Source organism: Symphodus melops (assembly GCF_947650265.1).
Source record: "Symphodus melops genome assembly, chromosome: 13".
NCBI classification, from domain to species: Eukaryota; Metazoa; Chordata; class Actinopteri; order Labriformes; family Labridae; genus Symphodus; species Symphodus melops.
Genome location: NC_136703.1, coordinates 1,660,927 through 1,721,677, shown reverse-complemented (window position 1 = coordinate 1,721,677; position 60,751 = coordinate 1,660,927). Strand labels below are relative to the sequence as shown.

Here is a 60,751-nt window from a genome sequence, read left to right as displayed (position 1 = left end):
GACGTGGTTCATCCGGAGGAAATCCTCCAGGTTTTTGAGCTGGGCGGCTGCTCGGACTTCTCTGAGTCGCTGGAACTCGGCGAGGTGGCTGCTGCGCTGCTGACGCTCCTCCTGCTCCAGAGCTTGTTCGGACAGGAAGCAGCTCAGGCCGCTGTTCATGCTCTCACTCATCGACGACAGGGACATGATCTTTCCTCCGGAGCCGCTGCTGATGCTGCTGCTTCGACATATCCCTCCGCTGTCCCGACTCCCGGGTGGAGCCCCCCCGCTGCCCCCGGGTTTGGGCATCTGGAAATGAATCCAAACAAACAGGGGTGTGATACCTCCATGGCTCTACGGTCCACATTCCTCGGCTGGTTTGTTGGTCAAACATGAATCCTCCCATCAACATGTGCATTGTGCTTTTTTAAGATAATGACAGCAGTGTTTCTCAGTCTCTGCTCTGTCTCTGCATTATTGAAGTACAAACCCTGAATTATAAATGGGTGAGTGAAGTATTGATGTGCTTTATTTTTTATATTTTTTTTGGGGGGGTGGACTGTGCAGGTTAAAAGATGAACACACACACACACACTCATGCACATGATGAAGCTGTCTCACACGGTGCAGGGTGTCTACTCACAGACGCGGGGCCTGGGCACACATCAGGGGGTTTGTGGCATGCATAAGGAAAATTCACGCTGGGCGACAAAGCAGTGTTGGCTGAGGGGAGAACTGAAAGACAAAGACGACTTCATAAGAAGTGACAGTCTCACAATCTACTCAAGGTTCTCCGGTTACTGAGCCAGAAATAAAACACATAGAAAGACAGTTCCTGTGAGGTTAGTGACACTAAGCTAACAGAAGACACACTCATTGTCTTCCTGTAGAGAAGGAGACGTGCTTCTGTTGCATGGTCTGATCTGCTTCCTGTAAATATTCACACTGATTTACATGCATACATATAATCTTTGTAGAGATTTGTTCCTCAGTCTGCTCTGGATGATGTCACTTTGTGCTTGTTTAAATCTCATTTAGTGGAGAGATGATCTCCCCGTGCATCTATATTTTATTTCATTCTCCTCTTCGCTGAGTTTTAATGTTTAAATATTCAAAAAAAATGGCATCAATATTCAGCCTTTTTTTTTTTAGCATGGTGGGGAACCAGGATGTGTTTTTGGCTTCATGATGCAAATAAAAAATCCTTGATCTGCAAAAAAAAGTTTTGAAGGGTAAAAAAACTCTTCTCCATTTAATTGTGTAAGATTTTCTGCACAGTTTAAATGCATGTTGATGTTTTTTAAAGCACAGAGGAGCATTAATGATGTGATTAACTAAGGAAACATCCACCGTTCATCTGAACTCTGCAGGACTCCTGGACCTACGCTTGCCCCACTGGCATCTCAAGTTCTTCCAGCGTGGGCTGAATCTATCGTACAAGACCAAACTACTGACCGCCATCTTGTGTACCGCACAGCACACGATCAAACACAAGTTTACGTCAGTGTGTGAATTAAAACAGCTGCTGGGAAATAAACTGGAGCGAAATGTTCAAGCTCATCAGAGCTCAAAGAGCAAGCGATGGATATTCGCATACAGAACGGTTGAAATGAACTATTCAGGTTACTGGTGTCACAGTTTAAAAGATCATCTGGTCCCAGTGTTGCAGACAGCCAGGTGCATCATTCACAGCAGGGACAAAAACAAGGATGAAGATTGTGGATGTGCTCAGACTTCAGGTGTGTTATTGAGTGTGACACACACTGACATCTATTCTCCCGCTGCTGCTGCTGCTGCTGCTGCTGCTGCTGCTGCTGCTGCTGCTGCTGCTGCCGCCTTTGACGTCTACACACCGAATAATGAAAGACTTTCTGCTTTGCACAAGTGAGCAGTGTGGCGTCAGGACATGTGGCGTCCTGACGTTAAACGTGGACAACGTCTAAGTGACCGTATCACACTCATGCTCGGGACGTTTCCTCTTTGAGTAACGACTCAACCAGATGAAACAACATCTTTATCCGGCTTTAAAAAAATCTGTTCTTGCTTCTCTTACTGACACTTTTTTTTGTCTCAGTTGAATCACTAAGACCCTCCTTAACCTCTACAGGGTCCTGGTCCAGCTCAGTCCAGTCCTCATCACATCCTGCAGACTTCCACCATCAGCGTCTAGACTCCATCAGGGGGGGGCTTCCTATCCTGCTGTCGCTCTCACTACATGAAGACTTCATGATGGAGGCTCATCACCAAAGACATGGTACCTTTATTCTTCCTAAATGATAAATAAATAGTTGTTCACTCTTCATGAAGTCTCTCCTGATTGAACGTGTGCTGGCTTCACCTCGTTTGTTCACTGAATATTACAGGAGCTGGACTGGAGCTCATAAATACAGAAGTTAGAAAGAAAGTTGCATAACAACATCAAAATACAACCTCTTTGGTGTCGCCTCACATGCAAGTACACTCTCTCTCTCTCTCTCTCCTTTCCTCCAACCGGCTCGAACACATGGATCAGAAGAACCCTTAACTGCTCAATAATTAAACACCCTCTTCCCACCATCCTGATGACAAAGCCTGATTATATCATCTGAAGAAAGAAAAAGAGCCACTCTCTTGTGCCGTCATGATCTTCTCCTTTTCATGGTTCTCTTCTGCAGACACGAGCAGCTCAGTCTGTTTTTAAAAAGTCATCCATTCAGGCTACTCACGCGAGTGTTTGCCGTCCGGCCGATGACGACGCTGCTCATGGTGGAGCCAGATGAAGCAGTGAGTGTCTCACCCTGATGCCATGCAGAGCTGCTTCTGGGTGACTGTAAAGGTAGAAGGTGGAGGAGGTAAAAAGGGGAACTCCCCACTCCCTCCTCCCAGTTGGTCACATGGCACACACGGCGTCCAATCAGAAAGAGCGTCTGCACTGCAGAGGCCAGAAAATAATCTCAGGAGTAAATAATTAATCTTGGCACTAAAACTAGCATCAGCTCTAAAAGCTTGTGATTGTGTGAAACAGCAGAAAGCATGCTAAAAGCATTTTGCTTCATTTCATGTTGCTTGTCTCAACAGTTATGTAACTCTTAGCAAACAAGCTGAGAGTATCTGAAGGAGCTTCGACTGCTGCTTCTGCAAAGGGGGGAACGTTGGGTGTTGTTGGGTGTGGGGAACCCCCTGTAAACATCAAAGTGAAGCAGAAATATCCCAAGAAAAGAAATGCAGAACAATCTGGTTTGTCCCTTTGTCCGTCGATCTCACCACCAACGAGTCAGCTGCAGATCGGGCTCCACTTCCTGTTTTATCATCTGACCTTAAAGCAGCATGAACTTTTAGAGCAGAAAACTGCATTTAAAGCTCAGAGACCGAGGTCGAACTTTAATGCAGGGAAGCTGCATGAAACCCTAAACAGCTCCTCGTCATGGGCAGAGACAGGAGGCGAGGGAAGTGTGTTCATAAAGCAGCCTGACATCACGAGATAAACAGAAACAACCGGCTGAACTGCTCACAGCTCTTCTTTCTGGAGGAGGACAGTTTCATGGTTTAGGTCCTGCCATCTTAAACACACAGTCTCCTTTGGTGTGGTGCCGAGGAGAACCAGCAGACCCTGATGAGAGGACTTTGGGGTCTTGCTGGTTTTGTACGGCTCGGTGCATACAGCTCTAAACACAATAAAAGGGGTTTAAACCAGATTCTGGATTGGAAGCTCGGGATGTTCACTAGTCCTACATGAGGGACGCTGGAAATTCATTCTGAGATAATGATGGTGTTGTTTAAAATCATGATGCGTGTGCGTGACAGATAACCTCAAACTGATGGGTTAAAAACCAAACAGGACAAATGGTCTAAAAATACAACCTCTTCATGCCATGCAGAATGTGAAATCATCCGTGCAAACAGGACCCTGACTCTGTGTGAGTCCTGCTCTTGTGTGTTTAAGTGTTCACTTTAAGTGTTCACATGCGAGACGTCCAGAAGTATTTACACGTTTCTGATTGGTCGCTCGACGACGAGCAGCACTGAGGTGTGTTCAGACAGAAATAAAATGAATGTTTCAAGCTGGAGCCGATCCCAGCTGTCATTGGGCAAGAAGTGTGTGTGTGTGTGTGTGTGTGTGTGTGTGTGCAGCAGTTTATTTCAGCGCTTGTGATTCATACATTCACCACTAGAGAGCAGCACAGTTTCAACATTGTTCTCGGCTTTCTCTTCCTCTACGGCGTTGGCACAGACAAAGATGAGGAGTCCTCACCGTCTGAGGTTATTTATCTGAAGGTGTTTGGACATAAACCTGCAGGACCACTTCATGGTCCGCTGAGCCGCACAGAAATCCAGAGAACACGTGCCAGAGACAACATGAGGACAGAAAGGGTTAGCAAATACTCAGAGGAGCTTTACATGTGTTCAAGTCTCCAGTGTGCCTGCCTTTAGTAACTGCATGCATGTATAATATTCTCTTTGCATTATTATTTTTATTATTAGCATTTGTCTTTTCTGCTTATCTTAGCATGAGCCCGCTAAATTGTCATCCTAGAACAAAAGTTTTACACAAGATTCAAAAAGGTGAAAACTAAAAAAAAAAAAATTCTTTTGGTTTCTTTGATGCAAGACAAACAAACGATGGTTGAATGATGTTTAGCGGTTATTCACATTATATTGAAATGGAGAAAAGCTCATGCTAACCATCAATGCTAAAGTGACTATGAGCTAAAATGGAGATAATGTTGGTGATTTAAACATTATGTCAGATAAACCCAGAAACATGCGTGATCACAGCCACGCTGACAGCAGGAATCACGTCCTCTAATCGAAGACACGGGCGAGCTCTCTGCAAAGATGTCCTCCTTAACTTCTGCTCTGGATGTTGATGGTGGAGTTTTTACTCAGGTTGACAACATCACATGAGTAGGCATCAGTCAGAGGACCGCCTCCTTGATGTTAAACAATAAGATTTTCAGATTGTAATCTTCATGGTAAACTTTTGCAGGCCTCTGGTGCAGCCAGTTAGAGTTCAAGGACTTCCTTCATTGTTTAAATTCAGACTTGCTGATTTGAAGAAGAAACCTTTCGTCGGGGATGTTGAGTTGCACGCTGCAGATATCTGTTCAAAGATGTGAAGACAGGTGAGATAACCACCAGTCTATTCCCTGACTGCGTTATGATCGTATTGCATTCTGCAGCTTGCTCTGCACTTACACTGTCCTCAGTCTCCAGAGGAAACCAGAACATTTACCAAATCAAAGTTTGGTCCCAAGCAGACGGATTCTGCATGACAGATGGTGGGTTAAGGTAGATCGAGGCAGACGAGGACATCAGGGGCTCGATCGTTTAAATGGTCTCTCCTGCGGATCTCTGGACTGCGTACCAGCAGCTCAGCTCAGATCAGGCGGCTCTTCAACGACCAAAACCTCCAGGAGGAAGGTGGCTTGCATCTTGGCAAGACAACTGCTAATGATGATCCAACTTTTGTCGAATCCAGAAACATGAAGGTGTATTTTGCAGGGCAGGAGCCGTGTGGCTGATGCTGCTCAGTGTTGCAAAGAAGAGTTGATGTATCCATGAGTGTGGGAATGATTTGGCTCCAGTTTCCTGTTGTTGTTGTTGTTGTTGTTGTTGTTGTTGTTGTATTGCACAGAGGTGAAAGACTTTTGATGACTTAATCTTCAGTTTGCTTTCAAACACTCAGATATCGTTCTTCTTTTGCCAGAGGCTTAAAGGTTCATCTCTTTCTCCTTCTGGGTTTCATAAAAAAACCCTGTTTACTCTCCACATCCTGAGCATTAAAATCTATGTTTTTGCTTTGACAGTGAACACAGATGTCTTTAAAATGATGCTCTTCTGATCATTCTCTTTCATTACATTCTCCTCAGCGAGGTTTCATCGCCTGTGTCAGAGCAGCCGACACCACGTCTGAATCTCTTCATTGTATTTTCTTAATTTTTGCACGCGTTGCTCTTTTCTTAAATGTTCGGATCATTGTCTTTGAGATCACAAAATCTAATCTGCATCGAAACGTAGCGTCAGTCCTCTTAAAGAGATCTTGCAGAGATTAGAGGTCCCTCTGTGTTTTAAAGGTGCCCAAAGCAATCCCACAAGTTTCCTATAAAAACTGCTTTCATTCAAATCTGATGTAAGCACAGAAGCCTCGATGTGTATCTATTCCAAGACCTTCTGTCTCTGTTTTAATTTGCCCTCGCAGATTATCCCTGATGGCGTCTTGTTGTTTTTCCGGCTCTTAAAACATTTGCATGATCAGCTGATCTTAGATGACGGCTGCATGCATGTCAGTCCTCACACTCTGATCCCTGTTCGGCTCCTTCTATTACAATGATTGAGCTCAACGCTCTTCTGCTGTGACATTTCTCACAGATCACACTTACAGGTTTAAACAGCTTTGTGTAAGAATCTGTATTCTATGGCCCCATGGATAACATAATTATCCCCCCGCAGATACACAATTAACATGACCTTTAGTTTAAGTGTCTTGCACTTGTTGTTTCTTAAAGAGGACATAATCCCCACGTCTTCAAACAGCGCCCCCTGCTGTCTAAATGAATCATCTGTGTTTCTGAGCTTTGGTCCAAATCTAACATGAATGAAGCAGCAGTTTGTGACCCTGTAGAAACCAGCTCTCTCTGAACGCTCCGCTTTGGTGTGTGTGTCTCTTTAAATGCAGTGACCCCTCCCTCCTCTGCTACGCCACCTGTGTGTGTGTGTGTGTGTGTGTGTGTGTGTGTGTGTGTGTGTGTGTGTGTGTGTGTGTTGCACATTAACTTCAAGATGGCCGCAGAAAGGAACTTAATCGTTGCAAAAATAATGGGAAAAAAAAGACAACTTTATCCCATAATATCACTCACTGACACGTCACATGACCCTTTTTTTAAAGGTATAACATGTGACCTGTGACATTAGCAGCCTCTCAGGTCCAAACAAAGCTGTCCCTCAGCCCGGACTCGTTTGGGTTCATATTTCTTTGGAGTATTTCAGAACAAATAAAAGGTTTTATTCGGGTGTTAAAGTGTGTTGGTTCCCTCGCAGTGACATTGTGCCATTGGGCCTTTATTTACAGCGTCCTGGGTGGGCGGGTCTGTCTCCCCTCCTCCTCCATGCGGTGGCAGAGCGAACGCTAGAGAGGGAGGAAGTCCTGTGAGTGTGAACACAGAGCCAAGAACAACAAACCCAGTTTGACCTGTTATATTAAAGTTAAGACACGACGCACCTTTAACGTGTCGAGCTGAATGTCTGAAGGTCGAGCCAGCACGCTTCGGATTGGTCAGCCAGAACGTGCAGATGGACATTTGGCTTTTTTGTGTTCACACCTGAAATATTTATATATATGTGGCATTCTTAAGGCTGCATGTTTGACTTGATGGTAAAAAATAACATTAGAACTGTAACACTACACAACAGAGAGAGAGAGAGAGAGAGAGAGAGAGAGAGAGAGCAGCTGCTGTCCCACTCTCATCATCCCGCCACTGATGGGAAGAAAAACATCATCGTCTCCCCGCTCTCTGCCTCTTTCTCATTACACAACTCTCCCTTGTTGGCACAACATCACACACACACACACACACACACACACACACACACATACAGTACATGCATGCATACATCTGTGTGTGGGAGCAGTGGATGTGGGCGGGTGTTGGGGGTGGGGGTGTCTCAGCTGTTGGGCTTGTCAAAAGCCTGGGAAAGTGGCGTGCCCCCCCCCCCCCTCCAGTCCAGCCCGCTCGCTGCGCCCCTTCATCCCTGACTCATGTCTGAGTGAAACCTGAAGCTCTGATTCTGATCATTGTTCGGAGATGACTGCGTGCTGGGACAGCCGAGCAGCACCGGGGGGCTTAAAGTGCCATTTGGACCCAAACATGAGAGCTTTTATTTGCCAGTTATTCATGGGAAGTTGTGCGTGTGTGATGTTGGTACAAATTCAAAGCCTGAACTCCTCCTGAAATCACACAGTTCTGCAGCTGATCGACTGTCAGGGAAGCTGCTCATTAAAAAGATTTATGCTCCACACAAAGTTATTTTGTGTTAGTTCCAGCGTGCAGGTTGTTTTTCATCAAAATCACATTAAATATGTCAGCGTGCATGTGAAAGTTCAGCTCAGTTCAACCCCTGACATTTCTGTTTGTTCCACACAAACATATCACAGCATGCACACTGTGAGGGCGGCCATCTTTAGAAAGATCAGGTGAGGAGAGAAGTATCTTTCTCACCTCAGACTCTTCCCTCTCAGACATTCACTCCAACGTATTTTTGCATTGTTGTTTATTGCAGCCGCAGCGTGCAGTGCAGATGTAATAATGTCAGGTATGACGTTCGTGTGCCGTGAGGTGAATCATCGTGCTGAGAGGCTCACAGAGCTGAAGTCAGCAGTGAGTCAGGTATAGACTGATGTAAACACAATGTTAGAAACACAAAGTGGAGGTATATGCATCTGGCTACTACAGCGAGGAATATTTTCTTTTTTCTTTCTGCACGTTTTCGTTGACTGAACTTCTCAAAAATCAATGCACAGGGCTTCAAATGTAAAGCTGACATGACTGACGTGTTTGTTTTTTTTAAGCACCCAGAATGAAAATGTGAACGAAGAGAAAACATGACGTGACTTATCCTCCAACTGAGTTTGCACCACTGGCATCCCAGAGTAATGATTAATCACCAAAACAAAAGAGAAAACAGTTCCTCTACTGTCCACCAGAGGCTCGCTCTAAGAACGAGTCAGTCATTATCAGGTACCAAATAAAAACACCAACCTTACCGCTCAGGTTCACATGTAGGGATTAAAAACAGAGCTGGTGTCTAAAGATAATTTATATTTCATGTTAACAGCTTTATTTAAATGGCTCAGATATCCTCAGGCCGACATTTGTTCATAATGATGGGATCTGTCATCGCCAGCCTTCTGCGTGGGAAAGACAGGGAGGCGTGTGATTGGTTCATAAGAGAACAGGGAGACAGGGAGGCGTGTGATTGGTTCATCAGAGAGCAGGGAGACAGGGAGGCGTGTGATTGGTTCATCAGCGAGCAGGGAGACAGGGAGGCTGTGATTGGTTCATCAGAGAGCAGAGAGACAGGGAGGAGTGTGATTGGTTCATCAGAGAGCAGGGAGACAGGGAGGCGTGTGATTGGTTCATCAGAGAGCAGGGAGACAGGGAGGCGTGTGATTGGTTCATCAGAGAGCAGAGAGACAGGGAGGCGTGTGATTGGTTCACCAGAGAGACAGGGAGGTGTGTGATTGGTTCATCAGAGAGCAGAGAGACAGGGAGGCCTGTGATTGGTTCATCAGAGAGCAGGGAGACAGGGAGGCGTGTGATTGGTTCATCAGAGAGCAGGGAGACAGGGAGGCTGTGATTGGTTCATCAGAGAGCAGGGAGACAGGGAGGCTGTGATTGGTTCATCAGAGAGCAGAAAGAGACAGGGAGGCGTGTGATTGGTTCATCAGATTGGTACCTCGTGGCAGACATTGGTCGAGGTTTTCACAGACTTACAAACTGATACAGATGATGGATTTTCTTTGTTCCTTTTTCAGAGAATACGGGTTATTAATTTCCGTCAGGACCTAAAGACAGTTTCAACCAACATCTTAAAAAGTGGGTCTGGAGAAAATAAAAAAAACATGTCTTTATTGCACTTTGCTGTCAGTCAAAGCACTTTGTAATCCTGTGATTTTAAAGTTTTTTATTGTGACTGTTTTTATGATTTCATATTTTCCAATCTGTGGATGACGTCCATATTCTGTCTGTTTCAGTTGGAGTTCTCTTTCCTTAACATGGACATTACAATTCAGCTCACAGATGTAATTTTCTCACCTCCACCTGTTTCAGAATCGGCCTCCACACAGCAGCATTAACATGCACCGTCACTGTTGTCTTTGCCTGTTGATGTGAGATGTCAGAGGATCCACATCCGCCTGCACGCTCAGTATTCAAAGATTCGACTCTCAGCAGTGAAGACACATCTACCGGCGGGATGTGGGTGTTATTTCTCTTGGTGAGTCCAGCGTGAGGACGGGGTCATCGCCACAGATAGAGGTGAGAAACATTAGCATAGCCATTGTTTTCTCCGCCGTCTCCTCGTGTACGATCACCCCCAAATTAATCTGTTCCTTTTTTTTTTTAAATTGAGTCACCAAACCCCCGGTAATCCTGTCTCTTGAAATCTCTCACAGTCCACTGCAGGAATGGGAGTGATTATCATAAAGGCCTGTGATCTTCAAAAATTAAATTTACCTCCCAGGTCCGGACTTTTCTCATCCCAGCTGGAGACAGCGGATGCCTCCTAAGGAGCCACAATGGAGGGTGGGGTCGCAGCGTCCTGATACAAGGCTTTTGTAATCCTGAGCTCTGGTGTACATGAAATCCCACTGTAATTGCCTTCCTTCCCAAAGGCAGGTCGGTTAGAGCTAACATATTCACCATTCTCAAGACAGCTCACAAGGACAATGGAGGGGATTTAGTTCCTATGCAGATCCTTCACACGTGCTGAATATTTTTAGTCAGAGCTGCTGCTTCACAGAGTCTCTCCGCACTCGCAATAAAAAACGACGAGCGGCGTCAGAGAGGAAAAGTTTGGGAGGAGAATCAAGTCGAAAAAAGAAGAAGAAAAAGCAGGAAGAGAGGAGTCGATATTCAGGAAGTCAGAAATGAAAAATATGTTTTAACATGTTTAAAAGCGTCATAATGTGAAGGTGTGTTTAAAAATACTGAAAAGTTTAACGAGGAATCATCACTTTTAAATGAGCTTTTTTTAGAGTCCATAAAAAATACTTTATTTCTCATATTTTCATAACGGCGAACACGAACACTAAATGCGATGCGAGAATATTTCCCAGCATGCATTGTGAATCTCAGTCTCATGAGTTCATCAGATGTTTTATATCAGTTTACTGATGTGTGATAGTGAAGATAGATTCATTCATAGTGTTCACAGTTTCCATCTTTCTGAAAGCTAACTGTCTCAATCGTATTTTTAAAAATCGATGTTTAAGGGAACATGAAGGTTTCATCTCGTGACAAAGTTTCAGAATAAAATTGCTGCTTTTTTTTTACAGAGATAAAAACACTCACAGAAATCAGGCCCAAATTTGTCGAGTGTGTTGAGAGCTCTGTGAAACTGGTTCTCCCGACCTCGGGGTCGTGACCTCATGTGGGGTCAACTGAAATGTGTTCTCATTGGTCAGTAAGTACTGAACACGGGCTACTGTCAAAACAAGAAACCTGCCGAGTCTCTGTCTGTCCTCCCGGACGTTCTTCCTCTGATCACGATAATAAACAGAAACATCAACTCAAGCTTCTTACCTTCTGAGATTTAAAAAAAAATCATGACTTCCAAAAATCATACGGTTCAAAAATCCTAATCATCGACTCTCTGCTAAGTGCTAATGCTAGCTCTTTAACCCAGTATGAGCCAAATGGAGTCACATAAGTGATTGGAATAGATCCTGTAGTATGTGCTCATTCAAAAATAGACTTCGAATCATGAAACCAGAATAATTTTGAACCGAAACTAAATCCTGAATCAAATCGTGACCCCAAGAAGAGAACTCAAATCTTAAGAATCCCCAAGCCTTCCCAGCCCTACGAAAACGTCTAAACGTGCTCTGAGATGAAGCAGAGTGGACAAACTGTCACATGACTGAAAACAAAATATCACCAAACAGCTGCTTGTGTTTCGGGTGTTTTGGAGCATAAAGGGTTAAAAACCACTGATGGAAGACAATGCTGAGAGTAGTTTCTACATTTACAGGATGAAACTGGAGGTCAGTCAGTCACCATGTTGATCGGCTTTATAAACATCCCTCATCTCCTCTCTGTGCATTTATACTTCTGATGTAGCCTGACGAAACACTTAAAGAGCATTCATCTCATTGACACCACACACAAATCCAAATATGCTTACTTTGAGCACTTTTTAGCTCATGTGCCAGACTGTAAACTCAAATGGAAATGTTCCCTCCAATAGTCGAGTGACTCAAGCACAAATGTACCTGGAGAGAGAGAGAGAGAGAGAGAGAGAGAGAGAGAATGAGAGAGAGAGAGAGAGGTGCCTCGACTTTTATAAACCTGACAGAAGCTGCCGTAGCTTTTAACAGCCTCTATGTTGTTGGTGCATGTTGCAGAGTTGCAAACCAACAATCCTGTTCTTACTGCCCTTCTATTGTAAAAGGTTTAATCTGGAGCATCCAAAATCCCGTCCCCGACGTCTGAAGCGTGCATTCACTGTGAATGTTTACACGTGTACGTCAGAGCCACAGACCTCTGCTGATCTGCCGAGGAAGCAACCCGAGTCTCAAACCCACCGTGTGTTAATAATGCAGGAAGGACTTTTGGACAAAGACGGAGATCACAAAGAGCACAGGCTCTTTAAGAAGTCTGCCGTGTGTGTGTGTGTGTGTGTGTGTGTGTGTGTGTGTGTGTGTGTGTGTGTGTGTGTGTGTGTGTGTGTGTGTGTGTGTGTGTGTGTGTGTGTGTGTGTGTGTGTGTGTGTGTGTGTGTGTGCAAGAAATGAAGAACCCTGAGCGAGCGAGATCAAGTCTAACATTGACAGAGTAACCGTAGTTTCCTCCGTGTCCCCTGGATAACAGAATCTCTCCTAAATCACCTCCTACTTTAAAAATAAAGCAATTTAAAATGTCAGCTGATCCGTCGTCGAGAGAGATGACGAGCAGAAGCAAAAAAAGACGCAGACATGAAATTGAATTAGTGGAGATAACAGGATGTGGCTTTGTTTCTTTTTGCAGAGCTTACACGACACAGGGGAGATGGTTCAGAGATTCGAGTGTGTTTCTAAACCCTCAACAAAAGACGTCTTCAGCGCATGTTCTGCTCACGAGAGGTTCCAGGGTGAAAAAAAAAGAAAGTCCATACATGACAAAAAACACTTCTATCTCTGTGTATTTCATCCAACCATAAGACTGTTTTGTTTTACAGACTCTTTGTTGCAAGAAAATCATCTGAGAACTCCGAGTGCATTCTTTTATAACATGAAAATTCTGATTGTAAGCAAACATTAGCCGCCATGCGATGCTGCATTACATTCAGATCAAGAGTTATAATTGTTCCTTGGTGCAGTCCTTATCCAGGTCAAGTTCATTTTCTCTCGACACAAACCCAGAGAAGTTTGATTTATGAACATCAGGGTCATGACAGAGGATGTTCAGAGCTCCGTACGACATCATGGCGACAGAAAAGTAAAAATCCAAGGGGCAGAGGTCGGATTGGGAAATGGCTCCAGTGCAAATTTTTCTCATTTGGGTGTGTCACGTTTCATTTGTGCAGGTGCTGGATGACAGGTACATATCATTAGTAACACTTTAGCAGAATAATAAGGCGGTTTTATTTCGCCACAGTGGTTAAAGGCTCATGAATGCATAAAGAGGCGGTCTCCAGCTGTGTCTCCAAATGCATGATGGAGGGGGGGAGGGGGAGGGGGAGCCGGGATGAGCTTCAGACTTCACAGATTAACCCCTAATAAAAATGAAATCTGAAGATATTCAAAATGTAAGCAACAACAAAACCTAAAGAGCCACAGCAAACACACACACACACACACACAATATTCCCTCCACTCTTTGGGGAGAGATTTGGGGAGCAGATGAAGCTAATCAATACTAAGGTACGTCCACATTTTAACTTTATCCTGAAGAATTTTTCTGTAATTACTTTTGTGAAGACACACTCACCCAGATTTTCAACCAAGACATTTTATCATCACCTTTAAACATGTTGATGTCTGCAGACTAAAGGCCTTTGCAGCCTGACAACATTTTTTTAGATGCATTTTTTAGGATCTGTTATTTATAAAAACTAAAACGTTACGCACAGAAGCTTTGCACACTGTGTCCGATGTGTCTGTTTTTCATTAATTATGAAAATTTGCAGGATGACATACAATGTCTCGTGCTCTTCATGCAGTGATCAAGCAGTGAGGTTTAAACTTTAGTGCCACTTTCACTACTTGAAAAACAGAGACTTTCACCTGATAATAAAGGAGAGTTTCACTTGTACATACCCATGTCGGAAAATGAGAAAAAAGAGAGTTTCACCTGTTTTTCAAGGAGAGTTTCACCTGACAATAAAGGAGAGTTTCACTTGTATATAAAGGAGAGTTTCACCTGTTAATAAAGGAGAGTTTCACCTGTATATAAAGGAGAGTTTCACCTGTTAATGAAGGAGAGTTTCACCTGTATATAAAGGAGAGTTTCACCTGTTAATAAAGGAGAGTTTCACCTGTATATAAAGGAGCGTTTCACCTGTTAATAAAGGAGAGTTTCACCTGTATATAAAGGAGAGTTTCACCTGTTAATAAAGGAGAGTTTCACCTGTATATAAAGGAGAGTTTCACCTGTTTTTCAAGGAGAGTTTCACCTGACAATAAAGGAGAGTTTCACTTGTACATACCCATGTCGAAAAATGAAAAAAAAGAGAGTTTCACTTGTTATTAAAGGAGAGTTTCACCTGTTTTTAAAGGACAGTGTTACCTGATAATGAAGGAGAGTCTCACCTGATTATAAAGGAGACTTTCACCTGTTTTTAAAGGAGAGTTTCACCTGTTAATAAAGGAGAGTTTCACCTGTTAATAAAGGAGAGCTTCACCTGTTTTTAAAGGAGAGTTTCACTTGTTATTAAAGGAGAGTTTCACTTGTTACTAAAGGAGAGTTTCACCTGTTAATAAAGGAGAGTTTCACCAGACAATAAAGGAGATTTTTACTTGTACATACCCATGTCGAAAAATGTGAAAAGATGACATCCATACCCATGTCGAAAAATGTAAAAAAACGACATACATACCTATGTCGAAAAATGAAAATAAAGGAGAGTTTCACCTGTTTTTAAAGGAGAGTTTCACCTGTGAATAAAGGAGAGTTTCACCTGTTAATAAAGGAGAGTTTCACTTGTTAATAAAGGAGAGTTTCACCTGTTAATAAAGGAGAGTTTCACTTGTTATTAAAGGAGAGTTTCACCTGTTAATAAAGGAGAGTTTCACCTGTTAATAAAGGAGAGTTTCACCTGTTAATAAAGGAGAGTTTCACCTGTTAATAAAGGAGAGTTTCACTTGTTATTAAAGGAGAGTTTCACCTGTTAATAAAGGAGAGTTTCACCTGTTATTAAAGGAGAGTTTCACTTGTTAATAAAGGAGAGTTTCACCTGTTAATAAAGGAGAGTTTCACCTGTTAATAAAGGAGAGTTTCACTTGTTATTAAAGGAGAGTTTCACCTGTTAATAAAGGAGAGTTTCACCTGTTATTAAAGGAGAGTTTCACCTGTTATTAAAGGAGAGTTTCACCTGTTAATAAAGGAGAGTTTCACCTGTTAATAAAGGAGAGTTTCACCTGTTATTAAAGGAGAGTTTCACCTGTTAATAAAGGAGAGTTTCACCTGTTATTAAAGGAGAGTTTCACTTGTTATTAAAGGAGAGTTTCACCTGTTAATAAAGGAGAGTTTCACCTGTTAATAAAGGAGAGTTTCACCTGTTAATAAAGGAGAGTTTCACCTGTTAATAAAGGAGAGTTTCACTTGTTATTAAAGGAGAGTTTCACCTGTTATTAAAGGAGAGTTTCACCTGTTAATAAAGGAGAGTTTCACCTGTTAATAAAGGAGAGTTTCACCTGTTAATAAAGGAGAGTTTCACCTGTTTTTAAAGGAGAGTTTCACCTGTTTTTAAAGGAGAGTTTCACTTGTTATTAAAGGAGAGTTTCACCTGTTATTAAAGGAGAGTTTCACTTGTTACTAAAGGAGAGTTTCACCAGACAATAAAGGAGATTTTTACTTGTACATACCCATGTCGAAAAATGTGAAAAGATGACATCCATACCCATGTCGAAAAATGTAAAAAAACGACATACATACCTATGTCGAAAAATGAAAATAAAGGAGAGTTTCACCTGACAATAAAGGAGAGATTCACCTGTTTTTAAAGGAGAGTTTCACCTGTGAATAAAGGAGAGTTTCACTTGTTAATAAAGGAGAGTTTCACTTGTTAATAAAGGAGAGTTTCACCTGTTAATAAAGGAGAGTTTCACTTGTTATTAAAGGAGAGTTTCACCTGTTATTAAAGGAGAGTTTCACCTGTTATTAAAGGAGAGTTTCACCTGTTATTAAAGGAGAGTTTCACCTGTTAATAAAGGAGAGTTTCACCTGTTAATAAAGGAGAGTTTCACCTGTTAATAAAGGAGAGTTTCACCTGTTATTAAAGGAGAGTTTCACCTGTTTGGGCACCAATGATTTTAGTGAGACAGCCTGTGCAGGTTTTGTGTACCTAAGCATGCCCAGTCCACTAGATCTCACTTTGTGTTTAGAGTAAGGTACTGAACCTTTATTAAACTACCTTAATTGTTCATCGTTGTGTTTATTGTTTGTAGCAAAAGATATTCCCAGTCGTCGTTTCCCTAAAAGGCTGTTTACTGGTCTGAACATGGGCGCAACATTCATCGTAATCACAGCATTCACTGAAAATACGCATAAGCAATTTACCTGCTCTTTTCTTTGTGCAGCCAGTTTAGCATTTGGAAGTCATGTAGCCTTTTGAAGCGAGAGGTTTTCAGAGCGTCTGTCAGCTCAGACGTGTTGACTCAGACGTGCTGAAGTCTCTTCGCCACAATGAGACTGATTGAGGGCCCGGCGTCGGAGCAGAGAGGTTAGTAAGACACCCGGCTTCCTCCCAGCTTAATTTTCAAAGTGCTACTGTAGTGAGGAGATTAGAGTGAGAGGGGTGCAGGGAGTGAGGGGGCAGGGTGTGAGAGCAGGCTGCTGAACAACAGAGGTTTCCATGCAACCTCGGTAATCGTGCATTCAGGAGGACGGCTGCGATAAGACATAAAAGACATGAGACTCGAGGAGAACCCTGATACTTAATACGAGACGAGGACGGCGATAGCAGCAGCAGTCGACAACTACTACGTGTCACTTTCTTTTGTCGACGGGGAAAATGAAATCTGCGAGGTAAATAAAAGATGGAACAACAGCGGCCAACAACAGCAGCCGGGGAGGAGGGAGCGAGGGATCTAACAATTTATTTCTTGCGTCTGTCTCACACCGCTTATAAGCGCACTACTTACAAGCTGATATTATTAGCCAATCATAACAATCTGTCTCGTGTAAGCTGATTGTAGAAGGTGCAATCCCCTCACTGTGGTGATCAGACAGCTGGGGCCCAGGTACATAATGTATCCTGGAATAATTATGGGATTTACGGAGATGTTAGGCTTTGTAAGTGCTCTCATTGTGACAGTGTTGGGTGTTTGACACAGCGGTACTCCCGGTGCACAATACCCCAGGGCCTGCTGCGGTGGAGGGGGGGGTGCGGTCGGACTTCTACAGACATGTCCTTTAATCACTGCATTCCTTGTAACACTTTGAGTCAGAGTGATAACATTAGTGCTGACTGCTTGATAATCATGGCTGTCAAAGTCGAGCGACTGCTATGATCTCACCAGAGAGGTTAATTGCTTATTAAATTACATTTCTCATTATTTTTTAAACACTAAGATCTCTGGTGTTGTAACGAAAAGCTGTCAGTGTAACTTCTTCTTTGATTGAAGGTCTGCAGGTGAGGAATTAGCAGGATGTTTTAGCTCATTTAAAAAAGGAATGTTTTCTGGTCTACTCAAACCGCGTCTCACAGATAGTCATTAAAGAAAACCTGACTGTTTGAAAGCCACACAACAGATTGGTATCTCTGTTCTTTCTTTGCCATTGTTGGTCAAATTAGCTCAGATGTGGCTGCAGCTTCAGCTGAATTATTCTGTATGCAGACGATACAGTTTTTTACTTCAGTACTGACATCGTCGGCTGAGGTAAATGTAAAGAAATATACAGGACACGGACGATAATAGAAACCTATTTAAGTTAGCTATCACAGAACTATTCCCACCACAGGAAATGAAAGTTATGGTTTTCTTTACGTTAATGGTCTGTGCATGTTTGACTGAGCTGACGGCGACACACACAAAGGAGAAGTCCCGATGTTAAGTGTGTAGGTGTTTTAATGAACTTTACAAAACAGAGACTTTTAGTAAAGTTTTTAGCACATCAAGCTGCGATGTGCTGGAGAGCAGAGGTCGACCAACATCATCTTTACGCTTTCACATTTACATAAAACGGACACATTTTTAACCCCGGCTTTACTCCGAATTTATCCCATTATTTTGTTTCAGTAAATGTTCAGCAATCCAATGTGAGAAATATCTCCGTTTCTCTTTTGTTGATTGGCTGAATCTCAAACTACACTCTTGATATAAAGGCAGACTTGATCGGACAGGGATGATTTCCCACTGTGGGCTACATGTGTGAACCGCTGACTCGGGACAATTTCAAGGTTGACATTTTTATTTTTAATGTTTAAGAGGACATGTGAAAACAGCCTCTGAGGGGTAAAAATAATCCACTGGAGGAGTTTGGTTCCTTTTGAATTAATGACTCGAACCCTGATCATGATCTGAGCCCTCTTTGATAACGCACGCCTCTCCGGGCCGTGAGGCTTTGACGAGAGCTCCAGCGATTGAAGATAGGAGGAGTTCTTTGTAGAAACGGAGCAGAGGGAACAGACTCGTGTTAATGAAGAGGGCCGTCTGAAGCCCGCAGTGTTGGCTGCTGCCTGAAGGCCTGTGACCCAGACCTGACCACAACACGCTATTTTTAGGACGGAGCAAAAAGCCACTCAGGCCCGCTGGCTGGACAGTCTGAGAGAGCAGCACAGGGAAGAGATTGAAGTGGGAAAAAAACACATTTAACCAGAAAGAGTAAAAAAAAAAAAAAAACCTTTAACACTCAACTGCACACATTAAACCTACAGTATAGAAACTCATAAAAGACGGATTGAATTTACTGAGCTCAGACTGTTTTAATAGTTTTCCAGGATTTCAAATCAGATAAATGTAATTAAGGAAAAAGGAAATTTAGTCTGTAGAGAAACTGGATCATGAAGATCCCAAACATTAACATCCTTAATAACCAGTAATGTACCAAGATAATAAAAAATGAAAAAACTTTCAAATCTGAACCAATTTAATATTATTTTTAATATTTTAAGTAGAAGAAGAATATTTTTTGCAGCGAGAAAAATGAGAAAACGAAAACAATTTGGGCTAAATCCTGTTTTAGAAGACGGATTATGTGCGGCTTTATACGGTCAGAGTACGCAACTTCCTGTCACTCGTTTTCATGGGATGCTGAGAGTGTTCAATCTGATCGACCGGAAATCGTTTCAACTTGATGACTTGACTTGATGGGGAGCTGTAAAATAATCGTAGTGGCACCACAGTACTTTCCTCTCTGCTCCTCCTTGTATCTAACTTTGTACAAACACTCTCGATACTTATTCTTCGTTGACACTTTATTCTTTGTTGTCGGTTAAATGTGTTAGCATAGCTGCACTGTCGTTCGTTTGCTGCTCTGTGTGCCCTTGAATTGAATTGAATTGAACACATTTTAGAAAATAAATCGGTTGCAACTTTGACCACGCCCCCACCTCCTCCAGCTGGTCGCTGAAGGGTGAAAAATCAGGCCCAGAATGTTGAAGTCTATCGCCAGCTTTAAAAATCGTTTTGTTAAACGATACTTTATCAAACATGTTTCTGTTGGACAGGAGCTCCACGTCCCGCTGGAGTCTCACCACCTTTTATCTTTACAGTTAAAAATCCAAAAGGAAATTATTAGGATGTAAGATGCCATGTGATGTGAATGTGATGAGCGCTTGTTTTCAGTTTACCAAAGTCTGACACAAAACAAGCCGAAGAAAGTGATGAGACGTCGGTGTTCTTGGTCCAGTAGAGCTTTAATGAACAGACAGTTACGCCAGTGTTACATTAGACACCAAGAGGCTGAGGGGAGTAAATGCCAATACAAATTTCTCACTAGTCTAATACGTCCTACAGGTAGAATAAATTATACTATGGCAACATACACACATGCCGAACAGAAAGCAGAACAGAACAAGCAGAGAAAAAGGACCAAGAGGTAAACAGGGGAGGGGAGGGGGAGGGGGGGGAAGAAGGGGGCGGGGCTTCATGAGCATCTCTGTACATTTGATCCTTAATGCTCGTCTTGGTTTTGCAGTCATTGAAAAAATATATATACACAAGGTAGAAGGTTAAACACAGCCAGCGTCCGAAGAGTTAAACAGAGGAATTCTAAAAGCCTCTGCGTCAAACATCGCCTTCATTACAGGTACACGTGGACACCAGCATCCAGTGAGCGTGAAGAGGAGGAAGGTAACAAACATGGCTTCACCTTTAAGTCAATGAATTCAACACCGAGCGAGTCTCTGGAATGATGTTAAATACTAAAAAAAAAGAAACAAAGACAAAAAGATAACTTAAAAACGTCGACGCATGTTCAGTTTGCGTGGAATGATAGGAAAAGGGGAACGACTCTTAGTTTGGTCTCCTGCAGCACGTCGATGTCAGCGATGTCGCTCCGATCCCAAGCAGGGCCAAAGGCTTCCCGAGGAGGAGCTTTCCCTTTCCCACTAACAGACACCTGATTCGTTTAAAGGTCGAGGTTTCTTTGCATTGAGGGCGAATTAAATCTACTATTTGAAAAACATTTTTGTAGGTAGACGGAGTGAAAGCAACACGTTTCCTCCCGGGTCGCCGATGTTGACACTGCTGGGTGGGAGCAAACTGCTGCGACTGTCATTCATATCTTCATGGAGGGTAAACATTAGTCAGCTACGATCATCAGACGTTCCCTCGAGGAGTGAGTAAAAAAAAAAAAAAAAAAAAGGATATTGACGTCGACTATCCAGCGCTTCAACCTGAAACACGGAGACGTGAAATCATCTGGAATGTCAAAGGATAAGAAGTGGTGCGAAGCTGCGTGGAGTAAAGTCCGTCTGCACGGCGGCGGGGAAGCGGCCGTCCCGCTGGATGTCAGCTGCTCAGTCAGGAGCTTGTCTGACCTCCAACTCTGTCCAAAGCTCTTCAGGAGGTCTTGTTGTTGATAAGAGGGGCTGCAGCGTCTCTTCAGGCTCCGTATCAGCCTGCCGCAGACGTGTCTTTATCTCCCTCATAAACTCACACACTCACATCCACACACGGGGATCTGGAACCTTCGCTTTTAAGCTGCCCATATATTGTGCTGATAGTCGCGATCTAAAATGTTCACAAGCGTACAAATACAAAGTATACGGGGTTACCCTGAAGTTTTATGTGTCTCTTTTTTAAAAAAAAAACGATTCAAAGTTTGACCTCACGCAGGTCAGGATTGGTTTGTAAGATCTTGTTTTTGTGCTCGCTGATGGTTTATGCGGTCAGAAGTACAACACGCGAAACTTTTGAGGTAGCGTCCGTGACTCCAAAATCAAATCATTTCACGCTCGAAGCCAAAAAAAAAAAAAGGGTGAGCGAAAATAAGATCGAGAAACGTTGAATCTCCTGAAGTCTCTCGAGCGTGTTCAGCCTCACACGTGGACTCGTCTCGACTCACGCTCGATGTCGACTGTGTTGACGTCACATCGTACAACAACTAAAGAAATGTTTGTTACTCGCCCTTCACCGCCAAACGTGCCGACTCGATGCCTCCGCATGTCCGCAGCCAATTTAAAATAAATCACTTTTCACTAAAACAAAGGGAGATTTGTGCTTCTTAAGACTGTTTGTTTCAAGAGCTTGTGTTTGAACGTCTGGGTTGTGCTGAAAAAAAAAAAAAACTAAAAACAACCTGTCGACATCTCGAAGTCGTCCTGACAGCGTGTGTAAGAATGGCGTGCAGTGTGAAGCGATAAACGTGTGGTGGTGGATTCGGTTGGTCCCGTGGGGAATGTTTAAAGCTTGAACAGCTGCATCATGACGTCCTCGAACCCCGGAGGAGCACGCACACACGCACACACACACACACACACACACACACACACACACACACTCAGGGAGACTTTGTTCAGGTGGAAGCTGGAGTCCAGGGTTGTGCTGGTGACCAGGTGTTTGGTGTTTTGGGTGAGTCCTAGTAGGCCTGGCCGGTCTCGACCTGCAGCAGTCCGAGTACAGCCGAGTGGTCGGCCAGCTTCATCCTGCGCTGACTGGACAGACTCACGTTCTTCGCCAGGTAATCCACCGCCGCTGGAGAGAGACAGGAGGAGGAAAGAGTCACACACAGCCCTCGTCACTCATAACGACAAACCTGAAAACAGATCACAACGCGTCACGGCGTTCATGAAACCGATCTATCTTCCATCTTTAGAGATCCATCAACCTGCGCTGATTCCTCAAAGTCCTTGTGGAAAAGATTACACGTCTTCATTGAGATCATTTATTGGCCAGAATAGAAGCAGTGCAACACATTAAAATAAATGATATTATTACATTGTGAACATAGTTATAAATCGGCACACATCGGAGATAAACGAGCCGATACCGATGGTCACATGACGTGATCAAATCAGCCGATATTATCAGCTGGACCATTTATCGGTCCGGTTCGAATTTTTGTTTTTAATTTCAGTCAACCTGACGTGTTCAACGTTTAACCAAAGGCGCCACAACTTATCCTGTAACACGCATTGTAGTGTCGTTTGTCCGATCACACACCTTCTGACACACACACAAACACACACACACACACACACACACACACACACACACACGGCTTTAACGCTCATTTTCCTCTGGTGGCGCTGGATGTCGCCCCTCCCAGGTTCAGCCGCTGATAACTTCTCTTTTATGGGGCAGGAGAGAGGCGGGCTGACAGCAGATGTGATGTGACACGGTGTGTGTGTGTGTGTGTGTGTGTGTGTGTGTGTGTGTGTGTGTGGTGGCTATCGGGGGGGAGGTGATAAGTAAGGCACGTCAGTTAGGATGCTAGCGTGCACAGAAAGGAGGCTGTCACTCTGTGCTGAGGAATGAGAGAAAGAAGAGCACCTATGGGTGGGCAGGTCTGTCTGCCAAGGTGCCAGTCACCCCGACAGCTAGTGGGGGGGAAGTGTGTGTGTGTGTGTGTGTGTGTGTGTGTGTGTGTGTGTGTGTGTGTGTTTGTGTTTCACAAGGGTTTAGTGAGGCCCCTCTAAAGGAAGCTGTTTTTCCTGTCAACCAGGTTTATACCCTAAATCCCTGTTGAGCAGTCTCACTGAGAGTCCTCTGCCTCCCTGATATCTGATAACACACACACACACACACACACACACGCATGTACAAACACAGGTACAACACACACACACACACACACACCTCAGCTATTTTGACAGTATGCACTTTAATCTGTCAGGAGCTTCCTGCAATAGAACAAGAGAGGAGTCAAATGTCTGAAGTAAACGTTTAAATCTGTGTGCAGGAGGGAGGGGAGGAGGCGGCGGAGGGTCTTGAGCGTCACGTCGCAGACCATCACTCACAGCGTCACACACACATTCTTACTTAGAGACAGGCTTTAGTAACACTGGCCAGGAGATCGTCTAACAGTCATCGAACACTCCTCCTCCGTGTGTCCACACTCAACGCCTCGTGACTTTCCTCAAACGATGAGGCAGAGCAGCGACCTTCACGCTCCTCGCTCCTCTTCCCTTCTCGCTGACTTTAAATGAAAGCGGACACGAGGAACGTTACAAACACTCTGAGGTCGCTCGCTGTCGTTCTTTAGGCAGTGAGGGCGTTCTCACATGAGGCCTGATTTGCTCTCTCCTCCCCTCGTCTGCGCTCACACGCGTGTACACCTGCACACGTACACGTCGACGTCTAGCGTGCAGCTCCGAGCAGGAAGCGTGCTACGATGTGTAACGATGTTTTCTGAAGCAACGGGAGCCGTTTAGAACGACGTCACACAGACCGTACTCGAGTGAACCGCCGCACCCGAGGACGATACGTTGGAATTGGAGTGTCCGGATCCGGATCCGGGCCCCCCATAGAGTGCAGTTAAATGAGTGTGTATTGGAGGTAGTGACGCTGCTATAAATCTGTTCTGCTCATTTAAGAGTTCAAATCAGTCGGAGGCAGGAAGTGAAAAAACGATCAGACTCACTCTGGCCGTACTGACTGTACTGGTAGCCGGCGGCAGCCACGGCGGGGTCCATGCTGTAGCTGGTGGTGCTGTACGTTGGAGGGCAGTAGGACTGGGACGACGGGAGGCTGTCCACCGTCTTGATGGAGGCGTCGCCCGAACGCTGGCTGCAGCTGGCCGAGATGGAGTTGGACGGAGAGGAGTCCAGGGCGCTGTGGAGCGGCGAGATGGAGAAGTCGTGTTGTTGCTGGGAGGAAACGCCGCTGGGGTTACTCAGGATGCTCATCACCTGCGAGCACACAGAGAGAGGACACGATGTAACGGGACAAACTCACTCACAAGAGAGCTCACAAACCATCAGGCAAATTCTCCACCAGTCAGAGGTCCAAACATTATAGAGACACACCGGTTGGCATGGCAACCATATTGTTTCATCCTGGGAGATGCAGCGGTCATATCAGGCCACTTTTCCAAAGCCAGTGCCTGTCATGCAATAATTCATGGTCTACACCGAGATGTGTTTATAAAGTAAAGTCCTTCAGACCTCATAACTGTGGTTTGTCTTTATACTTCAGCTCCTTTCTGCGACTTGGAGGAGTCTTTCGTGCATGTTGCCCCCCCCCCCCCCCCACTAATCCCGCCACCTTTAATTGAAGTCAGTGAGTTTATGCTAAATATGCAGATTTGTATAATTTTCCACTTTCAAGTTCCACAAAGGGCGGCTCTGCGGTGACAGGCCACCTCCTTGTTGCCCTGAATGGGAGTGTCAGGCTGCTGGGAAGCCTTCACCTCCTCGCTCCACTCGAGGTTTGACGTCTCCTGGGGTCCTGCAGGCTCTGCTCCTCAACCTCTGTCTCCCTGCTGCACTTTGTTCTCCTCCCACATGCCTCACTTCTCTGTCTGACGCTGAGCCGCCAACGCCACCAGAGCCCGCTTTAAGACAAGGTCAGAAAATGTTTTCTGAATGTATTTCTCAGAGTCTTAACACGCCGTTTCTATTTCTGCAACAAACAACCAAAAAATCTGAACATGTTAAAGCTGAACCTGCTGTGTGAGAATTATCTGTTCAATTCAACATGTTTTCCTCCGCTTTCATCACGTCTGAAGACACTCGGAGATTTCAAAACGCCCGAGAGGAGAGCTCCACATCGGGAGCTCCACAAACACACAGTCAGACATGCACACACACGCACGCACACACACACACACACACACACACACACACACACAACGAGACTCTGACCCGGGCTCAGGGAAGCGTTCTGAGTTTATTTAAATTGATTTTCATGATGGAGTCGGTGGAGGAACCTTCTGACTTTGTTCAGCATTTATTACTGAATAATAAAAAAAATATTCAAATCTTTGGCAAGAAGTCCTTGAGAAGATCTTTATCAAAAAGTTAGCCCGTGTGTGTTTGTGTTAGTTAGCCTAGCTTAGCAAAAAGGCTGCCTCAGATGTTTCAGTGATTGGTCTGAGCTAACAGCTGCACGCTAACAGCTGCATGCTAACAGCTGCACGCTGACTAACACTGTGTCCAACCTTCATGTGCTCTGAGTCTCTGAGTTAAACCCAACACTCTGACAACACTCTCACTTCAGCAGCCAGCAGCTTTCTTTCTTTGTACCTCTAAGAAAGAAGAATAAATGAACACAATATGCTCTCTTTCAGATAAATTAGCATTCCAGACAAAGAGTTTCCTCAGTTTGTTTTATTCGAATGTCTTCATCTGTTCTAATGAGGCCTTGTTTTGTTCGAGCTGGTGTCAGAGGAAACCCTCCGTCTTTGTTGCTGTCTGAGCTCGGCCTGCTGCAGCACACTGATAGCACCGCTTCTTACAGACGCTGCAGCCAGGAGCGAAGGCAGGCCTATTAAACATTCCCAGCATGCATTTCACTCCCACTGGATGCACGAGGTGTCCAGTGGTGTCAGAATGTGTTCACAGCAGCACATGTTTTCTAATTAGTAAGAGACTGAGGGCCCGGGTCCACCTGGCGTTTTTTTTTTTTTACGTGCAGAAAAGCGATGACTGTGCGCTCGCCTGAAAAGTTTGAATGCTGCATGTCTCTTCTGTCTCCATGACAACGGCCGAACTGCTCCGTTACTTTTTAATGAGTGTGTGTTTTTTTTTTTCAAGTTTCTGACACGGAGCAAAGACACGATCTGCAGGCGGCAAAACTACGGAGAATGTCACACGTCTGGAAAAAAAAAAAAAAAAAAAGAGCGGCGCTGATTTCAACAACGCGGTGAACGTCGGTTTTTAAGTCAAGCGCGCAAAGCGGCCGCACGGCGCTGCACTTCTCCTCCAGGTTGGAAGGTCAATGTGTAAACGTGCACTGTGTGTGTGGGGAGTCAAGGTCACTGGAAGGTGATATATAACACACACACACACACACACACACACACACACACACGTGCGTCTCTGAGGAGTCTTTGACAGATGAGGAGATGAGAGCTGAGCAGATGTGTGCAGATGTGACAGTTATCTCTCAGCCACACATTACCATCTTCACCTTCTCGCTCCTCTTCAGTTTAGTTCAGCTCAGCTTGCTGCTTGGTACCAAACTGAGTTTTTTTATAAATAGTCAGCTGGGAGATAATCGGGGATTTCAGGGCACTAAAACAGAATCAGGTGGTGAATGTGAAAAAGGCTAAAGGTGACAGTGCGCTTCAAAGGAAGTACTTATTGGATTAAACAAAACCACCTGAAGCTGGCTCCCTTCACGCCTCTTAGAAATGTGTGGCTGTCGTCGATCATGAACTTGACACAGGAGCAGGTGAAGAGTGTGGAGGTGGACGAGGAGGCAGCGTTTCGAGATGGCCTTTTTCAACCTCTCGGCGTTCGCACTCCTGTGACTTTGTAAACGAACATGTGACTGCGACACGGCGAGCGTCCTCGAGGAGAGACTGAAAGCCTCCTGACACACCGGGCGGCTTCGTCACATCTCGCCCAACGACTAAGTCAGGACGGTTTATCCACGCTCGAGCATGGTGCGCTAACTCGTGCATGAAGAGGGTTCGATCCTCACCCTCCATTCTGGAGAAATCGTGTTAGCATGAATCGACTAACACGACTCATAATAAGGTCAGCTTCTCTCTGCTGCGGGGACTTGAACTCGACTGAGTCCCTTTTAGTTTTAGATTTTTTTAGTCCTCGTCTTGTAAACTCAGCTCGCTTAATGAGTAAATCCCTGCGTGTGTCGTATTATTAGCTCCTCACAACCTTCAGTATTAGTTTATTTAAAAGGAGACAGTGCCATCTCATAAAACACATGATTACACGTTAGCCAGGAGGCTTGTTTTTATCTGTAGTCCCCTGGCCATGATGGGAAAAGGCAATAAAAAATTAAAAGGAAGAAAAGAAAAAGAAAGAAGAGAGAAACCTGAAGTGTGAGTGCGCCACAAACAAACTCATCCTCCGGTCCTTCAGGTCATATGACTGGTTTTATAAATGGCGTCTCGTTGGCGCTACGATGCGATGTAACCTCAACAGAAAGGTTTATCTGCTGCAGGGATCCACATGTGCTCGACGAAACCTGCTCGAATCAAATCAAAACTTCGATGTTCCTTTATGATCATTCAGCCCCCCCCCCCCTTCGCCCCCCAGTCCAGGTTTTTAAAATGAGGGAACTTTCTGAAAGCTTCCAGCAGATATATTCTAACAGTATGTCAGAGCAGAAATGTGCTTTTTTAAGATAATTTACAAACTGAATACATTGAGCAGCAAAGTGAAGCATCAGACTGTAAGCGTCCCACTCACAACATGTCATGTTCACATTCCTTTAAGAAGCTAACGTACGCTCCTCGCTCCACACGCTGCCGAGCGGGCTGGACTCACCCGCGATGTTAACTTTCACTACTGCATCATATATTTGCATTTAAATAATGAGTGGCTTCGTTGTGATTCACCTCACAGTGTCGTGTTGAGCTGCGTCTGTGGGCGGATGCAGAGAGCGGGATTAAGGCTGATGCTGACACGGAGCCGGTGTCAGACACGATCTATCACTATCTTCTATTGAATCATCAGTCAAACAGTAATTGCAAAGCGCATTGAGCTCGTCACTGTTGAATGCAGAGTATCTGATGCAATCAGAGGTAATTATGCACTCAGCTTATGCTATTTTACTTTAAGCAGATGTGTTTTTTGTCAGAGGACGTAATCCTGAAAATCCCAACTCCCCCATCAGTGACGAAAAAGGAATCAAATTCAATGTCACGAAGAAGAGGAAAAAAAACTGCGGCGCTGCAACAACAAACAAAAAGCTCGTTGTCAGAATCTGAAGTCGATTCTTTTATTACCTTTTCTGATGAAATGAGCTTAATCCAGGGACAGAGAACGCTGACCTCAGAGTGTCACCGTGATGTAACCACGGCGGCACATCGCAGCATCAAGAAAAAAAAAAACCAGGAAAGTTTTGCGAGGACGTTTTCCTCCCTCAGAGGAGTCGCAGAAAACGATGAAGGGACGTGAACTGGAGTCGATCTCCGTTCGACGACGAGCACGGCGGCAGAAGCTCAAACTTTAGGGACTTAGGTTGGAAACTGGAGGGTCGTCGGTTCAAGTCCCGGTGCGGACCAAGTCTAGAAATTGATCTGGAGGGCGGAAGAGGTCTGCCCTTGAGCAAGGCATCAAACCTTGAACAGGTCTGGTGTGCTCCCTGTGTGGCAGCCCTACAGTCTCCACTAATGCATGTCCTCGTGTCCCGTGTGTGTGTGTGTGTGTGTGTGTGTGTGTGTGTGTGTCTGAATAACAGTGTAAAAACAGCATTAAAACAACCTCTGAGTCTCTCGGGCGGCACGAGCTCGGTCTGTAGGGACTGACTGTAGGTTCAAAGCCCAAGTCTGGAAAATTCTGTCTGGAAGCTGGAGAGGTGCGGTCTCCACCGCTGCGTCCACACGTCTCCACCGCTGCGTCCACACGTCTCCACCGCTGCGTCCACACGTCGGCGCTCATTCGAGGCCTCACATTAATCTGTACTGACACTCGCTGTTTCCTCTTCCTAACTACATAACAGGAACCTTTACTGATTCCAGGTCAAGAGGCTCTTTACGGAGCGTGCCGGGGGGGGGGGCGGGCGGCGTGCCGGGGGGGGGGAGTCGGAGGAGACGGGAGCTGTTTGCTCAAACAGCAGGACGCTGGTCTGCAGAGGGATGTCAGGTCAAACTGCAGCTGACAGCTTTAATATCTGCTCCTCCTCGCCATAATGACATGTAAATAAACAGAGCGGCGGCGCTCAGCTGGAGGCCGACAGGCTGAGCGCCGCCGCAAACAGCAGGCAGCCGGGCCCTGAATGCATCGCAGGGAGACGGACGGAGAGCTCAGTTTGATCCACTTTATTCTGCAGGTTCATTAAAGACTCTGATTGTTTTAGGAGACTCTGCGACCTGCTGCGATGAGCGACCTGACAGCTGACTGAACACTTTGATCCTAAATCCTGTCACTCTCAGGATACCAGTTTGCAGCCAGCGTCATCTCCCACCGCTCAGATTATAAATACATATCATGACGTTCTGTCAACTGGAGTGTCTTTCAACACGCCGCCGTGTGTTAGCATGTTCGTGCTAAGGTAGAAAAATCTCTCATAACGACAGTAACAACAAAAAGGAAGAAAAAAAACGAAAGGTGAGGATTTTCGTTTCTGTGCGATCGAGTGAACATCGAGAAAAATCCGGGTTTGTGCTGAAATAAGTCGGGATGCAATTTCTGCTTTTGGAAAGGAAGACGAGTGCGTGCGCACGTCACAGAGGACGATGCTTCAAACAAGAAGCGATCTTCAGAAACACGATCTTTACGCTGCTTCACTTGTGTCCGCTCGTTTGGAACAACGTTCGCTTCAAACTCTTCACTTGTTTACAGTTTTATCTTTTTTTTTTTTTTTCAGCCGATTGCGTCGACGTGTTCGCAGAGCCGAACGAGACACGACGTCAGAGGGACGAAGTCGTCGGTAAGCACCCTCTGGGCCAATCAGGATAGAGGGTGCGTCGGCCGTGTGGTCACGGTGCGAGCGCTCGAGGTCGTAGTGGTTGGTTCGTGCAGCCGGTCGACGCCCACATTTCATCTGCGGCGCGGGAACGAGAGAGGCTTAACACTCTTCTACCCACTCAGTCAGTCAGACGGCACCCTGGGCTCTGTTTGGTTTCCACGGAGGGAGGAGGAGGAGGAGAAGACTCTGAGTGATAAATAAAGAAAAATATATCCTACAAACATTCCATCAGTGGGTATGATTTAAATTCCTCTGCTTTTCTGGCAGCTTTCTTGAGTAGGTCTTGTCTTATTATTTATTTATTTGCCATAAAGCTCCTTGCTTTGCTTGGTGCCAAACTGAAGCTGCATCTGTTTTTCAGGCGATTTCTAATTAACATCCACCCCCCCAATTCACCCCCCCCTCCTTCTCTGCTCCTCATTATGAGAATGATGTAAATATATGTGCTCATCCTTTTTGATTTGTTGACATGGGAGCGTGCCAGTTGACAGCGTGCCCAGTCAAAGGGCTTAGTACTGCACATTTTAATAGCAGCTAATATTAGGCAGCGCACTCATTGACATTCAGGTGCATGCAGCCGTGTCAACACATTATGAACTGCAGGAGCAGGGGAGCAGGGATGGGAGGGAGGGGAGGAGGGAGGGAGGGGGGGGAGGGGGGGGGCGGTGTTTGTATTTTTTTAAAGGGAGGGGGTTCCTGAATATATTGCTGGTTTTTTAAATATATGTTTTTAACGTTAATGGTGTTTGAGGTAGTGCTGCAGTGTGCAGGATGGGGGGGCGAGGAGGGAGGTGGCGGGGGGGGGGGGGGGCCTTAAGAGAGCCCCCTCCATCCCCACCCCCCCACCACCACCCCACCTCCTTATCTCAGGCCGACAGTTGTCAGGAATCACGAGCAGAGGCCTGAGTTAGCGAGGCAGGCAGGCAGGCCTGGGGATATGGATCAAAGAGACAGAGCTGGAGAACCAAAGCAGCTCTGATCCCCCAACACTGAAACCCACTCTGTTCTATCCTCGCTCGCCCGCTCTCTCTCTCTATCCCTCACCCCGACATCAAATAGCGAGCCAGAGAGCTCCACCATTCCAAAGCAGGCTAAATCTTCCCTCGCTCACAACAAACCGGAGAGGAAATGAGAGCGCGGGGCGAGAGACACAGAGAGAGAGAGAGAGAGAGAGAGAGAGAGAGAGAGAGGGGGGAGAAATGTTCTTCTTCTTTACTTGTGTGATGTGTTAAAGTGTCGGGGTCACTGTGGGAAGTAATAGTTTCATCTTCAGTGGCAGGTCACTAAGTTGTTTGACCTGACAGAAACGGATTAGTGGTCCGGCAGAAGGAGAGAAAAAAAAAACCCTTCTCACCACTTAGAGCAAAATAGATTTATGGGAATTTGTCAAAATGTGTGTTTAAAAAAAGGTTTATTTTTTCCTCCGGGGGGGGGGGGGGGGGGGGGGGGGGGTTATAACTCGGGTGGTGAAGCTGTGAGAAAGAGGGTTTCTATTTACGCCATCACAGGGACGGCGCTTCATTCTGTCATTTTGTCTTCCTGTCAATAAGACTTGGAATTGGCTGCACGCGCTCCGTCTCCACATGAAAGTCGGCCTCTAATTCTTTCCCGTTCAATCGCGGGAGGAGGAGGCGCTCGCACGGCTCGTGTGAATTACATTCCAAATGCAATATAGCGGCTTCAAATTGAATTATTGCCTGTCAGACGTGCAGCATATGGGCTCCCTGCACTTTTTTTTTTTTTTTGAAGTGGGATCTTAGGAAATTCTCCCGACATTGTTATCTCATGTAAATGCCCAGGAACATGATGAAAGGGTCAAACACAGTGAACCCATAATGGAAAAAAAAAAAAGCTTCAGCTGGGATTCGACGGCGTGGCACGATGGCGCCGAGAGAAGGACAATAAACACGGAGAGCGGCAGCAGCAGATTCATGTTTCAATCAGGTGAGATGTTTGGGTTTAAATTTGATGGGATTTTCTTCGCAGGCTCGACTCGTGTGTTGGTTTTCACACGTGAACAGTTGGTGGTAAAAGCAGTCGTGCTTTAAGCTCGTGAACGCACCTGAAAGCTGTCCAGGAGGACGCAGCGTGCAGAGAACACACGAGCACACGCGTGTGTGATGCATGAAGGTGGTCTTAAAGTGTGAGCTATAATCGCTTCACCGTCTCGTGCGCTCACGTCTATCAGTCTTCATCTGCCTCCATCTTTACTCGCTGATGTCTTACAGGTGTCCAAAGATCTTTTCATGTTGAGCTGGGCTGTGATGTGACGTGCACGCTGCTTCATTCTCGTCTGCGGTGTCACCTGACAGGATGTGTGTGTGTGTGTGTGTGTGTGTGTGTGTGTCATCAGTCAGGAGCTACTGCACATGTTAAAAACTTTCCGGCCTGCTCGAGTTCCTCCAAACACTGAAGATACAGACGCTAAACGCAGGATAATGTAACGTTAGCTTAACACGTTAATTAACCCCTTCACTGCCACTCACCGGCGCCTTCACACTTCACCACTCCTCCTCTCTGAAGGATCTCGTGTGACAGCCAGGAAATACACTTTGAACCTAAAGTCTGAGCACACTGACGCAGAAAAAGAGTCAAACCGCTCATTCATCGTCTCTATAGAACTACCAGGGATGAAAACGGTTTCTAGCCTCGACTCTCTCTGGCTGCATGACCTCACAGCTCAGGGAAGACGGATGAATCAGTGTCTAAAAACAAGGAGCACAATGCGTCCTCTCTAATTGTGTTCAGATGACAAAGAGCAGACAGCAGCAGCCCGTCTCACCTGTGGGGAGAGCCCGTTGCTGACGGGGTTGACGTGGTTGTTGGGCGCTGCAGACGTCATGAAGCTGTCGGAGTAGCTGGAGAAGCCGTGGCGGTTGGAGGACAGGCCGTAGGCGGAGCTGCTGTCGTTGCCGGACAGACTGCCCTGGTGCATGGTGGACGGAGGTAACGGCTGAGGACGGTGAACTGTAGCGCCTCCGTCTGAAGATGACAAAACACACACGGCTGTTAGCTCGTGTGCTAAGTGAGGCTTAACACACTCAGGCTGTGTGTGTGTGTGTGTGTGTGTGTGTCCAGGAGGTCTACGTCCAATCACACGTTCTGCCTGAAGATGCTGCTTTTGATTCTTCAACATAAAACATTGAACTAGAAGTGCTTAAATCTTCTGATGGGACAGAAATCAACAAACGATGTGCGTCGTTTCATAAAAACATGGCCGCTCGGAGGTCACAGGCGTGTAAGCGTGTGGTCAGCTCTACCTTGTTGCAGGCCGTTGGTCGTGTAGCTCGACTCCGGCAGCTGGTACGTAGGAAGTGTCGGCATCCCCGTGGGAGGAAACCCGCCCGGCAACAGGTGGTTGAACGCTGCTAGCTGATTGGCTCCGGCTTGTTTTCGCCACCGTGCTCTCCTGTTGCTGAACCACACCTGAAACAAACAGGAACCATCAGACTGACGGGCTTTAAACGCCACGTCAAAGGAGTGTGTGTGCACTTTATTATGCGTGAATGGAGTGTGTGTGTGTGTGTGTGTGTGTGTGTGTGTGTGTGTGTGCGCGTGTGTGTGTGTGTGGTTAATCATGCGATGTTCCTCGCTGACACATGAATGCAGACTCTAAAGGATGAATGGAGGCCAGAAGAGGAGGGAGAGGAGGCGTCGACATCACTCGGCTAAACGCTGCACACATGAGCGATCAAAGCAGCAAACACACACACACACACACACACACACACACACACACCGCTGAAAGGTGTCACAATCAGCACAGAGGATTTAAAACGACCGGAGTGACAGTCCTGTTTCATCTAATCTACACACGAGATCTGACTTTACAAACACACAAAGTCCTGCACACTGCCAACGATCGATAGATCGATAGATAGATAGATAGATAGATAGATAGATAGATAGATAGATAGATAGATAGATAGATAGATAGATAGATAGATAGATAGATAGATAGATAGATAGATAGATAGATAGATAGATAGATAGATAGATAGATAGATAGATAGATAGATAGATAGATAGATAGATAGATAGATAGATAGATAGATAGATAGATAGATAGATAGATAGATAGATAGATAGATAGATAGATCGATAGATAGATAGACCTGTAAACACACATTAAAGACAGATGAGTGTTCAATCAATAAGCAGCCTTTAGTATCAATGTTCAGACGTGTTGCATGTTTTAGTTCCTTCTCAGGGCTGCACACTGGACTGAGCTTTATCAGATATAGATTGTGTCTTTTATACAGATGTGTGTCTTTATAATTCATAAATAATTAAAGGGATATTTCACCCATTGACATGAAGCTGTGTATCATTAGAAACATGGTAGTAGTGTTGAATGGTCGTGAATGAGACAAGAAAAATATGTTTTTCTTTGCCTGGAAGTTTTCTTCATGTGATGCAAAAAGCGTCATATTGCATACACACACACACACACACACACACATACACACACACACACACACACACACACACACACACAGTCTATTAAAAATTCAGATTACATAATTTACTACATTTCTGTTGGGCAGTGGGCCCATCGGAGAATAAACCTTCATAGAGGCAAATGAGGTGGTGAACAAACACATCTGGAATGACCTACACAAACACAACAATGGACATGATGTTCCTCACACCTTCACACCGCCTGGGACGCTCTGTACCTCCTGCAGAGTTTATGAAAGGTGAAGTATCTCTTTAATAATGCAGACAAGAACAAACTCCACGTCAGCTGATCTCACGCTGTTTAAAAGTGATGGAATTAGAGTCTATTATTCACAATCATCTGTTTTCTTCAGGGTTGAAAGGATGTGAGACAGGGGGACAGGTTAAACACACACGCACACACACACACTAAAGTGGGCGGAGTCAAGCAGATTGTGAAATGACAAAGCTGGTCGTTTCGCCGAAAGCTAAACTGTTCGTCTGTTTCAACTCAGCAGGACGCCAATTTCAAAGTTCTTAATTAAAGCAACTTAAATACAGAAGCTCAGAGCGAGTACGAGCCTGTCGCTGTGCAGGAAACACACTGCTCAAATGTCAACCCCCTCAGCACACACACACACACACACACACACACACACACACACACTGTATGTCCTACATCAGGTTACTGCCTTTTCATCATTTGTATCCCCTGAACCAAACCACACAATACCACTCACATGAGTTTAATATAAGCACACACACACACACACACACACACACACACACACACACACACACACACACACACACACAGCGGCAGCAGGAATCCATGTATTGCCTCCAGCTTCCCGCCCGCCCTCTTTCTCCAGGAATCCTCCTTTTTCATTTGCAGCGAATGAAAACATGCCTTTCAAGTGGAGCCGATCATTTGGACTCCTATTTCTGAAGAGGAGACTCAAATAATTAGAACAGGTGTTGTCGCCCCGAGGAACTGACTGCAAGAGGAGCAGAAGAAGAAGAAGAAGAAGAAGAAGAAGTCGGACGGCTCAACTCCACGGTCCAAATCCTGCAGAGCAGAGAGTGCAGACCTCCACCTGAACACTGCTGCAGAGGAAACAAGCTGAGACCACCGTTTCATTCAGAGCTCACGTGCTCTGAGCTCAAATGTAAAATGTATGCGTGCATTTCTGTGTCTGTGACTGGTCACTCAAATAAATCACCATATATATTTTTAAATGAGTCTCTTTAAAGTTTGACTCCACTGATCCTGAGTCACGTGTGACGGTTCAGTTTCACTTCAAATTGTGTCTGAAAAATGAAAAAGAATTCAAGTTTGAATTTTAACATCTGCTGGATGAACTTCAGGAAAGTTTCAGCTTCCTTCTAATAAATAAAGTGACACAAAAAGTTCAACTGTTCGTCACTTTCGTCGCTTTTCTTCTCAAACCAGTGCAGCGAAAAACTAAAAAAACAAACCTCTCCGTGTACTGATGAAGAAAAACAGCAAATCAACATCACGAAGCTTCAACCAGCTAACGTTGACAGTTTGACTCACTGAAACAAATATCAGCTCATAGATTTTATTAAAGGTGGAGTAAGTCGCATTTTACATGCATACTTCCAAATGTGGCCCCTCCTCCTCCTCCAGAAGCTCCGCCCCCTGCAGGACGTTGTGTGTATGTTTACTGCTGGTAGCTACACCGCAAGCTAACACAGGCTAGCACAAGCTAACCGCCGGTGTTTGTCAGCTTCCTGTCCAAACAGGAAGTAGACCAACTCCACGTCGACGGGTAAAAGACAACACATGGTTCAGCCTGGTTTTAGAAGCAGCTTTATCCGCCTCCGTCCATGTCTATTATGGCGTCCAATCGCTGAATTGTATCACACCTGCTGCGCTGTCATTGGCTGGAGGAAACACACCAGCTCCGCCCACAAATGTCCCCGAGTTTTTGGAAAAAGGCCTCTGACTCCATCTTGACGATCCAATGACTGTTGATAAACACAACATGGAGAACAATGGTTCTCCACCGGTGGGTCGGGACCCTCAGGTGGGTCGTGTTTTCAGAGGGTCACGAATCAGCGCCTCGAAAGAAAACGCAGACAAAGAGTCCACAAAGTGCTTTTCAACATCTTTTCTTCTTTTGTGTTTTTGTTCCATCACATGTTTGGCTGAGGTGGAAACAGCGCCATCTTTTTTTTTACATCAATAGAGTTGATGATGAGCAGTGAAACCTGACTGAAGGAACTCTGTCTAAATGCATTCACACACACACACACACACACACACACACACACACACACACACACACACACACACACAGAACATTAACCCTTACATCCAAACTGGGGTCTCGTGTCTCGTTTCTGCTCTCACGCCTCGTGTGACATCACACTGACAGCAAACAGCCACTTCCTGTCTCCCTGCATTAAGTCGTCTCGTCTCATCAGCATTAAGCTTGAATTTCCCTCGGGATCAATAAAGTATCTATCTATCTATCTATCTTAAGCGACATAAAATAAAAACCTGAAACCCTGGCGCCGTATCTGCAGCTTTAAAAGTGATACGATGGGGCGCTGATGGCCTAGCGGTTAGGTGGTGCCCCACGTACGGAGCCTAAAGTCCCCAGCTGGATTCAAGTCTGACCTTTCAAACATGTCACTCCCCCCTCTCTCGCTCTCTCTCTCCCCCCTCTCTCTCTCTCCCCCCCCTCTCTCTCTCTCCCCTCTCTCTCTCTCTCTCTCTCTCTCTCTCTGTCTCTCTGTCTCTCTCTCTGTCTCTCTCTCTCTCTCCCCCCCTCTCTCTCTCTCTCTCTCTGTCTCTCTCTCTCTCCCTCTCTCTCTTTCTCCCTCTTGCTCTCTCTCTGTCTCTCTCTCTCTCTCTGTCTCTCTCTCTCTCCCTCTCCCCCCCTCTCTCTCTCTCTCCCTCTCTCTCTCTCTGTCTCTCTCTCTCTCCCTCTCTCTCTCTCCCTCTCTCCCTCTCTCCCTCTCTCCCTCTCTCTCTCTCTCTCTCTCTCTCTCTCTCTCTCTCTCTCTCTCTCTCTCTCTCTCTCTCTCTCTCTCTCTCCCTTTTGTTCAGTGAAACAGATGTTCAAACTTTGACGGAGCGTTCTCGACAGCTGAGCCTGTAAATAAAATCCTAATAAGACTTTTAGGATGAATAAAAGAGGAGCAGTGTGTGAGTGACTCTGCAGGTATGAGAGCCGGCGTCTTGATTGACCTTCGTATCTGTGGAGGATTAGATCTCCCGTGAGAGCGCCGGCCCCGCCTGTGATCTTCTCTGAATTTTTTACAACGAGTGGCGGGCTTGAAAGTGGTGGGAAACACAGATTCCAGCCAAGATGTTGAGGAGTGAGACATGCACGAGGAATGCAGACACCCCCCCCCCCCCCCCACCGCCGCCGCTGAACACCTCACAGCTGTCGTCAGCGCTCGGCCGCGTTTCCTCTCGCTCTGCTGTCAAACTCAGACCGGACCAGAGAGGACGGTGTCCTCAGCTGAGGAGTGAACAGCTGTGTGTGTCACTGTTATTCAGAGTCAGGGGGGGGGGGGGCTGATGTTCAAAGTCTCACATCAATGCGTCGACAGGGTGAGTAAGGGTCCGTGTGAGTGCGAGGAAGACGTGTGACAGGACGGACGCCAAAGAGCTGTCTGCACCGAGACACGAGGGAGGGAATAAAACTGCTTCTGTCCCAGGGAGGATTTCCCAAGGTCGACCCCCCCGCCCCCACCACCTGCAGCCTCATCACAGGTAGTAACAGAGGTGTTACGAGGGTGAGACGGGGTCGAGGAGCCAGCGTGGAAGTTTAAAACTCAGGTTCATGTCAGGCGACAACTTCAGAACAAGTTCAGAACAAGTTCAGACAAGCTGACGTTTTTAAAAGTTACTAAACACGGTCCAGAGGGAAGACGTGCGTCCCCCCTGGTTTAATGTGATGTCTGTGTGGGTGAGCAGCGTTGTTACCTGGACCCGGGCCTCGGTGAGCTTGGTCCTCTGGGCGAGCTCCTCTCGGGTGTAGATGTCGGGGTAGTGGGTTCTCTCGAAGGCCTTCTCCAGCTCCTCCAGCTGCTCGGCCGTGAACGTCGTCCGACTCCTGCGCTGCTTCCTCTTCAGCGGGAGGTCCGGCTCCGACTCCACATCCGACACCTCGTCCATCCGACTGCCTGGACAAACCACACGGAGGGGTTACTTCACGTACACGGGGACAAACATGCAACTCATCCTACAGATCCAAAAACAGACGCAAAGTAACGCTGCAGAGATTTCTCTCTGTGATTATTTAATCGACTAAACGATATTCTCCTGCCGTCTGTAAAGAATCAGCATTTCCCAGAATCCCCCGGGGCAGCGGGGGGCTGAAGAGTGCGAGTGAAACGAGGGGTGCTAATCTCTCCAGACCACCTTGGTGATGTGTGTCGCTCCTTTCTCTCTCTGCAGGCCTTCAGGGCGACGCACACAAACACACAAACACACAAACACACAACAGCAGGCTGAAAATAGTCCAGCAGTATTTATTGTGCCTCTCGCGCTCAGAGCGTCCACACGAGGCGTGCTACTCCAGACGTCCAATGGAAGGTAATAATGATGAATAATATATCAACTTTTTAATCATAGAGTTCCTATTTGATTTATTTACACAGCTTAGGTCGACTCTCTGACCTTCTACGTCCTGATTTTTAACTGAAGACACTCACGTGCAGGATGGCGTTAACAACCTGCACACGCAGCGTGCAGAAAGCAAAAGTCGCTTTTATTTAAAGAAAATGCAAAAATCCCCAAAAAAAGGGGGAAACGAGGAGTCAGAAGGAGAACACTGGAAACAAGACGTATCAGCATGACAACAAGAAAACAAGACAGAAGGAAGACTGAGGCTCTTTCCAAAGTTCAGCATGGCGTGTGGACTTCTCAGTAGATGCTGACGTCGAAAACATCAGTTCACACGCAGCTCAAAACAAACGAGGAGCAGATCCTGCAGCACGTCTTTAAATCGTTTCCATGCAATGTGAAGTTTTGTTATCCTGCAGATCACACCTGAGCTGTCAATCACACGAGGCCACGCCCACCCCTGAATGAATCAGACGAACTGAACTACAGTCGGTCCTGACAGCACGGAGACACGGACGGTCAGATGGGAGTCAGACAGGAGCGAGAACATCAATCAGGAAACAGCACAGAGAACGTGACGACTACGTGAGGAAACAAGAGAATCTAAAGGCCCAATCCACAGTGTGGCACAGTTAACCTCGTCACACTGCGTCTGAACCTGCCAGAGTTCACAGCCGTCAGCTGTTCATGGATCAGGTGTTTAGAGAGCAGATGTTTGCAGATGTTCCTCACATGTTCTCTGAAGAGGTTATTGATTCCTGTTCATTGTTTGCACAACTTTGTCATGTGTTAGAGAAGAAGAAGAAGAAGAAGAAGAAGAAGAAGAAGAAGGCTCATCACACTGGCTTAGACAACGACAGGGTCGGCGCTGTACTTTAATTAAACAAGGAATTATGGGATTAGTGCGCAGCTCCCATTACAGGCCACTGGAAGAGTCTCAGGGAGAATATCTTTTTGTATTCCCCCCTGGCTGCCCCCCCTCCCCCCCCTCCCCCTGAAAGCACCCGCTAGAGAATTCTCAAAGGATTACATGTGGCCGCAGGACATGCTGCTGCATTAATTAAATCAATTCTTTCACCGTTTAGTCCCTGCTAAGATTTGTTTTCCTAAAAACCAAGGTAGCAAACATATATTTTTATACACACACTCGTCTTTAGAGGACGCTGGCATATGCAGTGCATGTTGTTTGCTGCTGGTAGGCTGCAGGGAGGGAGGGGGAGGGATGGGGTTGGTTGGTTGGTGAAGGGGGGGGGGGGGGGGGGGTGCTGCAAAGCAATTTGGCACTAACTCGGCGTGACAACACTTGAGGCCGCTGCAGTGGGCTGCGATCACTTTCCAAAAGGCACCTCGAGTCCTGCGGGTGCTGCTGCGACAGGATGGACTCTTTATTTGTTTTCCCTCCACATGCTGCTGGATTTAAGGGAGAAGAGGGGGCAGAGGTGGGGGGGGGGGGGGAGACTCTTCTTCTCCCCCCACTCTGAACGGATTTGGCCTCAGACTGAGGAAAATAGCTGTGAGGCTCGCTAGTTTTTTTGTTTGGCCTGTTGTGTTGTTTAATTTTGAATCACCTGAGAACCAAACCAGCGGCCTGGTTTCCCCCCTCGCTAACTCACTGAGTAATGTTCAACAACTCAGGTGTGAGACAGGTGCAAACCCAACACAGGACGAACTGATGCAATAGTCTCACCTACAAGGAACAGACAGCCGATGGTTTATGACTGAATATCTATCTGATTCATTTCTATATCCAGGATATTCAGGGGGGGGGTTTTGCAGCCTATACGTGGACGTCGTTTTGATCCTTTATGCAGCTCGATGTCACATGTTTTGTGACATCATCAGACGCTTTGGAGGACAGAATCAAACGCAGCTTCTGATAAATAAAAATACTGAAGACATTTATCGACTCCGATGCTGACATATGATAAGAACAAATGACCCGGGTTATTTTATTAAACAATGAAGTGACCTTAAAGCTCCTGTGAGGATCTTTCTGTTTGCATTGATTTTGGCGCCCCCTGTGGAAACAGAGGCTGTAACAGCAGGCCGATATATGACCACACGACTAACTCTTAACCTTCATATAATAATAACAAAGAGCTGAGCTCATGATACCAACACAGACCTTTTAATATCGCTGCATGGAGACTTCTTGGTCTGTGCAGAAAGCTTCAAATGGACACAACTTCAGTTATTTTGCACTTCCTCATCGGGGTTATTTTATGACACCCAACACCTCACAGACAGCCGTGCAGGATTAAAAAATAATCAGTCATATTTGACCAGTTTGGAGAGTAAGTGATCGACCTTGACCACTTGAAATCTGACCTTCAGAAGGTGCTTTAGTCCCACCGGGGTTCTCATCATGAGACATTCAGATCAGACCCGAGAAACCGTTCTGTGTCAGAACCTGAACCTCGACGTTACGTGTGCTCGTGCCTTTTGGAGTTTGCTTCCGCAGAGCAGAGACTTTCCTGAGAAAGTGGGTCATCTGAGAGTGGATTTGAAAAGCCGAGCTGAGAAGAGGAGCTCACGGTGATTGGACATGTTTTAAATGAAAGTGCACGTCACAACAGGCGCAGTGTGGCTGAGTGTCCGGGCTGCAGCCGCCCCCGTGCTGACAACCTGAACCGCACTGGGGCTTGTTGTGTGTGTGTGTGTGTGTGTGTGTGTGTGTGTGTGTGCGTGCTCGCTTGCAGCAGCTCCACGCTCGCTCTGGACGGCAGCACAATACGGATCCCCGGGCTGGAGGAGAATAAAGTTTGACAGGCCGGTGGATCAGGAGGGTCAGCTCCTCTCTCCAGCTGATAATGGAAAGCAGAGATTATGCTAATGAGACAGACGCCTAGAGCCGATAGAGGGGCTAAACCTGGACTTCATCTTTGTCTCCACCAGATCCCTCAATTGGCATGCTATGTCTTATCAGGAGCACAGCGCAGCTCCTCACACACACACACACACACACACACAGGGTCTGCACATGTGCTGCAGAATAAATAACAAACTGTACACTTTGCATTTACACAGCCGCCTGCTTTCTGTCACACATCGAATACGATTAGAGTGGAAACACATCCAGACTGCGGTCAGATCCGTCCTGATCGCAGCACATTCACACTCTCTGTGTCCTCCTCTAATAAAAACAAATCTAATTATAGTCCGTCCACAGCTACTCGATGTCATTGTTGGAGTAAAATGGGACGTTATAATGACTTCATAATGAAAGCTGTAATTCCATTTTCCTGTTGTAGGGAGTCTGATTTATCACAGAATTAAGACCCAATTACGTTTTTTTTTTCTCCATGCACTAAGATCACAGTGTGTGTGTGTGTGTGTGTGTGTGTGTGTGTGTGTGTGTGTGTGTGTGCGCGCTGCGTCCCTCTGAGCACAGCCACATAAACGTTGCTCTTGTTTCTTTTTTTTTTCCTGCACCGTCAGATCGATCTCAAACCGGATCTGCTTCCAGAGTTTCTGCGATGACTCCTAAAAAAGGGAGACAGGTCAGCGTCGGGCGGTTTCTCGTCATGCGTGTCATGAATCACCACGCAAGAGAACTCGCACTGAGTCAGGCTCCGATGTGTCCTCCTCCTCCTCCTCCTCCTCCTCACTGTAACTCTAAAAGAACGCTGAGTCAGCGTCGTGCAAATCATGACGACAATCCTCAACGAAGACGAAGAAATGAACCTCGTGGTGTCACAGACAGGTCAGACTTGTGTTCTGCTCTGAGGTCAGAGGTCGCCAGCAGGACGTCACGTCGCACTCAACCTGCCCTGATACCGAGACCCCAAAAGTTCCTCATCTTAAAAAATATATACGTCAAAAGGTCGTGGCCTCAGGTCTTATCAGGGACAAGAAGAATGAGTCATGTGTGGGACAGCTGATGGACGGAGAGAGCGGGGACGACATGCTGAGGTCGGGTTCGAACCCACGGCCGCTGTGATGAGGACTAATGCCTCTGAACATGACCACAAAGCCACCCAGCACCACGCGTCCTTTCGTTCTCCCAAATGTCCCGTGCCTTCATGTTGAACATACTTTTTCATATCAGTGAAACAAAGCTTGTTGTTTTTGATCGTCTTCTTCTTCTACGGCGTCAATAAGAGACGGCATGCGCTCTTTGTCCCCGGACGGCCTGAGGACATCATCAGATGAAAGGTTGTTTACACTTTAAAGGTGTTATCTCAGCTGCCATCAGCAGACGACGCACAAAATAAGAACGAGTCTGGAACCTTGAAGCTCTGGTTTTATCGTCTGAGAGGCGCTCTCATGTCTGAGTGCGACAACCAATCAGAGACAGGCTGCTGTACGCCCAGCTAGCTTCAGCGCAAACATCCAAGTTATACGTCTACCGGTTCACACAAACATTTATAAATGCATGATAATAAAGGCGACATCATGCATCTGTCTTTTTTTTTAATAGTTAAAAAGTCGGTAAAATGTGATTTTGTCCAGTTTGAGGATTTGTGATATTTTACAGTTTTCACTTTAAAAGTTGAATTTAACCTTCGGAGAGAAAACGGGAAAATGTACGGGATCGCTCCATGTCCTATTGTTTACGGTGAGAAGGCAGACTCAGAGGGCAGAACAAACACCTAGCTGTGGGAGCGTCACCCACCTGGGGGAGGGGCTACTGCCCTTTGTGATGTCATGAAGGGGAGGGGCTACTGCCCTTTGTGATGTCATGAAGGGAACATCTCCAAACGGCCTGTTTGAGCACATATTTTCTGAAAAGTTGAGCAGGCAGAAGACGGAGAGGATGGACTTCTCTCATCACTGGAGGGTTTGTAGACGGACTAGAGACACATGTTAGAGGAAGAGGAACATGGAGAAGAGGAGTCTGCAGAATGTTTGACCTTTAATGAACTTTTCTGCAGCACGTTTTCTGTCCTCAAGACGAGCCCTAAAGCTCCAACTAAAAGAAAGAGTTGGATGTCTCTTGTCTGTGTTTGAGAGGTTTTCAGTTTATATTTTATCGTGGACAGGAAACCAGCCGGCGGCGGCCGCACACACCGGCGACTCAAGTGTTTGTTTTTTTGCAGACTTGCAGAGAGTAAGACAGCAGAGCGTAAACCAACAATACGAAGACACGAGGACAAAGAGTGACGGAGCTCTGGAGAGCTGCATGAAACTAATTATGGGTCATTTTGAAAATCATATTAGTTCCAGTATAATTACACCCAGGATCTGCTTTCAGTGTCTCTCCACAGACTCTGACCAGCGGACCAGAACGCGCCGGCTCTACAAATGATGAATTCATCAGAGCGGGACGGCGTCCTCCTCACAAAACGAGGACGAAGCAGCTGATGTGTTTGAGGCCCGACAGAAGGTCGTTCAGTCTCGATCCGCTCGCCGCACACACACGCTGAGGTTGCACACGTCATCACACCCGAGGTCAGCGTGATGCAGTTCACATCAAGTCTCTGAGTGAAGATAAAAACTGCGAGTGTTTAAAGTGTCCAAAAGAAGGACCAGAGACGGGTGACGAAACGAGTCCACACAAGACTTCAAGACTTTTGTTAATAGATAGATAGATAGATACTTTATTGATCCCGAGGGAAATTCAGGGCATCCAGTAATTTTATAACTTCACGGTCAAATTGCTCTTGAGAGATAAGTTCAGTATTTCTGGTTCTGATTCGAACCTGCACTCGGAGCGGGCCCCCGTGGACGCACTAACTACAAACCACGGCGATGGCTCAACATGTGCTAAATTCCCTCACAGCATGTTTCCTGAAAAAAAACAAAGTTTGTCCCAGTCACCAAAATAAAAGGAGGAATTCTCCGTCCGGGAGAGAAAAACAGAACGAGGAGGAAAAGACATCGGGTGAAAGTTTCTGACAGCAAAGAGAAGAAGAAGTGCTCGTCCTCTAAATGTTGATAATCTTCACTTATCATTATTATTATTATTAATTATCAGGTAATGGTGCTGAACGCATGCACGCAGCATGTTGTGACAGAGATGTCTCGGGGTCAAGGACACGAAAGGATTAAAAAGATGGCCTCCAGTTGTGTCTTTTGTTTTTGCTGCACAGGAAGCTTTAATAAGCATGCTACATTAATGTCTTCTACGTGTTTTCCTTCAGTCCTGACAGATCACACAGGTCCACTCCAGTTCTGGCTGCAGCCGTGTGAATATAAGAGGACAGAGAGAAGCAGAGAGGAGCTGCTGCTGCTGCCTGCGGCTCTTTTTTCTGCTCAGCTGCTTCACTGACAAAATGGGCTCACCTTAAACAACGGAGGCCCCGGAGCCTCTCAGGGCCTTTCAGGGACCAACAGAAGCAGCTCCTCAGGGGGGTCTGGGGCCCGCGGGCGTGAAAGAGCACAGGCAGCCGCGCCGCACTCTGCAGGACTTCAGTAAACACTTCCAGACTGAGTCACTGAAGCTGAACAGCCGAGCAAAGTGCCGCTGACATATTCAAGAATTAAAGAGGTCAAACGGTGCTGAGGCACGGAGCCGAGGGAGGGGGAGGAGGATGCAACAGGAGGAAGAGTTCTCTTTTTTTACTCCTGCAGCTTCTGACAGCAACATTAGAATGAATGGAAGAGAAAAGCATCTTTCTGCACAAGTGCACCTGCTACTTATCTCCAGGCTTAAAAGTCTTTATTAGCACGAATGCACTTCTTGCTTCTGCCAATGCAAATACCCCAAAAAGAACACGTTGTCACCTCCTGAAACAGGATTTTCACTAAATTTATACCAACTCTACAAAATGTTCTGTGCAGATAAACAACTCTGTGTTGCTCCTGCAGGTTCTTATTCAATAACTCCTCACAGCTTAGCGTAATATCAGCTGCAGGTTTGTATCGTTTTTGCTGTAATTGCATATTTTCATTTGACTTGCAGATTTGCGTGCCTGCGCAAACAATGCAGGGCTTCGAATTGAGGGTCTGAACACTCGACTAATTGAGGCAAAAGCCAAAAGTTTTAAAAAAAAATTATTCAAAGCCAACAAAAGAAAGTGAAATAAAATCTGCCAGTTGGCACGGGGATCCACTCCGTCAACAAAAGGCCTCATATCCAAACCAGAGTGGGCACCACTGAGCCGCAGCCGAGACGAGCGCCGCGCTGCCGCTGCTTCTGCGACGCGTTCCCATTCACACGCCGCGGCATTGTTCGCGCCTTTGTTCCGACACGGCTCCGACACAAAAGCATTTAGACACAACAAACGCTGCAAAAGTGTACAGTAAGCAGCGGCAGCAGGAGTGGAGCGTGCGCGCAACGTCGGCACTTTTGCAATGATGAGTAAAATATTTGCCAAAAGATTTAGGAACTCTCTCTCTCTCTCTCTCTCTCTCTCTCTCTCTCTCTCTCTCTATTTCTCTCTCTCTCTATTTTTTTTTGCAGGAAGAATTGAAAAAATCCCAACTTTTCTTGTTTCTCTGCAAAATCAAACTTAAGCACAGCCGGAATAAAAAAAATAAAAAAACCCATCTCCCAGCAAACGAAAGGAGCAGCGTCGGTGCAACACAAAACTGGCACTGAACTCAATCCAGCCCACACAAAGATGCCGCCTTTATCAGGGCATTATGTCTTAGCAAACTGCTATTAATGCAAAGTCTTTATCTTCTTTGCTCCCCGGGCACTGGCATGCATGTGTCTTTATTTAGTAGATAAAAAATAGCCATAAACAAAAAATGCCGACTGTCAATATACAAACAGTGATAAAGATTAGAGCTGGGAGCAAATATAATAATAAGAGGCCCTCTTAAGATATTCTCGACACAGCAAAGCCCTCAGTGGACAGCTGCAGGCTTAGAGGAAGCAATCGCAGAAAGTTTTCAAGGGAAATAGAATAATCTCATTTTGGAAGAAAGTAGATTAACAATCAGAGCAGCGAAGGAAGAAAATGATCTGTGCTTGTTGACTCTCTTTAAAAAAAAACACTCTGATGTGTTTGTGAAGAGATGGAGGGATAGGTGAGCTTTTTATCCTCCGAGTGTCACAGCGCGGAGGAGGGGGATAAATCCTCCTGCTGATGTCACTTTTCATGACAAACCCCCCCCCCTCCTCAGGGCCCCTCTTACATATTACATAAACAAGAAGAAGTGGTCACCAGCCAGGCAGGAGGAGACTCTTCATTCATGGGGACATTAAATCAAACTGTTCCTCATCAGTCATTATTTCATTCTCTTATTTACCTGCCGTTAATACAAATCCACACACAGCACAGTATCTTAAATCTGTACTTTTATCCTTTATATTTTTAAAATCTTTCTACACACCGAGGCTCAGAGAGAAACCTTTATTATTCTTCTTCTGTATGTTCGGCACATGTTGAGAAATTGATAAAGCTGACTTTGACTTTGATTAAAGAAAGAAATGTCGCTTCATCTCGTTGTGGTTAAAACTGGTCAGTGATGTCAGCCGCTCTGATTGGTTATAAATTTCATCTGAGCGCTGAAGACATTAAATTCTGCTCAGATGTTAAAGGAAGTTTGCTGAAGATTAAAAACTTGTTTCTGTTTTGTTTTTTTTATCGTGCTTTCTGTGGGGGTCCGAGGTCGGCCCTCCACCCATCCCGTCTGATCACTCCTCTTCCTCCTGTTTCTTTTTCCTAGTTTATAAACTTCCTAACTTTAGAATTTAATTTCTCGGCCTTGTCTCGATTCTTAGACGGGGCGAACTCTGGATTTGAAATCAAGGCCGGTCAAGAGCGCCACAGTGACTAACTAATAAAACTAATAAAACTAATAAAAACTTCAATGTTAATGTCTTATTCTCCATTTTATGCCATGTGATATGAGATATTCATGGTCCTGGTCTGGACTCGGTCTCGGGTTCATCTTGGTCTTTGTCTATAACTCTATTTATGATCACATGTATTTAAAAACAAACAGCAGGTTCTTAGGAGGGAGTTTCTCAGACCCCCCCCCCCCCCCCCTCGCAGCGGCTGCCCCAAAATGGCTGCAGTGAGCGCTGGCTCACAGCTGGAGGAGGAGGGGGGAGCAAATTTCTGATTTGCAACACTCTGAGGACATTTTTATTGCCTTTGTGTGTGTGTGTGTGTGTGTGTGTGTTTGTGTGTGTGTGTGTGTGTGTGTGTGTGTGTGTGTGTGTGTGTGTGTGTGTGTGTGTGTGTGTGTGGAGGGGGGAGCACACAAATACAGCAGTGAGAAATATTCCAGGATAAAGAGGCTAAAGAGCAGAAAATGGGGGATTTAATGGCCATAAGTGGCACGGGTTGGAGGTGGTGTGTTTTTTTTAAGGGGGGTAAACTGCTAATTAAGGTTGAAATGTAGCCGTCACATCTCAATGTCACGCACAGATTATCAATCAGTCCACAAATCACGGGCTGTTCGCTTTCTGCAGGAGAAAGTGGAAAGTTTGAGGCGTGAAAACAAAACGTCAGAATTCATGAATCCTGACCGACGCAAAACAAACGACTCAGAGCGCTTTCACGCCGCAGGTCACGTTCACACACTGAGGGCACACGCCATGTCAAGGGTCTGGCCCAAGGACACATCAGACATGTGGCTGCAGAAACTGGGGATCGAACCCTCGACCTCTCGGTTGAGAGACAACCGACTCTACCTCTTTTTTTCTTTTACACAATAAACCCAAATAAATAAAAGTGTACAAACTGGGTAGATTCATCTAAAACAAGTCTTTTTTTTTTGTTTTCATCCTTTTTGAAGAAATGAATCAGAAGCGTTTAAACACTCAGCCTCGATCTGAACAGCGTCAGAGTGGAAGCACACTGGCTGCAGTGGATTCTTTGTGACTGTAAAGACAGCTGCGTGTTGACGTGGCGGAGAGAGACAGAGAGAGAGAGAGAGAGAGAGCGTGGAGCTGGGCGCTCTGCAGACGTGCGTTCATTCAGAGCGGGGACATTAGAAATGCCCATCAGCTCGGCGTGGCAGAGGAGAAGCTTTTCCTTTTCACCGTTCGGCTGTTGTCTCGCTCAATCGTGTCACTTTGAGGGAGTCTATTCAGAGGTATTCAAGCATCTGCCTGCGGGCCACAATGGCCGCCGCTTTATAAACTGTCAGCCTGCCTGCCTCCGGCCTTTTGCTGCATGTTTCCTTTTCTTTAATAAACTTGGAGGAGTTCATCAACTGCTTCAGTGGGAAACGCAGGCGGGGCCTCACGGTGTGTGTGTGTGTGTGTGTGTGTGTGTGTGTGTGTTTTCTGTCCATGCTCATCATCTGTATCTGAAAAGAGCTTAAAGATGCTAAACGGTGCTGATGTTTTAAAAAAGAGGGGAACACTTTAAGTTACTTTCCCAATATAAATATTTATTTATTGATCGCATCGATCTTCTTCTTCTTCTTCTGCAAAATATAAAATGATGAGAACGAGTTCATGTAAGACGCACGTGTGCTGGATGGGTGGAGTCAATGTGGGCGCCTGAGGACGCCTGAAACTGAACTTATTTCACACACGCACAAAACTCCTGGAAAAATCCGGAGCTTTCAGGGAGGAGCTTCATGTGACTTCACTGGAACAGACAGGAGAGGGGGGCGGAGTCTCCTGAGGTAAGACGTGACGTTAAAGACAACGTAGACGGTAGAGGTGGCGTGCAGACAGTCTGTAGAGGTGGCGTGCAGACAGTCTGTAGAGACGGTAGAGGTGGCGTGCAGACAGTCTGTAGACGGTAGAGGTGGCGTGCAGACAGTCTGTAGACGGTAGAGGTGGCGTGCAGACAGTCTGTAGAGGTGGCGTGCAGACAGTCTGTAGAGGTGGCGTGCAGACAGTCTGTAGAGGTGGGGTGCAGACAGTCTGTAGACGGTAGAGGTGGCGTGCAGACAGTCTGTAGACGGTAGAGGTGGCGTGCAGACAGTCTGTAGAGGTGGCGTGCAGACAGTCTGTAGAGACGGTAGAGGTGGCGTGCAGACAGTCTGTAGAGACGGTAGAGGTGGCGTACAGACAGTCTGTAGAGGTGGCGTGCAGACAGTCTGTAGACGGTAGAGGTGGCGTGCAGACAGTCTGTAGACGGTAGAGGTGGCGTGCAGACAGTCTGTAGAGACGGTAGAGGTGGCGTGCAGACAGTCTGTAGACGGTAGAGGTGGCGTGCAGACAGTCTGTAGAGGTGGCGTGCAGACAGTCTGTAGACGGTAGAGGTGGCGTGCAGACAGTCTGTAGAGGTGGCGTGCAGAGTGGAAATATCCGTAGATTTCTGCGAGTGTAAAAACTCGATAAATGTTTTTTTGTTTTTTTTGGTCACTTGTAATAAATTTTACACTTCGACCTAAAAACTTAATTTTAAGATTTATTAAAATTCCCTGAAGACGAGTGCGAGCATGACGCGCTTCCTGCAGGAGGAGCGTTGGAACAAAGCGCACTCCGCTCGCCGGCTGCAGCGTGTTAAATATGTGGCCTCAAATTATCTGAATGCATTGACGGAGAAATGGCCATTAATCCACTTTCATACCTCTCAGCAGCATGAAACATTTACTTTACCCCCCCAGAATCTGCCCGCCTTCATGCCTCAGTAATCTCTCCATATTTAAGGTCATTTTCTAGCCAATTACACCGGATGGATGCTTCCTGTGAATGTGATCTCCTCCTCGGATTGATGCAGAAAACCATGAATAAGCCACCTGATAGCACAAACACACACACACACACACACACACACACACACACGCACACACTGTTCGACCCTGCTCAGGTTTGTTTTCACACTTCCTGTTATCTACAGAAAGAGACTCGTTTGATTTCAAACGTCTCCCTCGGAGAGAAACTCGTGTTTCTGTCCGAATCACGAACAATACTTTGTTCTGATTCTCATCGTCTCAGATCTGTTTTAACCATCAAAGGCTCTAATGTGTTATAAATACATAAAAAAGCGAGTGAGGGCGAGATAACGAGGACGTCTAATCTGTCGACGACGACGACGACGAGAACATGCAGATGATCTTATCCAGAGCTTCATTTAAGACACAGACTTTTGTTTCCAGGGTGTAAAAATAGATTCAGTAGTAGATGATGAAAGAATGAAGCTTCAAAGACAGAATGTGTGTGTGTGTGTGTGTGTGTGTGTGTGTGTGTGTGTGTGTGTGTGTCCTGCAGCCAGCTGAGCAGGAAGAAGAAGAAGAAGAAGAAGAAGTTCACTTTTTAAACCCTCTGATTCTCTGAGTAAACTGAGTAAATTTCTTTTTCCACATTTTGCTTCATAAATAAAAACATGTGTTGGACATTTTGTTGTTTTTAAAACTGACGCTGCAGATCTGCTCGGACGGAGTTCAGACTTTGGCCTCATGAGTTCTTGATAACGAAATAGAAAACGGATGTTTGACATGTTCGAGTGAATCAGACGGTCGAACCTGTGCAGCAGAAATACAAATACAATAATAAATAATAATTAATAAAACATCAGTTTGTGTTTGAGGCGCAGAACAGTAAACGACAAACGCAGGAGGCCTGCGCAGCGTGCGAGAGGACTCCACATGATGTGCGTCCTGCATGAGGCCTTTAGAGAGAGAGAGAGAGAGAGAGAGAGAGAGAGAGAGAGAGAGACACGGCCCGGGTTCAATTCCCGGACCGCACGCTTGTAGGACTGAAGCCACCGCCCTGTAATTGTCTGGCGAACAGTCCCGGGGCGAGCATGTGTTTGGACTGTGGGAGGCTCCTGTCAGACGGGGAATCGAACCAGGAACCTCCTCGCTGTGAGGAAAGCCCTGCAGCCACGATACAATCACGTACGCACAAAGTGTTTAAAAGTGACGACTCAGCAGGTCCGGGTTGCACATTTTCACCTTTGACTCGCCAAACACGATGAAGACTCGGAGCTGTTCGGCTGAAGCTCCCCGAGTCTCAGCGGGACTCAATTAAAGAGCGTCAGACATGAAACCGAAGTGTCGCTGCAGCTTTGTTTGCGCCCTGTGTTGTGATTCCTCCGTTTGTCCCGAGTGTTAATGTGCTGCCCGAGGCTCCTGCCGGCCCCTCTCTCCGCCCGTCCTGCCTGTTTGCTCTTTGTGCACCGCTCGCCTTTTGTTGGCTGATCAGCTTCCCATCGGGTCGCCAGACAAGATTCTTGGCATTTGTCGGCGAAATGAAAGGAGGATTAAGGGACGGCTACTGAACACTCCATGGCAAAGAAGTGGGCTGCTATTCTCCCATTCAGAGCTCCCGCCCCCCCACCCACCCACCTCCCAGTCCAGCGGCCCCCTCTTTATATATATTTGTTTTCTCAAAGACATCATTGAGAAGTCCAGAGAGCCACAATGAAAGAAAGGAAAATCAACAAGTAGGTCAGCGGCGACAGAAATGCTAATGGTCGGAGCAGAGAGGGAGTAAATGGGACAATTAGCCGCATGCTAGGCTCTTTTTACCACAATTAAACTGTGATGTCTCTGCTAAATAAAGCTCGAAAATGAGGCTTCACACAGCGCTGCGTTAAGGAGCCTTTAATTAGAGGTCATTACGTAACTCGCCGAGCTTCCACACGTCCACACAAAGACGGGAGAGAAGCAGCAAATGCTTTTTGGAGTGGAAGAAATAAAAACACGTGCTCTTCCTGTTGCAGATTCTTTTTAGCCACGTTTGATTCGTCCACCTGATGATTTCTTTTTCATTCTTTCGCGCTCAAAAAAAAAAAAATCGATTTGAGGCCTCTGAGTGTTGACTCATGATCATCACAAAGTCCTACATGAGGATATGAAGCTCCTGCTGACTGTTTTATGTTCGCTGTTTTTAACATTTAAAGCTTTATTGAAGCAGGTGAGACGATGAGGTCGACTCTGCTCAGATGAAGCAGCAGAGCAGGATTTTTAAACCCTCATGAAAGAGCTCAAACTTTTGTTATCGCCAAAAAAAAAAAAAAAAAAAAAAAAGTTAAAGATTCACATGAAGAAACTGGAATCATTCTTTCACATTTTTACCTTAAAATAAAAAAAGAGTCTGAAATGATCGTTTGGTCGATTATCCTAATCATCGGCCTCATAGTGCAAAAAAAACAAATCAATATACCGTAAAAACCTTGAAGAATAGCTCGTTTATTTACGACAGCCTATAAAATGTTCTCGCCTTTTATTAAGACAGGCAACAATACGAGGCCTTTAAATATGTCAAATATATCATGTTTATAAAGCACAGCAACATGACGTCATCGATAAACAAGTTGAACTACAGGGTCATGATTTGTTCTCTGACCGCCGACCCGTCATGTGACTCATCAGCTGTGAGCGCACCGAGGCCTCTGATCCAGAGAGAGAGAGAGAGAGAGAGAGAGAGAGAGAGAGAGAGAGAGAGAGAGAGAGAGAGAGAGAGAGAGAGAGGCCTCGCGCCTTAAATCAAGATGAGCTTCTATTTGAAGTGTTTACAGTTACGCCTTAAAAAAACACCAATCATTCAGCGTCCTCGTTCGATAAGCATCACGTGCTTTCTTCGCTCTGATGATGTCAGACACCCTCGAACCTGGGGTGTCACCGTCGGATTGTTTGCTGCTTTCGTTCACCTGGCAGGAAACACGCGCGTGCAGCTCTTTGTTGTTCTCCCTGTGTGCTGTCACAGTGACCCACTTTCCCCCCCACCGGGATCAACAGCCTGCAGAGCTCCGAACATTAACCCCTTCACTGTACAGAAACACAGAGATCCAATGATTCTCTGCTGACCTGCACGCGCACGCACGCACACACACACACACACACACACACACACACACACACACACACACACACACACAGACCTGCAGGTCTGAAACTCCAGCTTCTTGGTTTAATGAAATGTACAGAGGCTCGAGTGCGCCAAGCGGGCAGCCCGAGCTCCCTGTCAGTACGGGTTCAAATCCTTCTTACATGTCATTCCTCTCTCTCTCTCTCTCTCTCTCTCTCTCTCTCTCTCTCTCTCTCTCTCTCTCTCTCTGAATTCTGACCTAAGGCCCAGAAGAAAGGTCATCTGAGGTCAAGAAGACTTGAATCTTATTGGATTGTTGCAGCTCAAACAGTGAAGCTGAGCCTGCTGTCTGTCACAAAGGACAGCAGAGCAATGATGTGAATCTGTGTGAGACGGAGTGGTTAATGCAGCATCCATGAGTGTGTGTCACACATGATCAGTGTGTGTGTGTGTGTGTGTGTGTGTGTGTGTGTGTGTGTGTGTGTGTGTGTGTGTATGAATCAGCAGAGGAGAAGACATGAAGAGAGGAAGACATCAGAGGATCACAGCTTCCTCCTCTCTCTCTCTCTCTCTCTCTCTCTCTCTCTCTCTCTAACTCACTCACTCACTCACTCACTCACTCACTCACTCACTCACTCACACACTCACACACTCACACACTCACACACACACACACACACACACACACACACACACACACACACACAGTGTGTGTGGGATCCCAGTCTGATTTGGGTGTTATAAATATTTTATTTGAAACTTGTGGATGCAGAAGTTGGAGGTGATGAATTAACACGACTGTTTCTAATCTTTAGTCTCTCCTGCTCCTCGTGTTTCTGCTCTTTGTGCCTCTGATTGGACTCTTGGGCCCGACCAGGCGGGCGGCGCGGGTTTGAATCCCACCTGTGGCTGCTTTTCTCTCTCTCCTGTCTCTAAAATAAAAAAATAAAATATCTTAAAAATAATCAACGTTGACTTTAAATGACTGAACTCGTGTGTTCAAGGAGGCAGAAGATCAAGAATCAAACACTTCCTGTTTTCTTTTATAACCTTGGACACTGATGGCCTTTTTTTTAAGTCAGCATTTTTAACGTTTTGTTCGAACAGTCTGATGAAGATCTTTTTCTTTTTCTGGTTTTCTTTTTATGTTTTGGTTTTGTAATTTTTTTTCATAAAATATTAAAATGTTTTTTTTTTAATTTAAATGTGTCTCTTTGACTCTTTGTCATGTTGTTTTGCACTTCCCAGCCACCGTACTTCACTGTCTGCTTTTGGTCAGTTGATCTCTATGGATTTCAGATCATTTTATTGATGCATTTTTATTTTTATTATTATTATTATTATTATTATTTTTATTATTATTATTTTTATTATTATTTTTTTTATTATTATTATTATTATTATGAAGTGACTTTAGATGAATGCTGGAGATGCAGAGAGATGCTGTAAGTCTCTCTGACACATTAATAAACTCAACGAGCGGCTCGTTCATCACATTATTAAAAACATGAGATAAACTGAGTTATTTCTGTTTTTAATCTTAAATTAAATTATTGTCTATTATTATTTGATCCTGCAGCCAGCTGAGCAGGATTATTCTCTATTATTATTATTTCTGCTGATTTGTTGTGGTGCACTCAAACAGACGCTGCTCTTCAACATTTCCTTCATGTTTGAAACTCGTCAGAGACAAAAAAAAATGAGGGTTTTTTTCTGTTAAATTATTTTTCCTTCTTTGTAAGATTTTTTTAATTTTAAATGAAAGAAAATTACAGCAGTTTGATATTTGATCAGTTAACCTTGAGATGTTTGATGCAGCTGCTCTGATTGGAGGAAAAGGATTCAATATATTTCTTTATTGATTAAATGAAAGCTAAAGATGGAAAGTTGATTGATCACAATCAAACGATCACGATGATGATTGTTATTCTTTAAACTGAGATGGCTGTTGGCTTCTTTTCCTTTGCACTTTTTTTTCCTCTTACATGTCCCTTCAAATGTGAGTTTTGGGTGTGAGGCGGCGGCGGCGGCGGCGGGGGAGAGAGGGGAGAGAGGGGAGGTTAATCCCAGTTTAATACACTGATGCTCAGCCCAGGACCGAGGCTGTGATGATTGTGTTATCTCCAGCCAACATTTGGGTCTCCCTCAATTTCAACCCGGCAGAATAGCTGCGAGAAAGTGCAGATGGAGACGAGTGTGAGTGCGGACGCCCGGGGGAAAAAAGTGTTATTAATAGCTGCAGCTAGAAACTTCCCACACAGAAGCTGCAAAGCTGCTTCCCGTCACTTCCTCTGGATTTGTTTGAAGTGCTCGCTCCATCCTCACTGCCGAGTGCAGACCCTTTTTTTTTTTTTTTTTTTTTCACCAACAGATTATTCTGGACTCCAAAGTGACACGCTTTCCTCCAATAGGAGCAGCTCTTAAAGAATGTGTCAGCTTTTATCTCTGATAATCTGTGAAGTCATCTGTCCTTTAAAAACATGTCCACACGTGGAGGCCTTTTCATGAAGAATCAAAACAATAATTATCTTTTCCAATTCTTCCACAATTTCTGACGAATTAAAACCACATCTTTCATTTCTGCAAACAACAAGAAGCTGGTTTGTTGATGAGATATGAAGCAAACGGGCGGCCAGAGAATCTCAGAGAATACAAATAACAGAGAAGTGTGCTTATTCCTTACTTTGAAGATTGTTCACACATCTCTTTTAAGATGTTGGAGCATTTTGATTTTTTGTTTTATTTGTTTTAAAGAGTAAAAGGAACCTTGTAGAATATTAAAATGTGGTGTTTATATCTGAGTTCATTTAAAGTGTCTTCTGTGCATGTCAGGGGCTTTTAGCTTCAATAAAGTCAAAGTGTTTTTTTAATGTTGATGTGCATGCATTGTGTGCTGTTTATCACTGCTGGCTCATCATGTGCACACACACACACACACACACACACACACACACATGCGCACACACACACACACACACACACACACACAGTAAAACAGTCCTGTGTTTGTCTCAGTCACACCTCCTTCATTCATCTGCAGAAAACACTCTGCACGGCTCGCCCTGACTCTCTGCCAACTCCCCCCCCCAAAAAGAACAAGAAAAACAATCCTATAAAAGCAAATGAAATGAATATTTAAAAATACAATCTAAACAACACGAAGAGAGGGGGGAAAAAAAACCTTAAAATCTCATGAATTTTGCGCCGCAGGCTGCACACCGCGAAGTGAGCCGCTGAGAGATGAAAGTGAAAAGAAATAAAAGGCTCAATTTAATCTGCTTTAAAGCTCCTTCAACAGAATGCACGAGCCCGGGCCTGTGAGAGTGAGGGCTGATAGGGGATAAATATATTTCTTACCATGCCTCCAGGCTATTACACCCCTCTCCAACACAGACGCCTATTCAACGAGACACCGGTTTCATTACCAGCTGTAATAGGCTAAGTCTTCAAATTATGAAGCGGCAGGCCGGGATGACAGAGACACACAGAGACGCTGATCTGCTGAACAACATGAAAAAGGACGACGACGGCTGTGAAGACAAGCGGCGGTCAGGACACTGAGCAGAGCTGCACAACCTTCAGGAGTCGTTCACTTCATGAGTTATGGTGACACAATCAACCAATCACAACAAGGCATGCAGAGTGCACGTTCTTCTTCTTCTTCTTCTTTTTTTTTTTTTTACAACTGTAGCTCACCGACAGTGAACGCATCTCCACTCCAAGCATGCCTTCATTTAAAATAACAGATCAACCTCTGCATGTCTTTAGACTGACACAAGGCAAACTCAATGTGTTTCCTTGACCTGATTCTTAAATGTGTCCACAAAGTGAGGATCTTTAATAAAGCAATAAAGGAATGCATTCTCAGTGTTCCACCTAATCCCCGGAAAATTCAGATTTCTCATCCTGCAGGGAGACGAGGGGTTGTGATCTGCACACGTCTGCTTCAATAAATAACATTAAAAAAATAAAAACATGCATTATTTTATTTTGTTAATTTGAGAAAGTGTTTTTTACATTATATAGGTGAGCTGTTCGACAGTAAGGAATCAGATTGGATTAGCATTAGCAGCGACATTAAAATATGACTTCATGTAATTCTGCAATAATTTGACATTTAATTAAATGTTTTGCAGATGAGTTTTGGATCATTAAATTAAAAAAAAACAGTTTTCAAAAATCAAACATTCAAATTTAATTCAAATTTATTTTGGTTTCTGAAAAACCTTCAGTGCTGTCTTTATTATCTGTCCTGTTTTTTTTTATTTTAAACTTCTAGTTTATTTGTATTATTATATTTAAAATCAGAGCATGCTAATGAGCGGAGAACTTTCTCCTAATGCTCCTCCCACTTTTTAAAAAAATGTTAAAATAATAATTTTATCTGAGAGAAAAGAGCCAAAAAAAAACAAAAAAACGATCATGTTAAAAATAGTTTTGTATCTGATATTTGTTCACATTATATTTACATTTTATGAATCTTTTTGTTTTCCACAGGTGGAGTATAATTTCATAAATTCAAGTATGTTTGCAGATTTGTTTGATATTTCTATTTCGCCTTGTGTCTGTCACAGTCTGGGCCTCTTCTTCACACATGAGGCTGTTTTCCGGTGAACTTGAGGCCGCTGTGAGGCCGCTGGCCCCGCGCTCCCGCCTGGCCCCCTGTGTGTGATCGTGGCCCCTGTTAGGCCCCCTCAGTAATTGATATTGACTGGCACATCGGTCATCTGTCAGGGAGCGTTTAAGCAGCGCCGCAGGAGCGCGCTCCACTCCAGCGCTCCATCATAAATAATTAAGCGGCTGCGCGTCTGCTGGGAGAGCAGCTTACCGAGGGGAACCCGGAGAGACTAAAAGGCCCGTTTAGGAACAATTTGTAGACAAATCATCGACAGTAGAGTCCAAAAAGCGAGCAGCAGCTGTCAACACTACAGCTAAAACAAAAAGAGCCGGGCTGTGTTGGTGTCTCTTTGGGCCTACCTTTGTCGCCGAGGATGCCGTCGATGCTGTGTTTGGTCTTCTTCTCACCATCCTCATCCTTTTTGTCACAGTCGTCCTCGTCGTCTTTTTTTCCAAAGCGCGCTCGAAGCACGCGGCTGATGGAGCTCACTGTGAAAACACGGGCAGCCTCACTAACCAAATGATAACTCAAATAATAATAATGCTGTAAAATAAAAAACTCCCCCTTTTATTTTTGTGACACTGACTCTGTTATTTTCTCAGGGAATAAAGGAGCAGAGAATGAGTGGATTTAATTAAAAGTGTCTTACCAGAGGAGGCCTCACCTGAAGGGACTGTGCTTCTGTCACACACGCCGTCCTTCAGCAGCTTGTCCCGGATCTCCCAGCTGAACATGCCGGGGTTGTCCCGCTTGTACTCCTCTATCCGCTTCTCCACGTCCGGCGTGGCTACCTGCTGCAGGTGGGACAGCGCGAGGACACGAGGGAGGGTGTGAGCGCGAGCTGCGTCAATATTAAAGGCCTTAACGCGTTAAATAATATAAATAAAGCGTAAAAGCAACAATTTAACAACAACAACAACAATCTACAATAATAAACACACCACTAAAATTATTATTTATTTTTATTTTTGCTGTTTGTATGAATTAATTATTGTTTATTTGTTTTTTTCTCCCCGGCCGGTCCGGCTCACCCTGGGCTTGCTGCCTCCGATCGCTCCGGGCCGGATGGAGCCGGTCTCCTGGTATCGGCAGAGGATTTTGGACACGCAGCCGTGGGACACCCGCAGCTGTCTGGAGATGACGCAGGGCCGGATCCCGTGGTGGGCCATCTCTACTATTTTGTGCCGGATGTGGTTGGGCAGAGGCCGGCCGTTAATGAAGACCCCTCCGAGCTGGTTGACCCGCCCCTGGCCCAGAGGAGTGGACACTGAGAGAGGAGACACAAGGAGGTCACACTCGGCAGCACGGAGCATTTCTAACTCGCAAAATTATTCACATGATTGATTTGTGTATTTACCAAAATAAGAAGAAGGCCTGAACATTTGTTTTTATTCTGTGCGTAATTTACGCGTAAAACGGATGAAAACTAATTTGGAGAACAGATTGTCATTAAGGGCTCGAGTGGCACTTCACAGCTCAATGCGCGCCTGGAGAGGAGGTGAAGAGCCGCTTCTGTCCGTCTTCATTATTCACCATCACGATGTCCAAATATTGATGTAATCCTCTGTCTCTCCAGGGAGGTTTTTATGTTTGATTTGAATTTCCAGGCGCTTCCAAGACACTTGAAGAAATCCCACAATAGTCGTTACAGAGCCTGTCTAAGGATTTAGACGTATTTCAAATTTGTCTGCAAAATTGTCACTTGATTATAGTGACAATTAAAGCAAGGATGAAGTGAACCCAGGACCTTAAATATTTAGTGAAATGCGATGGAATAATATTTTAACAGTTACATTTTGTAGAAGCCAAACAAAGAGTTGAAAACGTTAAAGCGAGTCTTTCTCGGGAAAAATAAAAAATAAAAGTAGGCTGCAGTAGGCCTGTATTCCAGGCCACGGATGATTGTAAAGTATTTTAATTTGTTCTCAATTTGTCAGCCTCTTCTCAAAGCTCCAGGCCCGGCAGGATGACTGCTCCTACCTTCCAGAGGGAATCCGGTGCGAGGGTAGTTCTGTCCGGGAGCCGGGCGCATCATCCGCGGTACCGTTCCTGGCAAAGATGACATGGTACCATGAAAAAAAAATGAAGAAGAAAAATGTAAACAAAAGAAAAAGGAAAGACGAGGCAGAGTCTATTCGTCCAGTTTCAGTAGTTGGTCTCAGTGATTTGAAGTAGGGGGTTTGTTGATCCACGGGTTAGTGCTGGTGGCGGAGCAGAAAAAGGAGATTAATGAAGAATAAGAAGAGCCCAAAAAGCGGAGTGGACGCTCCTCACACTGTTAATGTGTTCACAATAAACCCCTCCTCTGTCTCTGACATGAGCTTATTTAACCCGTGTCAGTGAGGGACTTCTTTGACGGTCTGTGTTCCCGGACAAGTCTGGACCAGGCGGGCTCGAGGAGGGGGGGAAGGGGGGGAGGGGGACCGGGGGACGGGTCGCGAGCACCGATAGGTTCTTGGGGTTTTCTCTTATTCGAGAGGGAAAAGCTCCAACAAGTTTCAGCAGCCAATGGGAGCGCAGGGATGAAGACGCACACTCTCTCTCTCACACACACACACACACACACACACACACACACACACATCCCGTTCACGGTGGAAACATCACATCCGCCTGCACATCACAAAGGGTGGACACACAAACAAAAGCACCTGTCATCATGCAATCC

At 45.5% G+C, this 60,751-nt stretch overlaps 2 protein-coding genes across 4 annotated transcripts in view; both read right to left on the bottom strand.

Moving 5' to 3' along the window:
* LOC306834097 (voltage-gated potassium channel subunit beta-2-like) overlaps nt 1-2,760 on the bottom strand; it is an 11,350-nt gene extending 8,590 nt beyond the window's left edge. The window contains 2 exon segments of the mRNA XM_079359867.1: nt 1-288; nt 2,685-2,760. The exon segment at nt 1-288 is cut by the window's left edge and continues 44 nt beyond it. Coding sequence (XP_079215993.1) covers nt 1-288; nt 2,685-2,723 — 327 coding nt within the window. The 5' untranslated portion in view covers nt 2,724-2,760.
* A 16,898-nt stretch (nt 2,761-19,658) lies between these two features.
* LOC306834096 (paired box protein Pax-7-like) lies at nt 19,659-60,447 on the bottom strand. 3 transcript variants are annotated; one of them, XM_079359864.1, is made up of 9 exons: nt 60,064-60,447; nt 59,115-59,350; nt 58,733-58,877; nt 58,443-58,571; nt 38,267-38,466; nt 33,123-33,288; nt 32,645-32,844; nt 23,903-24,170; nt 19,659-22,014 (listed from the first exon to the last, which is right to left on the bottom strand). In XM_079359864.1, exons 1-9 carry the CDS (start codon nt 60,146-60,148, stop codon nt 21,899-21,901), a joined length of 1,545 nt encoding a protein of 514 aa, XP_079215990.1. In that variant the 5' UTR covers nt 60,149-60,447; the 3' UTR covers nt 19,659-21,898. The 3 variants fall into 3 exon arrangements, with proteins under 3 accessions (XP_079215990.1, XP_079215991.1, XP_079215992.1); XM_079359865.1 differs by having other exon boundaries at nt 58,748-58,877; XM_079359866.1 differs by lacking the exon at nt 60,064-60,447 and adding an exon at nt 59,441-59,715.
* Nucleotides 60,448-60,751: the final 304 nt, after the last annotated feature.

Bases quoted from the DNA above. Each gene is read 5' to 3' on its own strand.
- LOC306834096 (XM_079359864.1), bottom strand. From the start codon at position 60,148: ATGTCATCTTTGCCAGGAACGGTACCGCGGATGATGCGCCCGGCTCCC. The intron at 33,289-38,266 runs GTAACAACGCTG...TGTTTGTTTCAG, and splicing joins TCACCGAGGCCCGGGTCCAG to GTGTGGTTCAGCAACAGGAG. The intron at 22,015-23,902 runs GTGAGTCTGATC...GTCTCTCTCCAG, and splicing joins GTACAGTCAGTACGGCCAGA to CGGCGGTGGATTACCTGGCG.